The sequence below is a fragment of the Gossypium hirsutum genome, chromosome D10 (genome assembly GCF_007990345.1).
Source record: "Gossypium hirsutum isolate 1008001.06 chromosome D10, Gossypium_hirsutum_v2.1, whole genome shotgun sequence".
In the NCBI taxonomy this organism is placed as follows: Eukaryota; Viridiplantae; Streptophyta; class Magnoliopsida; order Malvales; family Malvaceae; genus Gossypium; species Gossypium hirsutum.
The window spans coordinates 67,175,484-67,247,572 of record NC_053446.1 but is presented as its reverse complement, the minus strand read 5'-3'; the positions used below and the strand labels follow the sequence as shown (position 1 = coordinate 67,247,572).

Below are 72,089 nucleotides of genomic sequence, written 5' to 3'. Positions count from 1 at the left end.
CTTAATAAGCAACCTTTTTGGTAATGAGGGATTACCCTACAATTTTAGGAATAATTTTTCTCTTAAAATTTTATTTTCTCAAATATATATGAAGGTTGATGATATCATGTTCATCCACATGGTCCCCATGAAGGACAATAAGCTCTCTACCCACTAGACAACCCCATAAAATAATTATCCCTTACAAGAACCCACAACTCTTTGTTTTATATGTTAATATTATCATTTAAAAGGAAATAAAAAATCCTTTAATATGAAACTTCTCTCTTGATTGGTAAAAGGAAATAGTTTTCAACACTTTTTTAATCAATAATAATTAATAAATATATTTACATTTGATGAATGGATGTATAAGCTTAGATAATTCTTATATATTTTATAATTAAATAAAATTTTTATTTTTAAGTCGAGTTAAATCATTCTAAACTAAATTTTAACTTGTTCAAAATTGGATTAAGTCGAATAAATTATTTGGCCCATAAACATATATAATACATAATTATATATATAAGAGATTAAATTAAACCGGTTTATAACTTTTTATATTGTTAATATTTGTAGTTTTCATGCATGTAAAGTTTTGAGTTGATCTGATATCTCTATCATATTGATCTAAAATATTGTCTATATTAATATATATTTAGTGATTATTTTCTTTTTACATAAAATGAACAGTTAGAAAATTTTTATACCAAATATGACATACATAATCTACATGAATGAATAATAAAATATGACGATTGGATTATTAAAATACTAATCGTATAAAAAGTACCAAAATGATAAAAAAAATTTACATTGGTGTAAGTGAATCCCTCCGATATATATATCATTTTAAATTGTTTTTAAGGATTGCCAATTGAGTCTTAGTTCGATTGGCATCGACATTGTTGCCAGTGCAGGAGGACTTGAGTTTGAGTGCACTGAAGTGCATTATCCTCCTATTTGAGAGTTGGGGAGAGATTATGAGTAATTCTAAACATTGTATAAAAAAAAGATATGATAAGAATATATAATGAAATTAATGTTCAAAAATTTTATTTTTAAGAATTATGAAACAAATATCAACTAATATGATCCTCACCTCTTTTTTTAATATTTTAAATCAAAGTTTTATTTTCCCTTTGAAACAAATGTGTTATATTAAATTTATTAGTGGAGATTTAAGAACCTTTTAAATAATCATGGATTTTCCAAATTAAGGGATTTTATTTGTAGCTAAGTGTATAGGTTAGTTGTTTTGAGACAGATTTCAAAAGACCCTCAATTCCTGGGATTTGGACAAAAATTCCAAATTGTTATTTTATAAAACATTGACAACTATGTCATATTTTTTTATACACCAAATGTTAATCAAGTGGCATTAAAAAAATAAAATTAATAAATTATTCTTAGACTTACATGCATTTTAAAATTATTTAGTAATTGGATTTAAATGTAATTGTTAGTAATTATAAATGTGTGTTATGCTTGAGTAGTAAGTGGAGAAATTATTTTATGAACCCTTCTCACCACATCATTCATGGTCCATTTTCAATTACTTAATGACATTTTAGCAATTTTTTCCATGTCATTGACACATAAATTTGGTGTTTTTTTTACCCCAAACCCAAACTTGAACCCTGAACCCCGAACCCTAAATCTATAATGACCCAAAATTCACGGGTATCGGAAAAGAGTAGTATCGGGCCTCCGTCTTAGAAAATTGAACCTGTAGATAATTATTAGAAATATTTGTGAGTCTAGTGGTGTGTCTAATTATGTTTTAATTAAGTAAATTTATCTTAATTTAGAGTAATTAGTAAGAAGAGACTAAAGTGAATAAAGGTTAAAAGTTTAATTGTAGATTAGAAGGAAGAAATAGGGACCAAATAGGTAAATAAGCCAATGGCTTAAGATTAGGCGGCAATACATGGAAAAATCTTAGATTTTTCTTGAATTATATTATAAAAATATTATTTAATTAAAATATTATAAATTATATTAATTAAAGTTAAGATATTATATTATAGGAAATAAATAAGATGAAGACAATTGTATGGTGATAAAATAATACATGTGTAAAATATATAAAAACACACTTGTAATAAAATAAAATATTTTTTTATAATTTAAGTAAAAGATATTTGTGAATTAAATATTATTATATTAATATTATATATTGTTATTATTATTAACTAATACATAAAAGAAATAAAATAAAAGAATAAAAGAAACAAAAGAAGAAAAGAAACAGAGACCATTCGAAACAGGGGAAGGAAAAAGAAAGAAAGAAAACAAAAAGGAAAAACTAGGGTTTAAGGATTTAAGCTTTAATTTGGTAAGCCAATCAAGTCATTTTCTTTTAATTTTGATGTTTTAGAAGTCTTAGAACAAAGTTTTGTTGAATTTAAGCTAAAATTTTGTAAGTTCTTAGATTTTTGAATATGATTCATGTTGAAAAAAATGAATTAGGGATTTAAATGATAGAATTTCTAGTTAGAATTGATAAAAGGATTAAATTGTGAAGTAAGCTATAAGTTTTATGTTGTAGGGACTAAATTGAGAAAAATTCGAAATTAGTGAAATATGTTGAAAATTTAGTAGTTAAATTTGAGTTTAGATAAAATTTGAATAGAAATAGAGTGTGAATTAAATTAGAAAAGTAGGTAAATCTAGTTAGGATTAAATTGGAATTAAAGTATAAAATTGGATAGAAATTTTATTATTATTGTAAAATTTGTGCTGTAATTAATTATTTAATTATTTAATTTTCGTAGCTAATAAAGAATTCGAGGTATCGGCACAAAAAGGGAAGGAGAAGGTTGTCGAGGAGTAACTGCGAAATTCAGGTTTGTATTACTATAATTCAAATTATTTATTATTTTAATGTTATATTTAAATTATGTGTATGGTAAGCAAATAATAAGGTAAGTGAAATATAAGGTAAGTATTATTATTAAGTTGAAAGAAATTCAATTGAATAATGGATATATGTATGGAATTGAAATGAATATTGACTTGAAAATGGAAAAGTAAATTTGAATTGAATTGTGTTTTGATTAGTGAATGGAAAAGTATAATTGATATTGAAAATGAATTCTTGAAATAAAGGTGAAAATTGGATTGTGAAATTGAAATACCCTATTAACTAGTCGGACTGAGTCGGGTATAGTTAGCATGCCATAGGATTTGGAAGAGTAACGGATTTATCGGCTTTGCCGATCAGGCACTTTATGTGTCGTATACTGATTAGGTACTATGTACCGTTTTAGGCACAATGTGCCGTACTGGTGTGTTTGGGTTGGAATCCGTGTATCCGTCAAAGTCCAAATTGTTAATAGGGTGAATAATTGAAATGAGAAAATCAAATGAATTTGATCAATTGTAGTATTGAATATGAGGAAATTTAAAATTGTAGATTGAAATTGAGATTGAAACAAAAGGCATGAACTTAATGTTCAAGTAGTGACTGAAATTGTTACATGTGATAAGTGATTGAAATTGAAGAATAGCTATAAATTTTATTGTTATTGTTAATTGATGAAAGTTTAAGAATTAATTGATAATTAAGAAGATGGAGAGTTACATGCTTGGTAATTCTATTTCTTTATTGCTATTATAATTTGAATTATGGTAATACCACGAAGTATAAAATATTCAGCGTACGATTGTTTCCGTGCGCAGGTTAAAAAGGAGTCAGAGTCTCAGTTCAGCATCCAGGACAATCCCGACTCCAGCATAAAGATTTTGGTGATGTTTTCTTCCTTTAAGTGAAAGTGGCATGTACATAGGGATTATAATGGTTATTTTAGTATGTTATATAATTTTGTTGTAAAGAAATATATTTGGTGTTTTGACGATTAAATTAGTAAAATGGTAGAAATTGTTTATGGCATTGGTATTGAATTGGAATGGCTTGAATAGTTGATGAACTAATTAGAAATGTTAATAGGGTTTTCATTAATTAAGTTGTTAAGTCAATATGTCAAGTATGATTTAAGTATATTTGAGTATATAAATGTATTGGTTGAAATACTGGAATTGGTTTGGTTGCGATTTGAAATTTACAGGAAAGGTTCAATAATTATAAAGAGGTTATATTAAATTTAAAAAATAAAAAATAAAAAATAAAAAAGAAGCCAATTAGTATAAATTTATATGAATTTATGATTCTTTTATATATGTTTGTTATTTATTTAAAAATTATTTGTAAATTGTCTGAAATGTCTGGTAATACCTCGTAACCCTGTTCCGGAGACAGTTTGGGGTTAGGGGTGTTACAAAATCCTTTTAAAGTTTAGGGTTTAAGATTCAGTGTTCGTGTTCGATGTTCGAGGTTTGGGTTTGGGGTTCATGATTTAAGGTTATGGTATAGGATTTTGAGTTCAGGGTTTGTGGTTCAGGGTAAAAAAGTTATCAAAATTATGTGTTAATGACATGAAAAAAATTACTAAAATATTATTAAATAATTGGAAAGAAACCATAAATGATATGGTGAGAAGATTTCATAAAATAATTTCTTGTAGTAAGTAATATTAAATTGAGTATAATTGGACCTCAATAACGCTTTCCAATTCTAGGAAGATGGTAAGAATTTGAGTAACCACACAAGTAATTACAAATAATTATATTCAAATTTAATTACTCTATGACTTTCCAAATGCACTCGTAGATAGTTTAAGTTTAAGAATTTGTTTTCAGACAATAATAATAGTATTTTAGTTTTGGAACATATATTTTATTTTTTAAATATAATTATATGTTATTTTATTGATCTTATTTAAATAATTTAAATTTTTTATTGATAAAAGATAATTTTTCATATATTTTGACCTACTAAATATTTAACTAAATTATATAATATTTATTATAAATTATTTTTACATGATTAACGACCAACAGATAATGAGAAAGAGTATATGTTTAATGTTAGAGAGGGGAAAACCCAAACAAATAGGGGATGCTAGAATATTTAGATAAAAATTGTATAGAATGTTTATTTTTCTTATTAATTTTATTATAATTTTATTGTTGAATACTTTTTTAAAAAACATATTGCAAACGATTATTTGATTTTAATTTTTTTTACTGTTTTTTGAAATATCAGGTATTATTGATTTTTTATAATTATTAATATTATTTTTAAAAATTATAATATCTAATTGTGTAATTATAATTTATACTATTAAACATAACATAGGGAATCACGATATAATTGCAGTACTCTGTCAGTCAAACATGTTTAAGGAAGTAAAATTCCTTATAATTACAAGAAAGTATAATTACTATCCTACTAATTGCATTTTCATCAAAATTACTTTGTCCAAACACACCCTTGATAAAAATGGTTAAATTCTATTATTAGTCTTTTTATTATGTGTAAGTTGTGGATTTAGTCCATTTACTCTAATTTGTTATATTTTAGCTCTAACCCAAACGATGTCATTTAAATCTTTTAGACCAAATTCCACTATTAGTCTCATACTATGCGTAAGTTGTGAATTTAGTCCATGCTTTCCAATGTGATCATTTTGGTCCATACATTAGTTTTTCCACATGATTGAAGCCATCACTTTAACCACAACAACTGACGATTTGATCAAATTGAAACTACTAATAATAGTATAAATGTATAGACACAATTATGTCAAATTAAAGTAGAAGAATCAAATCTCACATTTTAGCATATAAAAGGGACTAAAATTGTAATTAGATCATTATATAGTGATCCTAACAAAATTCATGTTGGATTATGGGAATCTAAACCCAAACACAAGTGCCGTCATATCCTATAGTTTTTTGCACTAACACCAATGTTAATTTAATATTGAATGATTAAGATGCTAATTGGTTAATTAATCATACTTAACATTAATGCAAATCATAGGATTTGGGAATATTGAGATAGTGATGCCTTTAGTGCTCTTTGAATTGATCTTCTTAGCACCCTTATCCATACACTGAGCTATATGGTAGTATTTTATACCCTATCTTTCCTTTTCTCTCTTCAATTATTCTTTTTGTTTCCAATAATAATTATCCATAAAACGAAAGGACGTTTTAAGATAACGAATCAATTAAAAGCCCTTCTTTTGCATGTTCATGGCAAGTCCTCTCTATGCTGAATAATCAATGTCACATTGTCACCCAAAAAAGAAGAAAAAGAAAAGTTTGAATCTCTTCATTACAACACTTTTCGACCATCTAACGTTATCTTTTAATTTTCATTTCATGACTCAAATGGGAATCATCGGTAAGGTATGGTGATTTTCGTTGCTTCGGGGTCGGTTGAATTGATTGATTTGTATTTAGTATTTCAGTAAATATCGGTATTCAAATCTCTTCAGCAGTTTCATTTAATAAGTGATTTGTAGGTATCAACCTGACATATTTGACCTTAGAAAAAAGGAATGATTTTCATTAGCTACTTGTATCAATTTGTCCATATCATTCGGATTAAAGTAAATATAGAGATTGGTGTCTGTAATTTTTAAATTATAAATTCTGATCATATCTGCTTTTTTTAACACAATGCCTAGAACTATTCATAGCTTCTCTCCAACCCATAGGGGTGAAGCCAGAAAAATTTTTAGGGGGGCCAAAATTAAATTATATTTTTTTATGATAGTAAAAATGCAATTTTACCATTCTAATAGCCTATATCTTTTTAATTTTTAAAGGATTAAATCAAATTTTTGTCATTTTGGGGGGGCAAAGTGCAACTAGATTTTTTTTAGACAATCTCATTATAGATTCTGACCATATCTGCTCTTTTTGACACAATTCCAAGAACTATCCATAGCCCCTCCCCGACCTATAGGGGTGAAGCCAGAAAATGTTTTAGGGGGAAAAATTGAATTAAATCAAATTTTTATCATTTTTGGGGGCCAAAGTGCAATTTTACCATTACAAATTTAAATTTTTAAGGGCCCCAAAGGAAAATTTTCCATTTTAGGGGGGTTGGGACCCCTACCAACACCCCTGGATTCGCCACTGTCAACCCATAAATAAGAGAATAATGGCTTTAGCTCACTCGAACCCACGTCCTCCTATATTGACAACAATGCCCAAACCAGTCGAGCTAAAACTCAATCGACAATTATCAACTAGATATCTCAATCTATTTGATTTATATCCATCATCTGCAAAAATAAAATAGGTTTAGGTAATGGACAACCCTCCAAATCTGCTATAGCTTAAATATTTGAATATGTGAAATATCAAATTCAAATATTAAAAAATAAAATAATAAAAGATATATGTATCTTAAATTTAGATGAAATGGTTGTTAAAATGTAACTATTTTTTATTCAATGATTAGATAGACAACTATGAGAAACTTACATCAACTAAATCAATAATTGCACCAATTAGATCTGTTTACGTAAAAAGTCTCGAATTTTAAAATTTAGTCTCAAATTTAATTTTATCAAGTCAAATTTGTCGACTCTAATCAATTTAATTTTTTTCATCTAAATTTAATCAGAGTCGTTCAATCCATGAATAGATTTAAACTAATGATTCCTCAAACAATCGAAACCGGTCGATTCGATTGGTACAAGCCGTGCTGCTCCCTTCAATATTGGTCCCATTGATCCAACCCCCAAAACCCACCTTTGTTTTCTCATTAAAAACAAGACCCTACATTTTTTTCTTGTGCTCTAAATCTTAAAAAGATAGCATATGGGACTAAATAAAACCAATGCCACTCAATATTCTCACATTACCATGAAAAATATGAATCATCGAAAACATTTACAATATTAGGTTGCAATTTTATTTCTTTTGTGGGACATAAACAATTTTGAATTATATATATATATATGATATATGAATTATATACACTTGCCGACACATTTTTTTTGTGTATTTTATAATTTTATTTACATATATTTCTATAATTATTAGGTTTTGTTCCTAAGAAAATTGTAACAAGTAAATGAGTAATGTGACTGTATTTGATCAAATTTTATATAATAGATCAACTTTGATTTTTCTATTATTTTAAAGGTTATGCTTTAATCTAAGTGACTAACATCGTTAAAAAGTTTAATTAATTTTTTTTAATAATTTCATTATAAGTTCTGATCATATCTGCTCTTTTTTACTCATAGTCTTTCTCCAACCCATAAATAGGAGGATAATGCGCTTCAACGCACTCAAACTCATATCCTCTTATATTGGCAACAATACTTATGCCAGTCGAACTAAAATTCAATCGACAATAGTTCAATTAGTTGATAGATATGAAAATTTTAAAAAATCTAAATCATGATATTAACTTGGATTTTTTTAAAAAAAATTGATAAATAAGTGAAAACAACTATTTTAATAATCATAATTTCACATCACAAATGGTATAAGAAAATTCAATTTCCAAGTGTTTTTAGATTCACATTAGTCGACTAGAGAAATTTTTTTAATGATGCTAAGAATAAAATCAATGATAATTGAGACAAAATATATTAAATTAAAATATAATAACTAAATGTTAACTAATCATCAGTTTAATGGTAAATGATTTGTGTTGTTTAATCTTTTGTTGATATTAATTATCGAGTTTAAATTTAAACGATTCATTCCTTTACATCTAATAAAAAAAAGGGGAGAAAGTGATTTTTTTTCTCAAAATATTTGAACCAAATTCGAATCAGAAATCGTCATGATAAAATTAATATCAAACCGTAAAACGAATAAGAAACACTATAAGTATACTAAACTTAGTATTTTTGGATTTTTTTTCTTAATAAATGTTCTTAGTGTACTCTTTAAAATGATCATATTAGGCAAGTTATTACTTCAAATTAATTATTAATTATTACACTTAATTAATTCTTAACAAAGTAATAAAAACTCAGCAAAAATCATTCTTCAATTCCAAAACCAGCGTAGAATTTAGGGTGGGAGTCATTGGAAAAGGTCACTTATTGGACCACAAAAGCCAATGGTCACAATTTGTGGTGCATAAATATGTTATTGTACCAATTATAAAGCAAAAAAGGACCACGAAATCTCTTCAAATCTTTACTTCTTATTTATTCTTTCTGTGAAGGGGACCAAATAATTCATCCCATTCAATTTTGAGACATCACAAATCAAAATCAAAATAAACATATATATATTATATTCTTAGATAGTTAATTTTTTTACTCTAAAAAAAGTAGAAGTGAAATAATTATACTAGCTAGGCAAATTCTCATTTAGCCAAAAGCAATCTTATTATAGATTGGTCCTCTTGAATTGACAAAAATACACATGCCAATTAAGTTAAGACTCGATCGACAGCAAAAAAAAGAAGAAGTTAAATACTAGTAAAATCTTTAAAAAAAAGTAAATTACCTAACAACTAATGATTTTATACAATGAAATAACCTAGTTTTCATATTCAAAATCGCTTTTGCTATTGCTAGATGGATGCAAACCAGAGAGTTCTTTGCAAGGGGAAAGGGAAAAAAATCATTTTAGGGTGTTTTTCAAGCATTTAATTTCAATAAAATATTTGTATGGTGCTTGTAGGTAATGCATGTTTAGGAAGAAGATGTTGATATATGGAATTATAGGATTAAATGTACTAAGCCTAAAGTTGATTCAAGATGATGAGTGATAGTTCAATACTTATATATTCAAAATTTGTAATTTGAACGCATTTAGAACTTCTAGCCTGAACACTTCTTAGTGTTTCGATCATATCTCGGGCTCTAAAACTTTGTTCTGGGTGTACTTTATATTGCCGGAAAGGGAATTTGAAGCTCTCTCCAAATATTGGCACATAAATGCTAAATACATTAGGAACAAATCCAAAAATAAAGAAAAAAAATTATAAGTTTTACGTTGATGGACAATTTTGATGTATTTTCGTGTTTAGACCATATCTCCTAATATACTTAGACTTTTGAGCTGAAATATCTATAGTGAATGTATAATATGCAGATCTTCAATCAACTTTTTTCTATTTTTCCCAATTGGAGCCCTTATCTTTAACAAAAGAAGTCATCAAATAACATGTGGAAAATGATTCCCGAAGATTACAAAGAAATGGACCTAGCAATTTATTACTATCAAGACATATGCATTGCTATTTAGCTCTTCCTAAACCTCTACAAATAGCTTTTAGTTTTTAGAATAGGAGGCATCTTGGAATTGAGGTTAAGATCATTTTCTTGTTTGTGTTTATTTTGTTTTTCATTGTTCTTCACTATCCTTGTAAAACCCTAAGTTTCTTATTTCTAATATGTCTTTCTTTCTCTAAGTTTGAGTTATTTAAGTGCGTTATGCTCTTCTAAGTTTTTCATGCTGGGGTGAAAGAGTGAAACTCCTGGCAAATACTAAGGTAAATTCTATACTCATCATTTGAGCTAAAATGAATTATTAGTCACTTGTTATAATCATACTTGTAAAATAGAAGTCTTGATTTATTATAGACAATGAATGACACAATGAATGTCTGGATAAATTAACATTGATTTATTATAGACATATAAAATTTGACATAATAAATATATGAATCTTTTCTAAAAGCTTTGAAGTTTTCAAGTTATTTATAATACCATATGTTATATTTTTGGACTAAACTTAAATGGTTGAGCATTTATACTACATCATCCTTTGCTTATGGATTCATCTGCTTAACTTTTGGACTTGAATTGTTTGACAATCATACTTGACACTCCTTTGATGGATATACATTTGCTTAGGATTCACATATTTAATTATTGGACTTAAATTACTAGATTATCCGATTACTAGATTATCCGATTGGAACCCTCTTTGTATGTCGATTCTAATTGAGTAATAAAAGTGAGTATTAAACTTTAAACTTAGTAAGACACCAGGAGTGCATCCTCTAACCTCAATTTATTTTATTCCAGGCATTTATTTTTATTTCTGGCATTTTTGTCTCCCACCTTCATTTTCGATATCTCTACACTCATTCCAAATTTAATGTTAAATATTTGTTTTATCATAATATTTGTAAATTTTAATCAATTTCCCTATCAATCAACCTCGGATTTTGAAGATTTTATTACTTGAACATAACCTACATTTAGGTTTGCAGGCATAGAAAGTGTCTATCTCACCTCTCTTTAAGTAATCTTACGTTCCATTGGTATTCTAATTTTTTTTTTTACAATTGAACCCTATTTTTTAACGACTTCTATTCATTTTAATTAAACCAAAACGAAATTATAATAATATTAATGAATCAAATTCTCTAGTTCTTCGATATATTCTTCAAGTAACATTTCAACTATATTTATTTATTATTACAAATAGTGAAGGTTTAACATTTAATCTGCTATATTACATTTAATGTTTTAATAATTTTCTTCTTTCTTTTCCATTTAGCTATGATTAAAAAGAAGGTTAATTGCTTATTATTCTTCCCTAATTCTAATTTATCTATTTAAAAAAATTAAAATTAATTTACTAGAGAAATACATTAATTTATTAGTAAAATAAAAGAAATAAATTCTATATTGTAAAATTTTGTAAAATGTATACTTTTAGGTAACCTTACATTTCGTCAACCAAACAACAAAATCACCAACAAGTATTGGGTGCAATAGTAAGGCACATTACACTCTTAAAGAGATAATTTAAGTTCAAACTTTAGAGACAACATTATTAGAAATGACAACCACAAACTCCAACATAAGCTATAAAACGGATATGAAAAAATTGTTTTTTCTTATCTTCTTGTAGTACTTTTCTTTTCTTCTTTTTCTTGGATGGTGGGGGGGATGGTTTGAACTTAAGAAAGGTCAATTTTTTAATGTCAATTTTTTAGTGTCAATTTTCCTATCTTGAAATTAGCTAAACATTAAAAATGAAAATTTATTTAGCCATGAAGCATAGCCAAATCTTTCAACCAACTAGCCCAAAAAGTTGGATGGTGAAGGGTATAAAATTATTGAGGACATTCTTCTGCCTTTGTCCTGCAAATTGGTAAAGTTGATAGGTACCCAACTATTTGTCCAAAATGTGTCAATAATTAATTAGTTGAGAATAATTTGTCCATCATCTTATCCATTGTCCTTATCATTTTCCTCTTCAATTGACACAACAATTGATTTTTGATAGTTAAAACTTCATTAGTCTTACATTATCTTAGTAAGGGATGAAATTCATAGGATGAAAAATAGTTGGTCAAAATTTGTTTTCACTCCTTGTATTTTAGTAAACTTTGGGGTTTGTCCTTATACTTAAAAAAATTTTAAAAATAAATTTATATTACTTTTTCAAATTAAAAATTATATTCTAATCGTTGACACTGTTAATATTTTTTAATTAAGATTGCTTACTATCATATATGCTTACCGAATTCGTAATAATTTGCTTTTGAAGTTGGTCTGATTGACTAGTGTATTGATAGCAAATTTTGGTTAATTGTGTAAATTATTAAAATAAGATTTTTAAATAAAAATGTAACGTAATTTAATTTTTAATTTTTTAAGTATATAAATTAAAATTTTATTTAAGCACAAGTATCGAGGACATATTTTTACCAAGACAATTTTCTCCTTTATTTCAAGAAATGGTGTTTATGAATGGGAGAGTTTAAGAGAAAAAAAATAGTAATTAAACTTGGCCGATTGAGTATTAGTTCGATTGGCATGAGAATATTCTAAAATTTTATTATAGGTTCTGCTCTTTATGACATAATATCTAGAATTATCCGTGGCGCCTCCCCAACCCATAAATAGGAGGATAATACGTTTCAGCGCACTCAAACTCACATCCTTCTGCATTGGCAACAACGCCCATGCCAATCAAGTTAAGACTCAATCGTTTAATAATGTACTTTTTTAATTTCACAAGTAGACTTAAGAAACAATTGCGTGTCTCATATGTTTTATAACCTTATTTTTTTTAATATTTTACTATATTTTATAATAAATTATCATTGCTCTAAGTTTGGACCAAATATTTTTCCTTAAAATTAACATTTTTAATCATTTAGATTCAACCGACTCTCATTCAAATTAAGCTTGATAAGATTTTATACATGCCAAAAGATTTTGAAAATTTTTACAACATAGATTAAAAAAATTAATATATAAAAAAGATAAAAATAATAATAAACTATAAAGCAAAAATCTAAACGTTGCAGAAAATAGAAGACAGTGATTGATGAGATTTCATGTATTGTTCAAAGGAGTTCAACCTTTGTAGAGTAAAAATAAATAAATTATCAATAATATTTGAGAAATTTTATATAATAATAACATTACTTTTATTTTTTCCGGTAGGGAATAATTTTAGAAAAATATTTCGGTTTTATTTTGACAAATGGTTGATAGCTGATTGTTGATTGCAGTGACTGATTTGATCAATTGATTCTATTAACTGTTTATTTAAAAGTGTTTGGTAAAATTTAACTGAAAACTAATATGTGTAAAATGACAAATAAGGGCATGACACGTTTTATTGTTAAGTATTTATTTGTTTATAATACTTTAGTCTTTATTGGATGAAATTATTGAAATAAAATACTATTACCAATGAATTAAAACATCCATTATGGAAATTAATTAGTGAATATTTTTAAAAATTTAAATAAACAAATTTATTAAGTTCCTTATTTGCAAATTTCTTAAGTTGCATAAAAAATCATTTTACACAAGTAAATTAAAAATAAATTAAGAGTACATTGATTAATTAGTGAATATTTTTTAGAATGGGGACTACTGATATATTGGCACTCCTATTAGGTTTGAGAGAATGTAGAAAAGGGAATCATTTTTGAGTAAGTATGGTGAGATATGTCATTCCATATATCTCATTTTCAATTAACTGTGAAAAAAAGTTGTCTATCCATGTGTATTTTGTTTTGGAAGTTTTAACTTAACTATCTTTTATAAACCTCCATTCACCAAATACTGCAATTAAAGGGTTTGACTACCCAATCCTGCATTTGTGCCCAAGTCAGCTAAAAGAGCTCAAAATTCTGTTTACCAAAAACCCTTTTGGTATATTATAAACTCCACAAGTAAGATTAGAGAGTTGACAAATGACCTATAAAGGTATAATAAAATATTTTTAAAAACATATGACAATTTTTTAAGGTTGCTTGTAAAATAAAAAAAAGTACACTGCCAATCTACTAAATATTAACCCATAATTTTAATACATATAAGTAACTTATATTTTTATATTTTTTAAAATATTATTATTATCTTATATTATATTAATATCAAATTTTAATTATATTATTATTTGAATATCTTAATACTCAACAGGAGCCAAGCTAGAGATATTTTCTGGAGGAATCGAAATTAAATTATATATTTTTATAAGAGTTAAAATACAGTTTTACCATTATTAGCTTTTATTGTAATAGTTTTTAGTAAGACTAAATCAAAATTTTATCATTTTAAGAGGGTTAAACTATAATTTTACTATGTATTAACGTATATTTTTATAGCTAAAGAAGGTTTATAGAGAAACTTTTTTCCATTCTCAGGGGCTAGGACTCCTATAGTCGCCTAATTCAAGATGCTTATGAGTCTAGTCAATATTTTTATCTAGGAAGGATAAACTACATTAGTTGTCATTCAATTATAACTTGTTTTTTTATTACACGACTATGAAAAATTACAAAATAATCATCCAACTATCAATAAATTTCTTTTTTAGCCACTAAATTATATTGGATGTTACCATTTTTATGTTAACCAACTAATGACAATAAAATAAACTTAAATAGTTAGATGATCATTTTATAATTTTTATAATAAAAAAATATTTATTTAAAAAAATTCAAGCTAAAACTTGAGTTAATATATATAAATCATATAAATTTATTATTTTATTCTGAATCAAGTAAAACAATATTCAATAATAAAAAATCCAACTTTTAACATTATTCAAAAATAGTGAAACAGAGAGAGTTAGGTCAAAGTGAGTCAACTCTGTCACAAGTCAGCCTCACGAAACACGAGGTCTGATCCCACACGTGTGGTACTGAGGAAAAAAGTATATTATAAAAAATAGAAAAGAATAAAGTTAAATTGAAATTTGTACACTTTCCAATGTCTGAAATTTCACACGAATGGGATGTGTCAGACATGCACGTGTGCCTCCCTTTAATGTTTTCTGCTCTTTTTTGACAGTGACTCTGAAATAGAAAGAGAAACAGATCACCCCTAGCCCTCACATGCACCCCTCACAAATTTTTATACATTCTTTTTTACTTTTGTCATAAATTATGTATTAAATTTTGAATTTTTTTTTTAGATTTGGTTTCCCTATGTCATAATTAAAAAAAAAACGAATGAGTTTACAGGTTGGGACCTTTTTGGATGGACATTTACTTTTTAGTACGGCGTGTTTATATTTCTTTTTATTTTATATTATAGTATTTAATTGTATTGATATTGTTGTTTTTACATTAATTAGAGGTAAATGCATCGCCCATCCAAAAAGGCTTTGAGTCTTAACTCGATTGGCATAGACTAGAGGTGTTCATGGGCTGGGTGGCCCGGCCCGACCCGACGGCCCGTCTGAAATATGGGAGGGTTCGGGTAAAAATATAGGCCCGAAATATGGGTTTGGGCAAAAAAAGAGGCCCGTTTAAAAAATGGGCTGGGCCTCGGGCACGACTTTTTTAGCCCGGGCCCGGCCCGGCCCAGCCTGAATATATAATAAAAAATATTTTTTATATTTTAAAATATTTTTAAAATACTTTTTTAAATTTTTTTTAAAAATTGGTGTTTATTTTTTAAAAACGGGCTAGGCCGGGCTCGGGCCTAAGAATTTTTTCCCGGGCCGGGCCTGGACAAAATTTTAGGCCCGTATTTTGGGCCGAGCTGGGCCCGGGCCTAGTATGCGAGCCGAAATTTTTTTATGGACCCGGCCCGGCCCATGAACACCTCTAGCATAGACATTGTTGCCAATGTAGGAGAACGTAACTCTGAGGAAGTTGAAATGCATTATCCTCTTATTTATGGGTTGAGGGACTATGGGTAATTTTAGGTATTGTGCAGATGATAACCTATAATGAGATTATTAATAAAAACGAATAACTTTATTATTATTTCTTTGATATAAGTATTAAACTACTCATAATCTCCTAAATCATTATTAGAACTTGGATAATTGATTGGTATATCAATTCGGATAAAAAAATTAATTTGGTCTTTAAGCAAATTGCTCAAAATTAGTAAAATTTAAAAAAAAATTGAGACAAGAAAAGAAGGTTGGGCTTGTTCATAATTTGTTTAAAAATTTTATAAAGTTTTTAATCGTTTATTTAATTATTTTTGGACCAGCAATTAAATAAGTTGAATTGGTGATTTTGTTAGTTTGATCACTAGTCTGGTTTTAAAACGGTGCCCCAATTCTTAAAGTAAAAGATATTATGCACGTAAGTGCGTTTAAACCCTATGACTTTTAAGACTCAAATAAACACAAATGAATTTATTCCTAGATAAACAAAATTAATTGTATTCCCATGCGGCTCTGATTCTAACACTCGTCATCATTTAACAACGGCTAGTTATCAATTTGGATCTATTAATAACATTACAAAAGTAAAGAGACCAAATGTGTCAACTTAAAGTATAAGGATTAAAAATTAAATTTAAATATAATAGAAGGCTTAAAACTAGAAATAAACCAAAATTTAGATACATGATATTTTATGAATATTTGGGGATATTTGGGCCAATTAGCAAAGCAAAAGTATAGTTGAGCGCTCGTCCAGTTTTAGGTGCATTGAGAGCAACCACCCAACAACTAGTTTCTTCTTTTGTTTACTGATGAACTTTCCAATAAAGATCATTCCATAAATTATATCAATTTTTTATATTGAAAAATCTTATCAAAATTTTCATGCAAATCTATATAATTGAAAAGCCCCCTACTTTTATTTTTTTATTTAACATAATTTTTTCAATTTTATTTTTATTATTTAATTAAATTTAGCCTTCAAAATTTTTAAAAAAAATTGAATTTAACCATCAACTTTTTAAAAAATTTTGAAATGTTTTTTTTAAATATGAACTAAAACATTAAATTTTTAAACATGTTAGACTACACGGCAGTCCGTGTGTATTTCATGCTAATTTTTTTATTTTTATATATATTTTTTAAAAAATAAATATTTTTATAATTTTAAAATTATTTATTGATATGACATATAAAAAATAGCGTCATATTAGGTTGCATTATTTCACTGAAAACAACTTTTGAAAAAAGGATTGATTTTCTAGAAACATTTATATTTTTTTTGTGTTTGGATGATTCTGCGTAAAATATTTTTCGTTGTGAGACAAATTTTCTTGAAATCATTTTGTAATTTTTTTCTTAGTGAAACGAACATGATATAAATAAGATAATATTTTGTAATATTTAATATCACATATAAACTTAATAATAAACAATACTTAATTAAAATTTAATTTAAATATATATTACATGTACGAGAATACAAATTGACACATTAGAGTTGAAATGGATAAATGAAGCTAAACATGATTTAAACAAATGTTCATATTTATATAATTTTAAATATTCCTATTTATTCTAGGTTAAATATATATTATAAGTCCCTATACTTTTGATTTTTAGAATTTAGTCATACTTTTTAGATTTAAAAATTTGGGTCCCTTTGTTAACACTATTAAATTTATTTTGTTAAATTCAAGTTCATTACAACTTCAACTTTTAGTTAAATGGCTACCAAGAGATTATTTTCATTTAAAAATGCCACACCAATTTTTTTTAATAACAATAGTGTTAACAATTGGACCTGAATTTTGAAATCTGAAAAGTAGAGGGATTAAATTCCTAAAAATAAAAGTATAGGGACTAAATTCAAAATTTGTGAAGAGTACATGGACTTATGACATATTTTAACCTTTATGGTATAAAACATTTATTATTAATATATTTATTATTAAAATATTAATATAAATACTTTTCAATAATATATGAAAAATATTATATAAAATTTAAAATGATTATTAATAAATTTATTAATAAAATTTAAAAGTAATAAACTATATTAATTATATTAATATTTTCTTATATTATTTAATATAAATAATTAAATATTTATATTTAATAATATTAAAAATTATAATATTATCTATTAATATTTTAAATATTTAAAAAGTTAAAATTAAAAACTTATTATTAATATAATAATATTAGGCTTGATTGAACTTAATTATTATATTAAAATAAATTACTCCTTCATTTCTAGAAAATGACTTGCGTTTTTTAAAAAGATAAGTCATTTTAAAGGAAAAATGGTTTATTTTGTGTTGATCTGTAAATCATTTTTCACTTGCCATGAAAAAAACAATGGCATTTTCCGTGAAACAAATGCACCTTTAGTATGAAGTATACGTGGTCTACCACACAAGTTGTCTCGCCAACATCATTAAAAATATTAATATTTTAGTTAACATTTTCTTTAAAAAAATACGATTTGACTTTTTTAAAATGTTAATAGTTGAATTTAATTTAAAAAGCTAAATCGATAAAAGATATAAACATTAAAAACTAAATTTATCATCATGTCTATTCGTTTTAATAGATTATGAGTATATTCGAATAATTATACAAACAAATGTTAAGTGTAGTGGTAAGACACATTGAAAACAACATTATTAAGATGAACGATCACAAACCCCAAATATAAACCGTAAAAATAGACACGAAAAACACAAAAAAAAACATATATTCGAATAGTTATAATAAAAATTAATCCATACAATACATAACAAAACTTAAATCAATATAAATTTAGAATTGAAAATTGAAAAATACCCAAACTTATCTTTTCATAAAATTAAAACCTCATTGACTTTTTTTTTGTATATATAAATAAATCTTGGTTGTCAATTAATCATTGATTAGGATTATACAAATTCGAATTAATTTTTTTTTCCTTTTTCTTTTATTTTTTTTGTTTATTTGATTGATATGATGGGAAGATTAGTAGTACCAAAAGTTTTGGGGGTTGGTTCCCATTGGAGATTTTGTTATAGAAAATTCCTATTATTGACTTTTTTACCTAAGATTTTTCCCTTTCTTTTCTCTCTACAAATATGATGGTGTTTGGACTTTTTATTGATTTTGTCGGCCAATTTTGGGGTTTTTAATTTTTTTGAGTTTTTATTTTGGTCGATATATATTTGAATATAATTGAAATTCTTTAATTAAAGAATAAATTTTAAAAAATTGAATATACTTCTATACTATATGGAAAATTTTGAGTAACATTTTGGTCCAATAATCTTACGGATCCATAGATTGAATTAAAAATCAATTGATACAATAATTTAATTATATAATTGAAATTGAAAGTTAGAAAATCTGCTATAATTAATAATAAATTGCTGAATTCAATTTATTGAATAAAAATAAAATATCAAATTGGTTCAACTATGATGTTCACATGTTATTCATTATCTCTTTTATATAACTCACACACCATCAATCGTAGCAAATTATACACACCATTAACATTAACTTAAAAGCCAAAATTTCCTACCGTAATTAGACTTAGGCACCTCAAAGATCATGGTCCTAATGTGCCTCTCCCCCGTATTATATTGTATGGTATAAAAAGCAAATATATTAACCAACAATTGTTAAATGTAATGGTAAGGTAGACTGTATTTTTAGAGAGAATGTAAATTTACATCTTAGAGACATAATTATAGGAGCGAAGAGAGGGGTTGATAGGGGCCTTTGCCCCTCTTAAAATGAAAAATTATGTTTTTAGCCCTTGAAGTCTTATAAAATTTTAAGTAAATAAATAGTAAAAGATTTATATAACTCAATCTCAACGCCCCAGAAAAATTTTGGTTTCGTCTCTGTATATGAAGGAATAACATCTTAAATATAGATCATAAAACAAATATAAAAATTAGTGAAAATAAATTTTGATTTGAAAAATAAATGGAACTCTTCTTTTGCTTTATTTTTTCTTCTTCCAATTAGATTCTTCTTTGTAAGTTGGAACTATTCAATTAAATTCATAATTGCATTGCCACTTGAAACCGTGGGAGGTTTTGTTTTTTCCTCCTTTTTTTCTCATCAAAATAATTAAGGTTGGATTGTTCTTTGTGAACATTCAATTAAGTTCATGATTATGAAAAAATAAAATGATTAAGGTTTAACTAATATATGTTAAATCATGATTACCATACCAAACCCAATATTTAAATTAATAATAATAATAAAGAACAAAAAATGGTAGTGTTACAGTGATTCCAATTTTCAATGGCATTTTGCCATTGTTTTGTTTGATGATGGTGGCAGTTTGCACGCTACTTGGGCCTGTCTTTTTCCAACACGTGGCTAAGAATGTTACTTCCCCGACATGTTTTCGACATCGACACGTGTGGAATCATGGTCCACCTCATGATTTTTTCCTTTACAGCCTATCTATATCATAAGGATCGTTAAAGTGTAAATCACACAAGCCCTATGATATATACTACTATGCCTCTATAATTATGCGTTTTTATCTAACTTTTGGTACCATATGATTATATGATTCAAAAAGAATTTTTAAAAAATATGACATGACATCAAATATGATATTAATGTGCATATATGAATACATAGATGGATGGATTTAATTTTATAATGATTAGAAGTATTACTTTAGCTTTTATCGGTGTTGACATATCGTAACCTCGAACACTACATCTTTATTAGGAGTAATATATGGGTAAGATAAGTTGACTTATCTTGCTAAAAGAAGGTAAGTTTTTTTTTTACATGACACACACGGTACCTCGCTTAATCTATCTTTGTCTCATCATAATTTATCAAGAAAATTATTGTGTTTTTCAAGTGATCAATCAGGATGAGACTTGTGTCGTATACGTGTTAAGACCCCCAGTTACAAAAAGATCACCCTTGACTATAAATATTTGTCTCTAATAGTGGGGAGGGATAATGTTTCTCCTTTTACCTTTATACTTAACTAGAGACATCATAACCTCTCTCTTACAATTCCGCGCACGTCATTGTGTGAACCGTTACCCAACCTCAAAGGCAAACCCATAAATTTTACTTAAAGAGAGGCCAAAATAAAATTATAAAATTTTGGAGTGTCAAAACTAAACATTTTAGAGGCAGAAATAAAATTATAAAATAAATCACATAAATCAAAATGCCATTTAGCATGAGTGTGTTGCATGAACATTGTTAGAATTGAGCCAAAGCCCTATTATATTTTGGGTCATTGTAAGGTCAAGAATGTAGTAATCACAAATTTGGGCTTTTTTCATGGTGAAACTGTATCCTCTTTATGGAAAATGTTGGCCCAATTTTGCTAAGAATAGTTTCTGATCAATGCATATATAATGGACTAATCACTATCTTAAAATAATAATAATAATAATGGACTAATCACAGCTTATTAAAGCTTATTATGTTATCAGTGATGGCTTGATAGTTAAGAGTGTTCATTGGCCCAGATATGGTTTGGGTTCGAGTCGCGGTAATTGCATTGATTGCGCACGGATTTAAATAACTCTGTTATCCCATTAGCTGGGTTTAGTTTTAGGTCATATTAAAACTTAAATTTAGTATTTAAGTTATTTGAATTTGGGTTATTTGGGTTTGGGATTCAATTTCTTTTTTAAAATCTGAGTTAAGTCATAATGAAATTGACTTAATTTGAGTTTAGATCATTTTAACTTCAGATGAATTTAGGTTTAAATCAATTTGGGATCGAATTATACGAATTTGAATTGTTGACACTTTATGATTATGGTTGGAATTCTCGAATTATGTAATGCGACTGGTTGAAGCCATAGTGCAGCAGCTGAAGAATTGAACCATGGTATCAACTTTGTCGCCATTACACACCAACAAAAGCAATAAACTAATATAAAGCTTTGAAAAGTTAACGCAAGCATTCACTCAAGCAATAGCGATCTGTTTCGTCCTTCGTAGAAGAACATAAACTCAAACTATACATTCTTCCTTTTTATCAACACAAACAGGGACTGGCGAAGTATACAACATGCATGATTAGGTTGCATGTTCCTCATTTGTTAGCATCCAAACTAAGTCTATATATATATATGGTAGTACTCTTCGTTTTGTCTCGAATCCGAAAACTCGACTTGATTAATCCGAATATATATTTGAACTAATCTGATTTGACTATATAAAGTTAATAATTCAAAATTATTCGAACTCAAAAGCACCAATACTCAAAGTAACATGAATTTGAAATGATTTGAGCTGATCCTTAAATTGCCTTATCCATAGAGGCAAATCTATAGAGAAGGGAGGTAGAAGCGTTGGCCTCCCAAAATTAGAATATTGCTTTTTAATCCCTTTATAAATTATAAAATTAGAAATTAATACATGATAAAATTTCACTTTAACCTGTAAAATAAAAATTTTTTATATTTAATCTCTTCAAAAACAATGAAATTATAAGTTAATACAAGATAAAACTCCACTTTAACTACACAAAAAAAATTATAATTTAATTCTGGCCCGTAAAAGAATTATGATTTCACATAAAATTCAAATGGTTCAATTTTAAAATGAACTAAATTCGAAGTAACCCGAACTCCAAACAAATCGAACTCGAAATCAACTAAATATATATATTTCAATTTAAGTAAATATAATTTATATGGGAAAAATATTCTCTTAAAATCATAGTTAAATCTGCCCATATAAATCTTGTCCACTTGATGTTGTAACATCTTTCCCATTGAGTAATTGGATGAAGATATTTTGACCAATTTATTTATTTTCTTCAATATAGCACCCAATTTTTTTTTCTTTTTCATTATAAAACAACCTAATTGTTTGTTTGGTTAAAAGGAATCCTACAAACCTGTGCTGGAAAATGATAGAAAAAAAATTCCATAAGACCCCACAAAATAATAAGGTGAAGAAGCCATGAAACCATATCCAACCTCACCCATTGATGGATAAGCCAGAAATAAGAGCCCTAAAATTCTCATTCTCATCAATTTGATAATAATAAAAAACACTAAAGGTCAAATTATATTTTGGTCCCTGTATTATGGTAATTTTTATAATTTAATCCTTATATTTTAATTTAACGTAGTTTGATTTTTCTATTTCATAATGTTATTAGTTAGTTGAAATTGTTGATACAATTAGCTAATCGAGGTAAAATGGTGATGTGATTTAGAAAAAACAGCCAAATTAACTTTACCAAATCAATAAATTTACATGTTAACTGAATGGTTAAATTTTTATTTATTTATTTCATATCGCTATTTTATTGAGAATTATCAATGGTTTAACAATTTGTATTAACTAACAACATTATAAAAGTAAAGACTAAAATATTTTAATAGAAATTAAATACATAATTTTACATAGAAGAGAAATTAAAATAATAGTTTAACTGAAACTAAAATTGTAGGAACAACAACAAAAAATTGAGTAAAAACACAAATGTTAAAATATGCACCAAGTCCTTGTTTTATTCATATATTATAAATTTAGTCCTACTACTTTTATAAAATTTCAGTGCAATTGTTAATACCGTTAAATTTTTTCTATTAACTCTAAGTATATTACGTTATTTTTTTGCTACATGACTACTAAATGAGAAATTTTTTACTTCAAAAGGTCTGGCCAATGAATTTAACAAAATTAATATTAAGGTGTTGACAATTAGACTTGATTTTTAAATTAAAAAAGTAGATGGAAAAATTCCAAATATATGAATATAGGGACTTGGATCATATTTTAACCAATTCAAAAAGTAAAGGACTAAATTCTAAATATACAAAAAGGACTTGGAGCATATTTTAACCAAAAACAAAACAAATGGGCATAATTAACTAGACATTTTTCATAACACATAATATATACCGTAAAAACTTGGCATACGTGTACTCAATATCCTCCAAAGCAACTCAACCACCACCACTGCCTACTCCTCAGCCATGGCAACCACCACAGCTGCCACAGTGTCACATTTTTTCGGTACCCGTATCCAAACCTCTAACCCAAGCTCCGGTAGAATCCAAGCTAGGTTCGGCTTTGGAACCAAGAAAGCACCACCACCACCAAAAAAAGCCGCCCCTAAAAGGCCATCCGACCGCCTTGTTTGGTTCCCCGGCGCAAACCCACCGGAATGGCTCGACGGTACAATGATCGGAGACCGTGGGTTCGATCCTTTCGGGTTTGCTAAACCGGCTGAATACTTACAGTACGATTTGGACTCGTTGGACCAGAACTTGGCCAAGAATGTGGCCGGTGATATTATAGGGGTGATTAGCGAGACTGCGGAGCTGAAACCGACGCCGTTTCAGCCGTACACGGAGGTTTTTGGGATTCAAAGGTTTAGAGAGTGTGAGTTGATTCATGGGAGATGGGCAATGTTGGGTACGCTTGGTGCTATTGCCGTTGAGGCACTCACCGGCGTTGCATGGCAAGACGCAGGGAAGGTATGTCGTTTTAGAAGTTCTTGCATTTGCATGTAATTTTTTATGTGTTATATTGCATAATCAGATTGCATTTTTTTTACTTAAAAAATAATAAATTAGTGAAGAGTAAACTGATTTTTTTAATTAAAAACGTAATTTATTAGAAAAATTATTTTGGAATCGGAATTAAGTAATAAAATTTTGATAAGAGTTAAAATATAATTTTACTATTATATTACCTAATATCTTTATAAGTTTTTAAAGAATTAAATTAAAATCTTATCATTTTTTGGATCAAAGTGAAATTTTATCATTACTAATTTATAATTTTATACATTTTAAAGGGGGAAATGCAATTTTTCAATTTTTGGGAGGCCCTGCCTACCACTCTCGTCGCTTCTAAAAACTAGCGTGACTAACAAAATAATATGTCGTGTACCTTATTCTGACATATAAGTATCAATTAATTTTCATTATTAAATCTTTAATGTAAATATTTGTTAAAATTTGTGAAGTGCTATTTGAATTTTAAAATTCTCTCATCTAATTTCTTTTTTTATATATATATTTTCAATATATATTGTCTATTATTTGGAATAATATATTAGGGTTTGACATGTGATTGGCTTAAATTTAATGGGTTTTTATTTTATCAATAATTTTACTAATAGTTTTTTTTATAATCAAAGTATTATTATTATTATATTTTTATCTGTAGAACAAAAATTTTTAAAAACTTCAATTAGCCTCTCAAAAATTTTAAAAATTCTAACTCCAAAAGCTTTAAAAATTTTAATTAAACCATCTAATTCTTTTTCAAAAGATTTTATTAATCCTCTTAAATTTTTTGAAAAATTCATTAAACCTCTATTTTTTTAATAAAAATTCAATTAAACCTTTTAATTTTTTTGAAATGGGTGTTAGTGACACGATCGGCGACCCAACTAAACATGTAAAATTATTGTTGTTTAGGGAGGAAACTAAAAAAAAAATGAGTGGAGGAAAATGATAGATGTATAAAAAAAATCTTTCCTTTGGAGGGATATAAAATGGGTTGGTTTCCCTTTCATTCATAAAAGCAAAATTTGATCTAGGGACCATTTGAAAAGTACAAACAATGGCTGTTTTCCACAACCCATTTTCTTCTTTTTCTCAATGCAATCGTGTCTTCATATGATCCAAACGAAATTTATGGCTGCATTGGCTGATAATTGACAAATGCTGATGTTGATATCCATGGCATTATCAAAGATGAACAAACTTCTTTTGTTATTATCATTTAAATGCTGATTTTTTGTTCCTTGTAGGCCATGGAATTTACTTAATTCATGTTTTGGGTTAATTGTAGCAAACATTTTCGATTTAAGATTTAAATTAGTTGCTAAACTTTAAAACGTTTTAATCGAATTCTCAAAGTATTAGCATTGTATTGGTCAAGTCTTTTATTCATTGTCTTGAACGTTAAATGTCAGTTCAAATTTGACGTGGAGCATATTTAAAACATATAAGATTAAATTGCAATCTTTTCTGTACCTATCGTGTGGACATTGTAGATCTAATGTGTTAAAAAAAGAAAGAAATAGCACTTTTGTTGGCACTGACTATTTCTTTTAACGTGTCATATTCAAGTTATTCATGTGATAATACACATGGTTAGAATTTGATTCACATATTTTAAATATGTTTCATGTCAGATTTAAACTATCTGTTTATGGATTGGGCTAGGCTTAAGTATAATGTTAATACACTTTATGTTTACCCAAGCTTGACCTGAAATATGGGTTTAAAATTTTACACAATCTTGTCCATAATTGCAAATGGTTAACTTAAACTCATTCTAAATCCATCCATATTATTTTTAATTTTTTGAAAAATATTTATATAATTTTTTTTCATTTATTAAAATACAATTTAACATTTTTTAATGTTCACATTATAGGATTATATATTATTATATATTTATTTTTTTATGTGTTATAAATTACATAATATGATTTACTACAAGCTTCGAAAAATGAGTCGAGCTGGGCTCTGACATTGAATGCTTGAGTTGAACCCGTATTTTAAACGAGTCTAATATCCTATTTTTAGAATCTAATATTTTTACTCAAACCCTACCAAATTTCAGACAGACTTTCGGGCTTGGGTAGTTAGCCTGACCCTTAAATAAGTCTAATCTGAATTAGAATTTAACATTTAGCTTGACCCTTGAATAGGTTTAATTTAAGCTGGTATTTAGGTTGATGAAAAGACTTGATTTTTTGGTATAACTAAGGTTTCCTCCATATCTATTTTACAATCCACGAAAGCTAATCATTTTGGGGATTTGTGGTTGTCCCTTCCAACAATGCTGTCTCCAAAGTTCAAAATTATGTTTTCCTTTGGGAGTGCAATGTGTCTTACTAATGCACTAGATACTCGTTGCTGATGGAAAGGTTTGATAGATACAATACTAACACTTTGAGGATTCAATTAAAATATTCTAAATTTTAAGAACCAATTTAAAATCCAGACAATAATTGAAGGACGTCCAATGGAATTAACCCTTTTTATGTTTTCTTTTTTCAGGTAGAGTTAGTGGAAGGAGCATCATACTTAGGGCAACCACTTCCATTCTCATTGACCACATTAATATGGATTGAGGTATTGGTGATTGGTTACATTGAGTTCCAACGGAATGCTGAGCTTGACCCTGAGAAAAGGCTATACCCTGGTGGCTATTTTGACCCACTTGGCTTGGCTTCTGACCCTGAGAAAATTGATAACCTCAAGTTGGCTGAAATCAAGCATTCTAGGCTTGCCATGATTGCTTTCCTCATCTTTGGCATTCAGGCTGCTTACACTGGCAAGGGTCCTATTAGCTTCATTGCTAGCTTTAACAGTTGATCTCATATGGCTTTCTATATTAGGGATATGGCCATTTCAAAAAATAAAAAACACTTAATATATGGTATGTATTGTAAAAGAATGAAAAAAAAACTTTAAGTGACTTATTTGTATGACATTTGTCTTTTTTTTTTCCTAAATAAATTTTCGTGAAAATAGATTTGTTTATAGGTTGATGGAATGATTAATCCGATTTAATCTATATTTGAATAAGAAAATTTTCATCTCAAGCAAGCTAGTTTCGCTGAATATGAATATGATTTTTTTAACATTAATTTTATTGTAAGTTCTTATTATATTTGTTATTTTTAAAACAATGCCTAGAATTACCCATAGCCCCTCACAAACTCTTAAATAGGAGGATAATACATTTCAACACACTCGAACCTACATCTTCCTGCATTGAAACAAACATCGATGCCAATCAAATTAAAGCTCAATTAATAAAAATATTTTATTAATATATTAATAGTGAAACGGGTTGTCAAATTGGAGTGGGTGTTTTTTTTTTTGTCTTTTCTTTTTCACAAATAAAAATAAGAATTTCCTTTTAAAAAAATGTTGTGCATCTTTCATTATTGTTACAATCAACAACTTAATACATAATTATGGATTCATACACAAGTGGTTGGTTTTAAGCTCGTTTTTAACATATAAAAATTAAATTTATAGTGATGTACAATATTTAGAGTTATTCATGGTTATGTTATTTGCCCAAACCTGAAAGGCAACCTAAAACTTGAAAGGATTTTGGTAAAAAATATTTAACCCAAAAAATGGGCTTAAGTAAAAATAAATTGGCCCATTTAAAATATGAAACATGCTTAGGCTTAAGCAATCAAGGCCTTGACATGTTTTCTAATTTTCTGATATATTATATTATATTTATATATTATGTAATTTATAATACAAAAAATTAAATCTATAACAATATAACATTATAATGTAAAAATTAAAAAATATTAAGATATCCATATATGTAATTATAATAAATAATATATATAATCAAATATTAAATTAAAAAATATAAACATTTTAAAAAAAATTAAAAAACAAATATGGACTAATCCAAATTGTCTTAAGTTAGCTACTTGTAAATATAAATAAAGTTGAACAAAATTTTAAATCCATATTTTATATCGAGAAAATATATTAATATTGTGCTTGACTCCGATTTAAACCTGATTTAGCTCAATTATTCAACCACTAGTGGATATCATTTGTGGGGTAAAAATGTGTAGAGCTTTAGCGATACCATATTTCAAATTTCATGGTTTATATGGATGTACTTGTTGATGTCATTTTCATGGATATTTTTGTTATAGGAAACTTCCCATGAAGAAGAACCCGACGTAGAAAGGAAAATTCGTCCTTGAATGGTAGGAAATATAGAAAGAAACCTGGTTTTGGTTGTGGATTAAAATTATTAGACTCGAGTTGGATTGATATATAATATCAATATCATACATAATTACTTAAACTCGGCTCAATCTAAAATATGAATATCAAATTAATCAAAACCTGTACATATTTGTAAATATCCAACTTAAACCCATCTAAGTCTGATTGATAAAAAGTTTCAAAAAGATTATTTTATTTTATATTTAAATATATTATTACCATTATAAATTTCTTTTATTAATTTTTAAAATATAAACAACTTAATATATCTTAAATAAGTTAAAAATTTTTTTTATCTAAGTCTATTTTTAAATTTAATATTTTTATTTAAAACCTCTCAAATATTACACCTACCTTCAAATTTGATAAGTAATCTGACCTTTGGAGTACATTTCGGATTTGTTTGATTGGCAATGAATTGTAAATTTGAGTTGGGTCAATTTGAACTCAGTTCCTCTGAATTCATTTAACGCCTAGCATGTTAATCTTGATCTGAATCGGGAAACATGAATGATCAACCCGAATTTGATCCAACTCGATCTGACCATGAAAACTCAATAACTTGAACTCAAATTTACCTTAAATTCAAATTGACCTAAACTTGAAGCAATCCAAACATTAAGCAACCTGAACCCAAAATTAGTCAATAAGTAACTTTAAATGACCCGAACTTGAAGCAACTAAAACATGAAATAACCCAAACCTGTTATGGCTCAATCCAAAAACTCAAGCCTCAAGCCGAATGACCTAAACTCAAAACAACCCAAATCTGAAATAATCCAAACCCGAAATGACCTAAAATTTTTAAAACCTGGGAGTTTTTGAACCAAGTAGAGCCATCCAAATAACATGTCTAAGATGCAACACACAAGCACTGGGTAGAAACTTCACTGTCCATATCATACGGCATGGGAAACAAAAGGGTCCCATTCATCTGGCTAGGCCCTACTATCCTAATAAGGCACCAATATGCATAATTGATTGATATTGACCCATCCATTTGTAAATAAGCTAGAGATTGTCCTGAAATAAACCCTTCAGACAACAGTATTAATAACTTTTGTCTTTTGTTTATTTTCCCTCATTTGCAATGAAAATTTATCCTACACCTTGAATACACACAGACACAGATATATATATACTGTGGCTGGCTTGGCATCCATTGAAATGTGGGAAAGGTGAAACATGACATAATACAAAACTAGGTAGCCCTAGGACATTAACCAGAAATACTTGGCAGTTCCTTATTCAGATATGATTATCTAATACGGGTGCATGCCCGACATGGATATTTCATGTATTTGTAGAATTCTTGAAGCATCATATCATGTACTTATGTTGAAAAATGGAAAACCAAAGCAATATAGCGTTTCATTTGATCTGATTGATTTCAACACATAATCAGAATATGCCACTTCTAAAGAAGAAAAAGGTTGGGGAAATGACCAAATTGTATAAATACTAAATGTCAAAGCAAATACAATAATGGCAAAGCAAATCTTATTTAATGGCATATAATTGTCACTATAAGTAAAAAGCATAAGCATATTTGAGTTCCTGAACCAAAGAAAGCACCTGATTTCATTTGCCAAACCAAGAGAACATGTCAGATGCGTGTACCTATTAAGGAATCTTTGCTGCTTTAACTGAATGGATTTACACTGAAGTGACCCCTACTCCAAGTAAAGCTTAGAAGACTTAAGGTACATTGATTCAAGACCAAACTTTTCAAGCCATCCAAATCGAATTAAGTCTAGCCAAGTGAATAAACCATTCGCTCGGACAGCTCTACACCCACCACTCTCTGGTAACTGTGCAATTGTGTTTCCAAGTAATTCCTTTCGGAGGGACCAAATGCTTGTTGTAGATCCTTTGCAAAGAAGCAGTAAATTAGAATAAAAAACAATTATAGAAATGCCTAACAGATGCTACTAATTGACAATTAAATGGGTGAAAGTACCATGGAGGCCCTTATACTATGAGTCGGATTGCATTTTGTCCTATCTACTAAAAATGAGCAAATTAGTTCCTGTACATTAGATCAAAGAACAAACTGGTCCTTCTGTTAAAAATTCTATCCATTTCTCCTTTTAAAAACTGGTTTCTGCACGTTAGAATGAAGTACATGTGGCACATCACATGTAATTGTCTGGTTATTTTGTTAGCTACACTAATTTTTAACAGTTGGAATGGATGAAATTTTTAATAGAAATGACAAGTTTGCCCCATTTTTAAGTAAAGGGGAAAAATGCAATCCGACTCCTAGTAAGGGGCCTCTATGGTTCTTTTACCCAATTAAAGGAGATTTATATTTAGCTTATGATCTGAAGGCCCAGTTTCTTAAATATACCGGGAAGTTATATAGCATAGACCATAGAGGTATGGTTTAGCTGCATCAAATTCTTTTAAGCCACTTGTGAACTAGAAAAAGAAATCAAGACATAAAAAGCCTGCAAACTCTCTGTGGGGTGATTATTACCAGCTCCTTTTCTTAATGTTATGATCTCCTCTTGTTAGCATATAAATAAAAGCTAAGCATAAAAAGAACCTAGCATTTACTTACCTTGTATCTTAGTCGTGAACCTCTAAGTCCAACTAAAACATTAGTCACATCACCATCATCTATTGCAGCAGATCCCAGGACAGTAGTTTCCGGCTCCAATTCTTCATCAGAGCTCTCAGATTCAATCTCAATCATCTGTTCATCTTCACCCATAAGAACATCATTTGAGTCTTCTAGTCCATTCTCATCATGTTGCAATTCCATGGCACTTTCAGGAATACAGGATTGGGAGGACTCCCCATCTTGTAAACTGGCAAAATCAGATAAGACCGCATATTTCCTTTTATCAAGCAACGGCCTTGCTATGTGACATGCAACCCACCTGGAAATATTATTTCAGCTTCGTAAGACTTCAAATACCACCACCAGTATATGCAAATATAAGATCTTCAAGTCCAAGTTATATACAAAAAGGAAAGGCTAGATGACATTTTTGCATATAGGCTAACTACAAAGCACAATAGAGTATAAGAAGTTGAGAGCAAAGAAATGTAAAAAATATTGAAAAATGGAATGATTAAAAAATTGCTGGATGCCCCATGTTTCAGGATATTTGCTTAAGAAAATTTAAGTTCAATACCAATGCACATTCAAAATCCAGAAATCAGCAAATGTGTGAGTCAATGCAAATGGTCAGTGGAGGCAGAACTTACTGGTAACGAAGAGGGCAAAGAAGCTCAGATGGGTAATATGCTGCTTTATATATCATCTTGCGGCAGGAATGTATATAATAGCCCATATAATAATACTGAAGACTGGCACAATGGGCTTGGTTCTCTTTCACCCAACCAATCTCTTGCAAAGCTGAATATTTACCCAATGATAAAAATGCATAATCAGGATCCCAAAATAAATACTTACTTGACAAGCATCTGGGAAGGACATCCACCACACCAACAGCAACTAGCTTGCCATCAATGATGTATTGCTGATGGAATGAGCCGAAGCCACATGGAGGAACCATGCCATCAGTGGATGGAGAAACAAAAAATAAGGGAGTGTCAACAAGAAACCTCCTGTATGAGCTTTCTGTGACACGATCTGGTGTATCATTGTGCACTTTAATTTGATAACGCTTATACAATGCATACTCTTCCGGATCAAAAGTGGACCTTTTCATACGAATCTCAAGCTTCCTCTTTTGCCCTTGACAGTGTTCAGAGCTCTTCTTTGTAGAAGAGCTTTGACTTCTACTCTCAGATTCTTCAGGCAAAGAAACAACTTGATCATCTTTACCCGAAGATCCACATTTTGCAGTAGAATAAAAATTAATATGGCCATTGCATGCCCTAATGGACAACTCGGGAATATTTGCTAGTTGATTTAAAGAGGCTGCCAATTTTTCAGCAATAGATTTGGGGCACAGATCAACTTCTTCTGCACTATGCTTTGATGTTCTTAATTGTTGGACATCCCTCTCAGCTGATCGTGTCCGCCTCAAAGTGGCTGCTATCTGGAAGGCAATGTTGCTGGAGTATAGAAGATCTTCCGACCCTTGAACTGATAACTTTCTTTTGGCATGTGAAACCATTTTCACTGCAGCTTTTGGCAATTGAATTCCAGAAGGAAATTCACCACTTTCAATATATGCACGTACCACTTTGTCTATTTGGTTAGACAAATGGTTCATAAACTCTTCTGCCTTATTTTCCCTTTTAGTGCCACAAGATAAAGATTCATTCCCTGATAAGCTTGAGACTAAATCATTGACAGAGCTGCCTGTATGCTTAGAAGCATTTGGATCGTCCGCAAGTTCCATTGGTTTCCCCACCTCAAGTGTGCCATCCAAAAACCTACGCACACGCGCTACTGTCAGAACTCAGGATCTACGCATTCCAAAAGAATGTAACCAATGAACGTTGAAATATATGTCCATATTCAGAAATCCTTTTGGTCGTTAGGCATATGATGGTTAATCGGCTCAACTAGAAGAGCTTATTTTAGAATACAAAAGCATGTTCCTTTAGCAGTCCAACTAAAAAAAACTTACTACCGTATGACACAAAAAGGCATCAAAATTAGATATTCGCAATTAGAAACTGAGACAAAAACAAGGTATGAGTATGACTATACCTCTGCATTCGTCTATAAACTCGACGTTGCTCCTTAGAAGGAACAAAATCACTTGCCTTCAAACGAATAGTATAAGATGGACAGCATGTCCTTTCCATCTCAGGTTTATAGAGGAAACAGCCGGATCTCCTCCAACCACGGTCAAGAAGATCTAATAAAAAGCAATGAAGAAACTGTGTAAACCAACAAATCTAAAGATATTAATGATCAGTTGATCACTGCCCCCATTACTCTAATTACACACATTCCTAACAACAAAATAATAGTTTTTTCTTTCGCAATAACCGAAATTTCTAATGCCTAATCACATGTTCCACTTCTTCGTTCCTACTTTTCGTGTTTTTTTTTCATCACATGATCAAAATTTTATTTCCACAGCTAAAAATTCGATAAAATTTCTAATGCCTAATCACATATTTCACTTCTTCATTTCTACTTTTCGTGTTCTTTTTCGTTTGAACATAACGGAAATCACACGATCAAAATTTTATTTTCACAGCTAAAATTCGAAAGCATAAAATCCGCTCAGAAAATTTCTGCGAATTAAAAAAAAAAAAACCTTGATAATCATTAACTGTAATACTATGCGCCCATAAACCTGCAACAAAAAACACAAAATAAAAAAAATCAGAAATTATCAACAAATATTTCAAATAGTTCAGAATCACTACCAACATATTAAACTAATTAACTATTATCTATATCTAAATCGATGAAAATTAAGTCAACCATATCGAAATAAAAAATTGAAGTAAATCCAGGGAAATTCAATCTCGAGAAAAGAAAAAAAGAACCAGACCGTGAGAGATACTGGTTCGACCCGCGGATTTACAATAACCGCAAGAGCTTCGACGGCGGCCGCAATCGACGACCAAGCTTTCTTCTTTGCTATTGCTACTGCTTGCTTCGTTTTTCATTTTCGAATCCTTTGGAAATTAAACAAAAAGGAAGAAGGAAAAATTGGGACTTTTAAAGCCTATAAATTCCCAAGCTTTTTTTTTCCCAACTTTTTAAAGTGCTAAACGACCACGTTTTGGACTAGAGGAATCTCTCTTTGTTTGTCTATGAATCAATCTTTCAAGCATCCCCTGATATTAATAAAATAAAATGTAAAATATGAAATAAAAAAATAAAATAAATGTTAAGTTATTAAAATCAATGTTTTCAAAACCGAACCAGAGATCCAATCAGTGAGATCATTATTTCACCAGTTCAGTAAGTTCTATTGATCCGTTTAATTCAATTAAATAGATCATTAAAACCGGCCTGTAGCAATTCTCGAGTTAATCGAATTAATACACTTCTTCATATCGACATCCCGACCGATTTCTGTTTTGACCGGCCGATCCAATTCGGTTCAAACAACCTTCATTTAAACAATAAATTCTTATCTAAATTCAAAAGCCTAATTTGATCTACTCTAATCTAAATTTGATTCGATTTTATTATAAAAAAATTAACAATTTAAAATTGTCTAACCCGATTTTAAAATGACCTGAAACTAAAGTTGATTTGAACTAAAAATAATCCGAACTTAAAATAACTCAAATTAAAATCCAAAATGACAAGAAATCAAAATGATCCCTATATATTATAACTTAATTTAGAAAACTCAACACTTAAACTCGAAACAACTTAAATTGGAAATAATCTAAATATAAATTAACTCGAAATTATAAAAATAAAATAAAATAAAATAAAACAACTTGAGTAGATCTAGATTGTCCCAATCTAAGATCAATGGACCTTTCTATTTAAAAAAAAAGGGTTATTTAAACAATACTTAAACAATTCCAAGGACATAAATGCAGAAGCACAAAAAGGAAAATCTATTTCTCCAACAAATATACATGGTCAAATTTTGCTATTAGACATTATATTTTGTAGAGGTTATGAATTTAGTCCTTATACTTAAATTTGATAATTTTAGTCCTTTACTTTTTAAATTTTGAAATTTTAGTTTTGACCAAACGATAATTATTAAATTTGTTAAGTTAAATTCTATTATTTTTAAAATATTATACCGTAACCATATTATCACGTTGTAATACCATGTCAGTTTGCTATTTTAACATAATTATTATAGAAAAAACACGTTTATTTGAGTTAATTGAATTAATGGCTATCATTTGAGTTAGGGTTGAAAATTTAAAATTAAAAAATATAGAGACTAAAAGTGATTAAATTAAAGAATATGGACTAAATTTCCAAAATAAAAAAGTAAAGTGATCAAAATTGCCCGATTCAAAATTACAATACTAAAATTCACCAAATTAGAGTATAAGATTAAATCCATAAATTATACGTAGTACAGGGACTAATTACACAATTTGACCTATATATATTTAAAAAAGAGGGTATTATCGTGATTATCCATCCACCTAAAACCAGAAATCTGAAAACGTAGCCTTTAAGTGAGAGGCAAAACAATGAGAGCTCTCTAGTTTTCAGCTGTCTCGTGATTCAACAATTTCCCTTTTTCTTCCCATTTCACCCTTCTCTCTTTCTCCTTATTTACACTTCTTTGCCACTTTCCGCCATTGTCGATTTCCTCTTCTCTCCCATGTCGCTTCACTTTTTCAGCTGTGAAGCTCATTCTAGCTCTTTCAAACGCTGCGTTTAAGTCTCCCTTTCGATCCGTGAGAGTAAAATTTCTGAACTCGACAGATGAATCGGAGCTTTAGGGCTCAACAAGAAACGGCAATGCAAACGGCGGCGTTGAAACAACGGCAACAGTTACGAGCTTCGATGATGAAAGATAAAGAGGAAGAGCTCGCATTGTTTCTCGAGATGCGGAAACGTGAGAAGGAACAAAGTAGTTTTCTTAATCACTGCTCAGAAGACTTCGATGCTCCTTTAGGTATTTTCTTTTTGAAAAATTAGGTTTTCTTTTTCGTGATTTGATTTTGCAGGTTTAGTTGTTGTGTTAATTTGGTAATTTTTTGAAAAACTTTTAGGATCTATACCTGGAACTTCTCCGATATTTAATCTCTCGGCATCGGCAACTGCTCCGGCGAGAAAGATGGGAGGTGCTGCTGACGATTTTCTTAATTCTGAAAGTGATAAAAATGATTATGAATGGTAATTTTTTTTGTTTATTTTTAATTTAAGCTATTACTTTTAGCTGAAAGCAGAATCTAAAAAGCGCCTTTCGATTTAGAAGTGAAATTTTTGGATAACGGAATAGCTATGTCGGAATTGGCTTTAGAGTTTAGTTATTTGTTTAATTTTAGTTATTTATCATATTGGTTTATATAAGTCATAGTCATGCTTAGATTATGTTTGCATTTGAATGTTCTTTTGAATCATTTATTGGTAGTTTTCGGTTAATTTACTTAAAAATTTGCCAAAAGGTAAATAAAACAATAGGAAAAAAGAGAGGAAAAGAACAAGACAGTAGGATGATAATTATTGATGACATGTGTGATTGATGAAAGTTAATAATTTGATGGTTTGTGTTGGGCAGTTTTAGCATGTGCTCTGGGGTCAGTTGCAGCCATTTGGGCATTTTTATTTTCAAAAAGTATTGGTGGCCGCTTTTGTTTTGTCTGCTTCAAAGTTAGTAAAGTAATAATGATGATGATGACTTGTTATGGTCTCCTTTGATGAATTGGTTTCAGTCTCCTAATGGGGACTCAAACCACTGTTTCCTAGCTAATTGCGTTGAGTTGAACTACATTTCTCATGGTTCTATCTCCTTTTTATGTGCTGTATGATCAGATTCCGATTATTATTTGTGAATCCTATTACATTCCTTTTAGGTGTATCTTTTCTTTTCCTTTGTTTTTCTTAAAGAGTTTGGAAAGTTTGTAAGATTGTAGCTGCTTCTTTGCGGACAAGTCTAGACTAGTTGCCTTAAAATATTAAGTTGATTCCTGCAACAAGCCAAATGTTCAATAACAACGCCACGAATTTTGAGAATAGTTCCTTATGTGATTTTGATATTTAACTTTCATTCAGTTGTTTGATATAAATAGAAATGGCCCCAATAAAAGGAATGGAACTCTGACTCCCGTTATAGTGTTTGTCTGTCAGAAATTTTGGACTTGTAAATTGTAATAAAATTCAGTGAAATTCTTAATTTTTAACTTTTGAAAAGTAAGCATGTTCTTTCTTATTTCATGGGTCTGATTCTTTGCTTCCTGAAATGTTCTGCGACGTGATGTTGTGAATCATAAGATGTGCATTTCCTTGATGTGAAGAATGGTAAAGGATTTTGAAATACGGGCTCTGATTTCAAAATCTTTTAAACGGAGATTTTTGGAAGAATTCCCACAATCTTTTGAAAGTAGTGTTCAGGTCTTGCACTTGCTGGAGCTCTGTGCTAATCCTTTCCTTTTCCCACATGAAAGTAGTTAAGTGAAAAATATTTCTTTTAATATGACTCTATAACATGAACTGTCTCATATTTATTTCAGGCTTTTAACACCTCCTGGAACTCCGCTTTTTCCTTCCTTGGAATCACAAAAGACTGTAATGAGTCAGATTGGCGCTCCTAAGGCTAGCCCGACTGTGCTGAAATCTAGGGTATGAAAAGTTTTCTTAATGCTACAATATGGATTGCACACCTTTTGAAAAGTTTGGATTATTTAAGTATATGATATGGTAATTGCTGGAAACAGGAATTTATTCCGTTCCACATTTATTAAATGGATTTCCTCCTAGTCCTTGTTTGAGCAAAACTTTGATTAGTGTGGTCAAGAATCAGCAAAACTGAAGAGACTGTTTTTGTAACAATATTAACTAAAGAGCCTTTTTTAAGTAGGAATCAACATGGATGACTGCCCGTTATCTTGGAACTCATTAATTTTCCTCTATGTATGTTTCCAACTTGGCTTCAAAATCATTGATCCCCAAATTTAGAAAATACTTTGAAGTTTTAAAACTTTGTGTGCCTGTTAAAATATTATGGATGATCTATATTCTCAGATATATTTTTGTTTTCGAAAATTTCCAAGGTTATTTCTATGGTTTTGTTTAGTTTTTTGGACCTTTAAATGTTATGGTTATCAGGTTCATGAACTTATTGGCAATAGATATTTGTTCATTTTGTTTATAGCTTGCAAATCCCCAGCCAGAGTCTGCTGCCAGGAGCAACTTATCACCAAAGCAACCTGCTTTGTCCTCTGGGTTGAATTCTACAGGGATTCGCAGGCCTTCATCATCAGGGGGTCCAGGTTCAAGACCTGCAACACCCACTGGGCGCCCTACATTGACTGGAGCTTCTAAACCTACAAGATCATCAACACCTACATCTCGGGCCACATTGACATCAACAAGATCCTCCAGTTCTGCAGCTAAGCCTGTAACATCTGCAGCAAAGCCTGCAATATCGGCAACTAAGTCTGCAACAAAACCTGTAGTGCACACGACTAAGCCCACAGTTTCTGCCGCCAAAAGTGCATCTTCTACTAAACCCACAGTTTCTGCAAGATCTGCCACACCGACAAGGTCCACAGCAAGGTCTTCAACACCACCTGCAAGACCTTCTATACCTTCATCCAAACCTGTATCAAGAGCAGCCACACCAACTCGTCGTCCATCAAGTGCTGCTAATGTATCTGCTCCTCCAATCAAATCATCTCCGTCAGTTACAAAGCCAACTCCTTTAGCGTCCAGAAATCCTGTACCATCACGTGGTGGTGCCTCTCCGGTGGTAAAGTCTAGGCCATGGAAGCCTTCTGAGATGCCTGGTTTCTCACATGACGCTCCACCAAATTTAAGAACAACACTACCTGATAGACCACTTTCAGCGACAAGAGGCAGGCCTGGAGCACCAAGTTCTCGATCTTCTTCTGTTGAACCAGCTCCTGCTGGTAGACCAAGACGACAATCATGCTCTCCTTCAAGAGGACGTCTCCCTAATGGTTCTATGCTGCATGTTAGTGGGAGCTCTGTTCCTGCAATAAGTCGTGGATATTCGAAAGTCAGTGACAACGTGAGCCCTGTTGTAATAGGAAATAAAATGGTTGAGAGGGTAATAAACATGCGGAAACTGGTACCTCCCAAGCAAGATGATAAACATTCTCCTCACGGTAACTTGTCGGTGAAGTCTTCATCACCAGACAGTTCAGGCTTTGGAAGAACACTTTCAAAGAAGTCGCTCGATATGGCTATAAGGCATATGGTAAGTATCTCCTAAAATTTTCTGAGGCATATCTTTTAGTTTGCTTAAATCTTGATCTATTACATGGGAGTACAATAATCTAAATATGTTGTTGACAAGGTATTCGAAATCCTCTAGTTAATAGTTATATCCCAATACACTAAGAGATTGAAGATTGGGGATGTGGCTAAATCTTTATCTGACTTCACATTGTCTTGACCAGGATATAAGGCGACGCATTCCTGGTAATTTACGGCCATTAATGACGAATATTCCAGCATCATCTATGTACAGTGTGAGATCAGGTCCCACACGAAGCAGAAATATTAGTGTCTCCGATTCCCCTCTTGCTACAAGCAGTAACGCTAGTTCTGAGCTTAGTGTCAACAACAATGGCATTTGTTTAGATGGTAGTGAAATAGAAGATGATATTGGCAGCGAGATAGGTGGTCGATCCCCTGCCAGCATGCATGCCCGATGATGGTCAGGGTGTAAAGACCATGAGGTATGGCAATACATTAATTGTTTTTAATTCTACGATATTTGACATTTGGCATAGAACCAATTCCCAGGAAGAACCACCAATCGAATCATTATTCTAATATCAATGTAAAGCTAGTTAGATTTGCTTACTGTTTTGTAATTTGCAATCATTGTATTATTAGGGAAACCAAGGTAGATGCTAGACATATTTCTTCTCCTATTCCGATTTCTAACACGGTGGGTTGTTATGAAACTAGCTTTGAAATGGTTAAATCTTGTCAATTGAAAACCAGGGTAGATGCTAGATATCTTTCTTCTCCCTCCTTACTAAAGCTCATAAAAATTGCAAATCCCACCTGTGTTACTCAGACCCGGGTGTGAATGTCAGATCTAGGTATGTACCCGACACTGGTATGATTAGTCTTTTTTAAGTTCTTCCATGTATCTTAAGGAGCTTTAGAGGTCATATTCCATATCTATGTGTCAGACACAAAAGTCCCAAACAATGTAGGTTTCATCTATTTTATTTTCCATATATATGGCTCTGAATTAGTTTTAGAATTCAAAATCAAATAACAAGTATGAGATGGTATACTTCAACCAAGGTTGTTTGAACCGGACCGGTTGGATCAGGAATAGGTCTAAGTATCGGTCTGGAGAACGACATTGAACCGATTGACCAAAACTAGTACAAACCGATTTATTTAATTAAACTGGTGATCTGATCGGTTCAACCACCAGTTTGATTTTGTCTTTTGTCTTGTATCATTATAAAAAAAAAAGCTTGAAAACTGACTAGATAACTTTTTAGCATGTGAGCAGGCACTTTCAGATTCCCCAATTTGGAAGATAAATATTCAAAGGCTTTTTGCAGCTGTATTATTGCTTGCAAAAGACTAATTATTGAAAGTGACCTTAGACACAAAACTATCCAGTCCCAAAGGGAAGATAAATAAAGGTAAAATTCTAAAAAAAGGTCCTTGTACTATGCATATTTTGGCAGATTTAATCCTACTACTATGATTCAATCATATTTACCCTCTTTACATTTTGAACATGTGTTTTTAATTTTGAAAAATTCTCTCAAATAATATATCTTTTAAAACATATGATAACTTGACATTTTTTGTACAATTAGATAAAGTTTTTGCATTTGTAAAAAAGACAAAAGAATGTATAATACAAATGTCTAAAAAATAAATAAGACCCATTAATATTTAACTATTTGACAAAATTGGAGGAAAATAAAATGATTTTAGGATTGGAAATATTTATTTTGAAAAATAAAGGTATTAGAAATGATGAGAGGTTAAATTTGCTGAAAATGCATGGTACAAGGGCTTTCTATAGAATTTGACCATAGTTGGCCATCACACGTCTGTCTTGGATTTTTTTTATTTACTTCCATTCATATGAGTTTTAATCTTTGTTTTTTGATACAATACTTAGAATTATTAGTACTCTCTCTCTAACTTTTAAATAAAAGGATAATACACTTCAGTACACTTAAATTCATGTTCTCATGTATCGATAACAATATCGATGCCAATTGAGCTAAGACTCAATTGGTCTATTTTGGGTCATTTCTATATTTTGATGAAACACAATGCTGACATAAAAAAAAAAGTCAATTTTCTTTTTTATAGATTTTGATGAAATATGACTTCTATCTTACGCTTGTCCAAGAGTCAAGCTATTTGTGCAAATTTAAAGCACACTCCGAGCATTTGAATAAATATTAACCCATTTAAAATTTGGATATTCAAGATTCAATATGCTTAACTTAACCTCGACCTGATTTATTTTTAATTTATATTATTTTTTATAATTATTAACATATTATGTAGTAAAAATAATATACTATAATGTAAATATTAAAAAAAACACACATTGGGTATGTCAGCGTCAAAGGCCGAATGAGGTGTAGGACACTTAGTCCAATCTTTCTTATCCTTATCACTTCAGATTTTTACCAAGTTTGGTATGGGATAGTCTTGAAGATCAGTAGAAGAGACGTCAGGTTTACCTTTTTGGTGTTTCTCTTTTTATCATATTAGTTCTTTTTTTCTTTTCATGTAGTCAGACAGTTTATAAATAATTTATAAAAACTTAAAAATTAATAAAAATATTTAAAAAATTTAACAAATTAAAAGAAAAACATAATTTTTTTCGAAAAATTATTCATGTTAACAATAAATAGTATATAGACTAACTTGCAAGATACCACGTCAATTTCACTAAAATTTTAACAATTCAATCAATTTTTCTGTTCAAGAAAAAAATAATTTAACTAAATTTTAAAAATAGAAAGCGAAAGCGATAAAAGAAGACCAAAATGAGTTAATGTTATAATCTTAATTTATCTTTATGCCTAAATAAAATTTGTGTGAGTAAGTCCATTAAAAATTCACTAAATCTTTTAGATTAAGCTCTCACCCAAATTTATGAGCCATAAATGTACATAAAAAATTCTAGCTTTCTGCAATAGGTGCCTTCGGTGAACTGCCCAATTTGGACAAACATTATTTCTCTGAGCTCGTTGCACTGTTTTAGGATTCAGAACCATCAATTGGACTGAAAATCCGTCAAAATCTTGAGTTTTGAAATAGAACTCGGTTAATCTGTGAACCGGTCAATCAGATTAATTAACCAAATTCAATTGAGTTACCTCCTTTTTGAATGTATTTAATTATGTTGTTTTTCTCAGCTGCAGGGACTGGTTTCGTCATGGCTTGAACTGAAGTTTAGCCCATTGGCTTGTGCTTGTTATTACCATCTTTGTGTAATCTGTAACCATATTTGATTTTAGTTGCAATCTCCAAAACGTAGTGTCTGCAATTTTTATGAATAAAAAAGTCACATCAACCATAAAAGAAATTAAGACTTTACACTTCCCCCACAAAGAAATGAAAGTGAAACGCAATTTAAATAAACAGTCGATGGTGATGTCCACAAAAGTATAAATATCCTCCATGAATTCCAGCTTCCCCTCACTGTGTGTTGAGTGTCTTCCTCTCTCTTATCATTTTTCTTTTACAGGAAATTAATCTACTCTGAACATATATACATGTATATATAGATTAATATATGTGAAATGCACAGAAGTGGTGCCAAAGTGAATCAAATTATCAAAGCTTTTAAATTACGAAGGCATCCATCCATCTTTTTCTTCAAGCTATTTTCCCCTGTTTACGAGGCTATCCATTCTACTCTCGTGTCTTAACCATTTCATTTCATGTATATATTCTATAGTTATTGGTAATACATGGCTGCATCCGTCAATGTTTTAAATCAGACCACCAATTTATCAGTCCAATTAAAAATTCATAACAGAATAAATATAGACCGATCCTATCCGGTTCAATCATCACTGACATCAACAATCACAATGCGATTGATGTTTTCAAGCCAACTCAATCACCTTGCAAAAAAGCTAAACTTAATGCACTGTTTTCAAAACAAAGGATCAGACAGTTAAACCGGTTTTCTCTTTTCTCTTTTTAATATTTTTAATAATTTAGACAAACTGGTTGGACTGGTTGAACCAGAAACCCGTCTGGTTCCGGAAACCACCACTTAAGGACATTTTGATCAATCAACAGGCAAACTAATCATCTCATACCATGCCACTGTAAACAATCTTTGCAAAACATACCATCAATATACTTCCATGGCTTAAAAATGCATCTTTTCTCAGTACTTCTGAATACATTTTTATAATGAAGTAAATATGATGTTTTTTTTCCCTATGGTGCAAAGAACCTAATAGTAAATAATATGCTTGTCTGTAATCTTGTATTAGAAAAAAAGAAGCATAATCATTAAAAAAAACAAACCTCTTTTTTAACTTTAACTATGGAAAAGAGAAGTAAAAGAGGTGAAAAAAAAATTCTATGCAAAGTGAAACTACAAACTAAAAAAAAAATAATAAGAAGAGGGAATTTAGATGGCATGCTGCCCTGTAAAAGGAATTGGTGAAAAAAAAAGGTGAAAAAAAAATAAAAACAAAAATCTCCCACCAGCCAGGCCAAATACAAGCATATATGATTGGGGAAAAGAGAAAAGAGATATTACCTCTTAAAAGGTTTCACATCTCCCTTTTTTCCAGCCAAATCCTGTCACAGTTGTGCATATAATCTTAAATTCACCTATCATCACTGGCTGTCCTAGGTGCATCAGCATCATCGGGGCGTCTAGATGAGACCCCGGTTGAATTAGTCACGGTTAAAGAGTTCTTAGCCATGTATGAATCTTCTTCGTTATAACGAAACCGACGGGCTCCACCATCTGTATCGTAACACCTCACTCGATGAATCATTGGATATCTGCTACTATGTTTACCATCATCACTGGTTTCATATTTACACCCTTTACCACCAGTAGTCCTATCGGGAAATCTTCTAGGTCGAATCATGGGGTTGAAGTAGTCGTGTGAATTTAATCTCCGAAAGGGGCGGACTTGATCAAACCTTTGATCTTGTTGAATCATTCTCATGTGTGATTTTCGTTCCCTAAAATGGTCTAAACCAGGATTACTACGATCCTCAAAGATCTTGGAATTTCGTTGCGGTGAAACACGACTTCGTGGTGAGGATATGAACTCTCCGTAACCTGCAGCGAATCGCTTTGCAAATGGCAGCCTCACCCTATCTATTCTAGCATCAGACCTAAAATCGGGTGACCTGTTGCGACGTCTTGAACCCTCATTTCGATCCCTGTGCAATAACCAATCAATGGGAGAGCGGCTCCTTGATCTTGATCGAGCTCTCTTGTAAGGTACAGTATGGTGAGGTCTTCCGCCATGGGGGGAAATGCTTCTTTCTCTCCTGTCTATACAATGTGGCATGCGACTCTCGTACCGTGAGCTGTCATCAGGAATATGCCTGAGATATTGATCTCTGATGCCTCTACTAACTCCTTGCGGATATCTTCTAAACCTGTTCCGATCAGGACTAGTATCTCTTACGTTTGGCATCCTTGGAAACATACCGTAAGAATCAGCCCTTTCAATTGGTGATCTCCTTCTAAGCAATGACCTGTTAGAGCCCGTAAATTGCCGGGTAATGCGGTGGTCAGTTCTTGGAACACCAGCAGCTTCCGAAGGTGCTTGGTCTGCACCCATGGGATATTCTCGGTTGTCAAAAGCACTTTTCGGTCTGGGGCACCCAAAACCGTAAGGGCCATGATAAATAGATGGATCCTGCCGCTTAGAATCCCGATAATTAGCTGAAGGATTGAAAAAATGAGCACCTCCTGGGCTTCTGACACGCATATGTGAAGAAGATCCATCACACCCAACAAATCTGTCAGAACCAGAGCCTCTTTCAGCTCGAGGATACAAACCATTAAAATTGTCAAACCTGAAATATTAGAATAAGCAGAGTAATCAATCAAAGCTAGAAATGTACATCCAAGAGAAGAGACAATTGCATCCAAAAAAATCACCTGCTTCTAACATCAGTGGACAATGATCCTTCAACACATGAAAGTATTTCCCTTTTTGATACCTTGGATAAATCTACTCTAAGATCATAATTAGACCTATCCAAGCAATCAATTTTCATAGTCTCACCATCGGAAACTTCCACAGTTCCAATCTTCAAGCTCACTGAATTTTTCCTCAAACTCTCTCCTGCTTCGTAACATTTAAAACTGCCAGTTAGTTCCGGATTTGATCCTCTTTCTACCTTTAGTTCCTGCTCACCACTCTCAGCTTCCAAGCCAAATGATCTTTCTTCCTCAAATTCAGTGTCATAATCCACCTGTTCCGCTTCCTCCCAACATTGAACATCTGATTCCCTCAACTCCCCATCCTCAAATTGTGAATCATAACCAGAGCATCCTTCAGTGTCCTGTTTCTCTCCATTCAAGTCATCAGTCTCAACAGGCAAAGTTCTCAAATCTGAAGTCATCCTATTACCCCCATCAACATCAGGTGAAACCACATCATTCGTATTATCATCTTTTATATCCTGAGGTTCCTTAGCCTGCAACTCTTCACTTCTCACAGAAATAGTATCAAAAGAATCCTTTGGAGAATCATAGCTAGAGCATCCTTGAGATTCCTGTTTCTCTGTACTCAAGTCATCAGTCTCAACAGGCACAGTTCTGATGTCTGAAGTCATCCTATTACCCCCACCAACATCAGATGAAACCACTTCATTCGTAGTACCATCAACATCAGATGAAATCACTTCATTTGTTGTACCATCAACATCAGATGAAACCACTTCATTCGTAGTACCATTTTTTACATCTTGAGGTTCTTTAGCAGGCGACTCTTCACTTCCCACAGAAATATTATCAAAAGAATCCTTTTGAGAATCATAACCAGAGCATCCTTGAGATTCCTGTTTCTCTGTACTCGAATCATCAGTCCCAACAGGCATGGTTCTTGAGTCTGAAGTCATCTTATTACCCCCACCAACATCAGATGCAACCACTGTGTTTGTAGCATCATTTTTTATATCATGAGGTTCCTTAGTCTGCAACTCTTCACTTCTCACAGAAATATCATCAATAGAATCCTTTTTAGAATCAACATTCCCACCATCACAAGGCCAAGCATCCATTGAAACATTTAAATCCCAGAGTAACCTATCATCTGGCAATGGAACAGAACTTTCTGGTGTTGTATCCTTGTCACTAGGAAATTCACGCAAAACAGCAAAGGAATTGTCCTGGGAAGATGAACCCTCAGACTTACTTTCATTTACCGATTCTTTTGGAAAGCTGCACGCCACCTCCAATGATGCAGTAGTTTCTTCCAAATGAATTGAAGAAGCAGAAAACTGAATTTTCTCCTGCGTTGGTTCTTCTACTAATGGATTTCCCTCATTTTCAGTAACTTCATTACAAATGCTATCACTGCAAGCAGCAGCTGCAAGTATTTCAATCCCTGAGAAATCATCTACACCATTTATTACCTCTGAAATCTTCTCAACATCGATACTAGAGACAAATGACTTGGCAGAACAATCAGATTTTCTGAGCTGTTGCCCCTGCACAGCACCTGAACCAGAATCCTGATCTGGAGCAGGTTGAAAATCTACATGCTGTGCAGAGGCTTCCAGGTGCGGATTAGGAGTCGATGGGGGTGGGGGTGACGAAGACTGGAACATAAATCTCCTTTTCTTAATTGGAACATTCTCTACTTTTTCACTAAAGCGCCGTCCTAAAACATCCACACCAACCTGCTAATAGAAAAACAGATAATTAGTTGAAACAAGTGAGAAACCCTGAGGGTAGTTTTGTAAGTACAAAAGAATGTAATTTGACCTTCTCTGACTCTGAAACCGAAACATCCTCCAGTGTTCTGGCATTTTTATCAGCTAGACCCTTTCCAAATGTCAAGCTATCAGCTACCAGTTTCCTACTACGCCTTGTTGCACTCCTATTCCTCTTTGAAACAGTCTTCCAAGTCCAATCGGGATCTATAAAACTTGTGAGTTCCAGGCCTACTGTGCTCATCATGCCTGAAGATACAGACTCTATTCCATCAACTAATGGTCTACCACAACAAATCTGGCAGGATGCCGTGGCTTCTGGCTTACTACTTGACACCAGTGTAGAAGAGAAGCTCCCGGTGCAAGTACAAATACGGCTCTGACAACAATTAAGCAAAGCTCCAATAAAATATTGCATCAAGACTAAAAAGAAGACTGAAAGGAAATACACAAAATAGCACCTATATTGTACCAGAACAAATTTACACTAGTACTATTTAACAACAAGGCCAAGAAACCTACAGTTAATTTGGTTCCTCCAATCTTGTCAGATATTTAGCAAGACAGATCAGTATAAAACTCAAGTCTTCAACAGGTTAAGTGCCTGCATAACAACATCAAAGAACAAGATCAGCAATATATAATATATACACATAAAAAATAAAAAAGAACAAAAGCTTAAGCATCCAATCCACTTAATAAAAGTGATATTTATCATCGCATATTGAGCCCCAGAGTTGACAACAAGACTATCAGCATATGCCTCGAAATGCCATTTACCTTAAGGCAGACCATGATAACAAATATCCCTTTGGATAAAAGAAAAACGAATTTTTCGCTTGATTCTATTTTCGTTTTATTTTTATATTTACTTCTAATTTTAGTTTTAGCTTTGATTTATCCTCAACAATTAAAAATTAGAAAAAAATCGAAAAAAAAAAGAAAAAGAAGAGAGGAATAAGTCAGAAAACCAAGGATATCAAAAGTAAAATAAATCATAAAAAAAACCTAAAAATCGGCCAGGAGGGTATTTTTTGACCGATCCGAACGGTCAGCGAGTAGCGCTTGAGGCGAAAAAGAATATAGCTCGATCTCAGGCCGATTCAACGGTCAGATTCCGAGATCGGAATAAGGACACTTCGAAACTCGAGACTCCAGTTTTGCCTCTTTCCGAGGATTGATTTTTAGGGAATCTACACCGATAGAAAGGAATAGGAGACGCTGAGCTTCAATTCGGCGTAAAAATACGGCGGATCTGAGGCCAGACGGCGGCGACAACGGTGGCTTTGAGCGGCGGCTACGTTTCGTCTTTGGGGAAGAATGAAGATAGAAGGGAGAAAAAAGGTCGAAAATGGGGGAGAGAGAGAGAGAGAGAGAGAGAGAGAAAATAAGGAATGTTAAAAGAAAAAAAAGTAGGATCCGCGTCCTGCCCCACAGGTCTCTTGATCGGTTTTAACCCGACCCGTATCTGCTTTGTATCTGTGCTCTCCTCGTATTGGGCCTTCATTTCAAGAAGACTTTTCATGACTATTACTTGCTTCAAATTCGAAATTTGGAATTGTTTAGACAAAAATATTATTTTTAAAAAATATAAATGGGTAAAAAATTAACTTCATGGGTTGAACATCTAAAACTCAAGTCTAACTCATTTTTAAGTTTGTAATGCTTTTTATTATGTTTTTTTTGTGAAATTTTATTATGTTTTTTTATATTATATAACTTATAACACATAAAAGTTAAATCTATAATAATATATGATACTACTATAACATAAACATTAAAAAATGTTAAAGATGATTATATGTTTTGATATATAAAATTATTAATATTAAGTTCAAATTAATATAAATATATTTTTTAGTTTTTTTTTAAATAATATGAGTCAACCTAAAATGGGTTTAGATTAACCATTTACAAATATGGGTGGACTTGAAAACATTTTTAGCCACATTTTTCAAGTCAAACCGGGCTAGGGCTAGAGCTAGAGTAAAAATAAAATGTGTTAATACCATGCTTAAATTCGATCCAAACTCGATCTAACCCGGCTTGACCTATAAACACCTCTAATAAAAGGTTACTTTAAGTATGAGATAGCCCACCAATCCATCTTGTACATTTGTTTATTTGTTTATATTATTTAAATATTTATATTTCCATTTAATAATTATTATTTATATTATTATGTTTTGAATAAAAATATTTGTATATGTTTATATAATTATAATATAATATTTATTTATATATTATTATTGTGGAACAAAAAATTCCTTTAAATACGCTTTGAAAATTAATTTGCAAAAAGCTTTTAATTGAATTACTTTGAACTTCCTTTACTTGCTATTCTAGAAGGTATCGGATTTCCTTTGTTGTTCATCTCTTAGATTGAAGGCTGTATTCAGTGAATGGAGGTCTAGTAGGATGGTTGAAAGGTGCAAGAGTAGTGCATCAAGCAAACTCTCTTTCTCCATACTTATTTCTAATAGTTATAAATATTATTTCTAATTTTTTTATGTTACTGTCAATGGCCTCTTTCATTATCATCCTAAGAGTCAAAGAATTAAGCTAATGCATTTATGCTTTACAGATGATCTATTGGCTTTTACAAATGCAAAGGTGAAGTCCATTATGGGATACAATATGTGTTGCAACAATTTCATGGAATTTTTTGGTTTGCAGCTTAATTCCTTCAAAAGTGAGTTTTTTTATTTTTTTAGTACGATTAAATCAAAATTCAAAAAGGTCAAGAAAGCTAGGTACTTGAAGGTACCCCTAATCACAAGGCAACTAATAGAGAGGGATTGTGCTCCAATACTAGATAAAATTAAGTAGAGGATACATTGTTGGTAGTTAAGGTTTTATCATATGTTGGTAAATCCCAATTGATGTAGGAGGTGTTATTCAATATTATACAGAATTTGGCTCCACATTTTATACTCCTAAAGGCAATTATTTAGAAAACTAATAAATTATGCTTGAGATTTTGAGGAGGGAGGACGAGATGGGACGTCAATGGGAGTGAAAGTTAGTTGGGACTTAATGTACGACCCTATGATTGAGGGGGGCTTGGATTAAAAAACCTTCATAGTTGGAGTCGAACTTGTATCATTCATCACAAAAGAGCCATCTGAGTACAAGTAGGATCCTTATGGATTACTTAGATTAAAGCCTATGTGGTCACAAGAAGATCATTAATGTAAATGTAGTCTTCACAAAATTGTAATTGGTGTTGGAAGATACTCTTAAAGTTAAGAAGCTTAGTTGTGTAGGTACTTAGACTATATGTAGGTGATGGGATTATGTAGGGACAATTTTTTTTTTATGAGCAAGGTATAGAATGAATTAAGGCCACAAGCAATTAAGGTATATTAGAGAAAACTAATCCAACTTCCTCTTTATATACTAAATCACTCATTAGTTCCATGGGTGGTAATTTTGAATAGGTTGGTTGCAAATGATAAGTTATTTGCGTAGAGGAAAAATATAGGTAGCAAGTGAAACTTTTGTTTTATAAAAATGGAGAGACATGACAATTTATTTTTTTGGTGTATTCAAAATCAATTTAGCAAGAGATATTGTTGCTATTTGCATTGCATCAATGACCTATGTGTTGCGGAAGCGACGATAATATTAATAACAATATTATCAGAAATATTTAGATAATTATTATGCCAACAATTATACTAAGAAAATTCCCAGTTAAATTGGAGGGGTCACAATGGTCCCGCTTAAAACCCAACAACTAGACAGAACTCACTTAGATATTTATAGCAATAATAACTAAATAAATATAACCAACATAAAGCTATTAAATATAAGCAAACAAATAAGAAATAAAATACCAGAGATTTAACGAGGTTCGGCCAATTTAGCTTACGTCCTCGGACACTACCAAATTAATATTTCTTCTAGAAATATTACAAAGGAGAAGATTTTGGGATGATACAACCAAAGGGGGAGGAGTTCTATATATAACAAACTAAACCCCCTCCATTTCTATCTTTTCCTAATGTGGGATATTGCCAATATTCAACAAATCTCCACCTTGGCGATATTCCACATCTTCGAACATATTCTCATAACACAAACTTCAATAGTGTCTTCAAATTTGCAACCAATCGCCTTCTTCCCTTTTGGTAGTTGTGCCAGCTTCCACATCTTGTTTTTCTCTAGAGATTGCATTTCCTCTTCCATTGCACCTAACCATCTATTATTCTCTAAACTCTGAATGGCTTCGGTGTAAGTGGATGGAATATTATCAACAACTGGAAGTGCATAAGCTACCATGTCAGTGAAACGAGCAGGTTTCTGAATTTCTCGTCTCTGCCTTCTGACTGCAATTGGCTCTGATTGCTGTTGAGGTTCTTGGGTAGAAACCTCTTCCTCATCTGACTCTGCATCTGCCAATGAAGAATCACTAGTGGTACCTTTTGCTGGAATTACCACACTCTGCTCAAACTCCACCTGCTGCGGAGTACACTCCACCTGCTGCGAAGTACTACTCACTCCTTCTGGATTTACCTTATTCAACATGGCAGATTCATGAAAGGTAACATCCCTACTGATTATCGTCTTCTTTGCCTCTAGACACCACAAACGATATCCCTTAACACCAGCATTGAAGCCCATGAATAGAGCCTTCTTTGCTCTTGGATCTAACTTTGATTCTTTCACATGATAATATGCAATAGAACCAAAAATGCGCAAGGTGTCATAATCAGTAGCAGGTTTTCCATACCATTTCTCCAAAGGAGTCTTGCCATTTATAGCAGATGATGGCAAATGATTGATGAGATGTTGAGCGTACGTCACAGCCTCAGTCCAAAACTTTCTATCTAATCCAGCATTAGATAACATACATCGAACTTTCTCCACAAGCGTTCGATTCATACGCTCTGCCACCCCATTCTGTTGCGGTGTTCCACCTACGGTGAAGTGCCTTACTATGCCACAATCTTGGCATATATTCAGGAATGGATCGCTTTTATATTCTCCACCGTTGTCTGATCGGAGAACCTTAATCTTCCTTCCTGTCTGATTTTCAACTTTAGTTTTCCACTTAAGGAAAACTTCAAGCACCTCATCTTTGTTCTTCATAGGAAACACCCAAACTCGTCTGGAAAAATCATCAATAAAGGTGGAAGATGGAGTCTTGGACGGTCCCCATACATCAGAATGCACATAATCCAGAATACCTTTAGTATTGTGAATCCCAGTGCCAAATTTCACCCTTCGTTGTTTTCCCAGAACACAATGCTCGCAAAATTCAAGTTTGCAAGTCTTTGTACCTTTCAATAATCCTTGCTTGGCTAGAGTTTGCAAGGATTTTTCACCAGCATGGCCCAAACGCATATGCCACAGCTGTGTTGCCTCAGCGTCCTTCTTGGTACTCGTAATTGCTGCTGCTGTTGTCCCGACCACTGTACTACCTTGGTAGTAATACAGATTGTTCTTTCTTATGCCTTTCAACATCACCAATGCTCCTGAAGTTGCTTTAAGAACTCCATCTCGTATTGTCACAACTAGGCCTTTAGATTCTAACGACCCCAAAGAGATGAGATTCTTCTTCAACTTTGGGACATATCGTACATCCCGCAAAATTCTAGTAGATCCATCATGACTCCTCAGTTTAATTGAACCTATCCCGGCTATTTTACATGTGTTATCATTACCCATGTAAACAACCCCTTCATCTAGTTTTTGAAATTCAAAGAACCATTCCCGAATGGGACACATATGATAGGAACAACCAGAATCCATGATCCACTCATCTGCATATAATGTTGAAGATGTCATACTAAGAGAAAAGTCTGACTCTGCTTCACTATTGCATTCTGCAACATTTGCATCTTGCGGAGTCTTCCCTTTTTTCTTCAATTTTGGACAATCTTTCTTCCAATGTCCTTTTTCTTTGCAAAAAGAACATTCATCTTTGGCAACAGCTCGACCTTTGGACTTTCTTCTCTTCCCCTTAGACTGACTTTGCTGACGACCTCTTGTTACCAATGCTTCCACTGCTGCTTCACCTGAACCTTTCAACTTATCCTTTCGGCGTAGTTCATAGCTATACAATGCAGCAGTTACTTCATTGAAAGTTACTTCCGATTTTCCATGAAGTAGGGTAGTTTCAAGGTACTCAAACTCCTCAGGAAGCGATCCCAACAACATTAACGCCAAGTCTTCGTCTTCAAAAGTCACATCCAAATTCAACAAATCAGCCACCAGCTGATTAAAATTGGTAATGTGCTCGTTCATCGTGGTACCAGGAACATAACTGAAACGAAACAGTCTTTTCTTCATATGTAACTTATTTTGACTGTTCTTCTTCAGAAATTTCTCCTCCAATGCTTTCCACAATTTACTTGCAGAAGTCTCTTTACTGAATGTATACTTCTGCTCTCTGGAAAGACATGATCGAATTGTACCACATGCCAATCGGTTGATGGTCTTCCATTCTTTATCATCAACCCCTTCTGGTTTTTCTTCCTCAATGGCAATATCTAGACCCTGTTGAAAGAGGGCATCTAGAAGCTCACTTTGCCACATGCCGAAATGACCTGTTCCATCAAAAATTTCCACTACAAATCTCGTATTTGCAGTTCCAATCCTCGGCAAAATGTACGAAGTGGAAGTTGTTGATATGGATGGTTTTTCTTCTGTCATTTTTGCCATAGCTTCTACTTAATAGCCACCAAATGCAGAATACCCACAAGCTTTAGGAAATGTTTCTGATGTGTAAGATCAGACTAAGCTGCAAACACAGAGCATACTACAAAACCTTGGCTCTGATACCAATTGTTGCGGAAGCGACGATAATATTAATAACAATATTATCAGAAATATTTAGATAATTATTATGCCAACAATTATACTAAGAAAATTCCCAGTTAAATTGGAGGGGTCACAATGGTCCCGCTTAAAACCCAACAACTAGACAGAACTCACTTAGATATTTATAGCAATAATAACTAAATAAATATAACCAACATAAAGCTATTAAATATAAGCAAACAAATAAGAAATAAAATACCAGAGATTTAACGAGGTTCGGCCAATTTAGCTTACGTCCTCGGACACTACCAAATTAATATTTCTTCTAGAAATATTACAAAGGAGAAGATTTTGGGATGATACAACCAAAGGGGGAGGAGTTCTATATATAACAAACTAAACCCCCTCCATTTCTATCTTTTCCTAATGTGGGATATTGCCAATATTCAACACTATGCAATAGTGTTTGGAACTACAATGGGAAGTAACGAAGCTTAATGAAAAAACACTTAATGCGGAAGGAGAGTGGTGCTCCTTAACAACAGTGAATTCTCCATTTAAAAAAGCATTGTTTATGTCTACTTTCTTAAGTTTCCAGGCTTTTAACACAACAACAACAACAAACATTGTATGAATTGTATTTGACATTACAATAGTTAAGAGTTTCCAAATAGTCATGGGTTGTAGTGTGTGAGTACCTTTTGGCTCTAAGCCTAGACTTGTACCTTGCAACTAAGCAATTTAGATTTCCTTTAATGCAAAAAAGTACATTTACATCCAACTTATTTCATTCTAGGTGGTAAGTGTTGCAATGTCTAGGTGTCATTCTTAAATAAAGCTTCAAGTTCTTTGTTCACTACATCTTGCCATTTTAGATGTCGTGTTTCCTCATAAACGTCTATAGGTTTTTGTCTGGAGAGGAGGTGTATGATTTTAGGTATGTTTCGGTTTAAAGATACCAACATTGCTTTTGGTAATCATTGGATGAGTATCAATGCCTCTTGGCTCAGTATGTGTTTCGTTGCTTTAAAAAAATATGTGTTTATTTTTATGGGTCACTTTTAAAGTGATTGTTAGCGTGCGCCGCCGTCATAAGGAGGAGTGCAAATTTCTCCTCAGTTAATTTAGAAATTTGCATAACCTGAATGCGAGCACATGAAGCTCATGCACAATAGAAAGCCCTTGCGAACCTTCTTCACTAGCCAATACATGAAGGCACGTGAGACACCGCCTATTCACTAAATCTCTACATTGATGTCAATTCACTACTTCGACCTAAACCTAGTGGTTGGGTGTTTAATTGGAGATGGCATCAAGGGTGTTTAGGGGTTATTTAAGGGCTGATCACTATTTGTCTTTGTTTTCTCACTATTTAAAGTCTGGTGGGAATTTTATAGTTTGGATAAAAGTAGTAATGTTTTGGGGGTTTCTACAAATCATGCTTTGAATTTGAATTTGAATTTTTGGGTCATTTGTTATTTTGGACGTTTGATTTTATTTGTGATCGCTAAAGTTACAAAATAAAAATGAGTGATATGATTATTGTAAACAAGATGATTCTATTGATGTCTAAGATTATAAAGCATAAATTGAACAGATCAAACTATCTAGATTGGAGCAAGATGGTCAGAATTTATTTAAGAAGTATCGAAAAATATGACCATTAGGTTAAGGATTCACCCCCTAATGATGCAAATCAAGCTTGGCTAAGAAATGATGCACTTTATTTTTGCAAATCTAGATTCCTATTAACGATGAGGTAATTGTATTGATTAATTATTATGAATTTGTGAAAGAACTTATGGACTATTTATATTTTCCATATTCTGGGAAATGAATTATCTCTTATATGTATGAAGTTTTCCAAGCATTCTATCATCCAAAAAAGCAAGAAAGGTATTTGAAAACCTATTTTATGGATTCAATATGGTGTATGAAAAGCTTAATCTTTTGTTACCATTTAATTAAGATGTAAAAGTTCAAAAGACTTAACATGAGAAAATGATGGTTATGAGTTTCTTTTCCTACCTTCCTTCAAATTTTGAGGCTACCAAATCTCCAATTCTCTTTACAAGATTCTTTCATGAGAGTGTTACATGCTAAAAACTCTTATTTAGTTTAGACCACTAACAATGCTCTTGCGAGTTATGGTAATAAAACAATAAGGTCAATTAATAATGACAATTGTATTGATAATCGCACTTAGTAGACAGGAGGAATTGCGTGTTGCTATTGTAATAAGCTAGGCTATGCAAAGCTTTATTGTGTGAAGCTATAGAATAAGACACGAAGATCACAGCCAACAAACATTGCAAAATCAAGTAATGAAACTATTCTGCCATCTAAAAAATCAACTTCTTCTATCATTGTTATAGTCGAGTCAAGTAACTCGACTAAGTGTCTTCTTTCCTCATCATCCAAATAGGTTATTCATTCTAGTAGTACAAATAATATGATATGTAATTTGAAACTCTTTTTCACCTTTAAAACTCACACAAACATTCTTAAAGTTTTGTTGTCAAATAGGTTAACATATTGTGTCCTTGGATCCAAACCATTCATCAAACACCATCTATTTCTTTAAACTTTGTGTTAAACTTAATTTCCTTTTAACCAGCATCTATTAGTAAGATTACTTCTTCCATAAATTGTTGTGCCTTATTGTTTCCAGATTATTAATGTCTCTTTTAAGATCTTACGATGAAATGGATTATTGGTAGAGGCCATAAGTTTGTAAGTCTTTACGTTCTTGATACACAAGTGTAAGATCTATTGTTTGTTCTAGTGTCCTGTCCTCTTTTAAGGTACATTGCCAATAGTCATCCTTCCTTGTATTCCTTAAAGAAATTGTATAATCAATTTAAGAATTTCTTACCATTAGATTGTGAGTTTTGTCAAATTGCTAAGCATCATCATCTTACTTTAATGTCAATTTGTTTAATCTCATCTCTAATGATCCATTGTGTTTATTGCTTGACATTGTTTGATTTAGATGAGGCTTTTTCATGTATAAAATTTGATTCAATTCCAAAGAAATGAAATTTTATTCATTGCTTTTGAAATGACATTCCTTCAAAGGGTATTGACCCAAGAACCAGGTAGAAATAACAACTTTGGTTACTCATCAACTATCAAATGACTTTAGAAATCAAAACTTACATTTTCTATTTTTCACCTAAAGAAATAAAAGGGAACTTTAAACTTTGCTCCAACTTTTATAATAACAAGGAACTACATTAGTCAATGATGACTCCAGAATTGGGACCATGCTGAGTGTAATTTCCGTGAAACTTAATTTTTCTTTAGTGTTACTTGAAGTCTCCCTTTATCATTTTTTTTACAATAAATTAATGTTTTCTAGACACTTAATAGATCAATAGAAGTGAAACATGGAAATTAGTGGCAAAGTGTATCAATTATTGCTTAATAGTATTTAGCTTTAAAGTACATTCCACTCTTGTTAAAGCAGATCTGCCAGCCTACTATCGATAGTCGATATTCATAGTTTATATTTATTGTAGTTGACAACAGTCACTATATTCAATCAACATTGAACTTTTGATGTAATTAATTACTTTGGAGTTACAAATTACCTAGATAATTATAAAATAATAACATAACAAGAATTTATTGCGGTAACTTGAAGATTTTATTTTGTACATATCCAAAAATAAATTTTTACTTTTTATTTTGTACATAAATAAATTCTTAACATAAATTAATCTTTTTTATGAAAATAAATTTGTACCAATTAAAAATAAATCTCATTTAGATTAGACTAAACTTATCTAAGTAGTACAAATAAAATTTAATAATTTTAACCATTTTTATTTAGGTAATTAAAAGTTTTAACTTTTAAGAAAAGCGAAGGATGCTCAATTTCCTTTACTTTTCGTAGCTTAAATTATTAAGTCTGTCCAAACAAAGGAAAGAATTACCCTTTCCCTTACTTTCCTTTCGTTTTTCATCCCAACCCCCAATCCAAACATAGGCTAAGGTTTTTCTATATAATTTTTCAATAATTTTTGGTTTAGTTCTTAATGGATCAAGCTTAGGCTTTTGTTTGTATAAGTGAATTTATTCGTAAATGTTAATCCAGAATTTTCATAAATATATAATTCACCATTCTTTTTCTTTTTCGGAATTAATGTATCTACTGTCGATTAGACTTAATCATGAGTTGGGCCATCTAGCCTGGCCCAAAGGCCCACCTGAAAAGTGAGAGGGTTTGAGCAAAAATATAGACCTGAAAAATGGGCTTGAGCAAAAAAATGAGGTCTATTTTCTAAACGGGTCGAGTCTCGAGTAAGCTTTTTTTACCGGGCCTGATTTGACCCGAACTTGCAAAAAAAAAGTTATTTCCATTGTTTTGCTGTTATTTCGCTATTATATTATTACTATTTTTTATTGTTTAGATATTGTATAACTCTTGTTATTATTATTAATTTTGCTACTATTTTAGAGACATTTGCTTACTAAGTTGCACTTATCTTAGTGCTATTTAAGTATACATAATTTTTTAAATTTATTCTCAATTTGTTGGGAAAACATTTATTTTAATATTTTTAGTGTATTTGATGTATTATATTTTTTAATTTTAATTTTATATAAAATAATAAAATAAAAATTAGTATGGGTGGGCCAAATCGGGCTAGGGTTTTAGTATTTTATCCAGTCGAGTTTAGACAAAATTTTAGGCCTATTTTTAGGGCTGGCCCGGCCCATGATCACCTCTACTATCGATAGCAGTGATTAATCTTCTTGTTGCGAGAGTTCTCCGGCCATGAAATGTGCTTCATACTCATGAAGAGAGATTGAACATCTGACCACATAATTAAAGGACAAAATGAGCTATCACCACGTCATATATTAAATCCGCAAAAATAAAAAATTATTCATACTTTAAAAAATGTTATTCATTAATAATAAATACAAATTCCTCATATTTAATATAAAATAACAAAGCATAAGTATTATTAATTTTTAATTATAAGTAAATAAAAATCTGGATACCTGCCTTCCTTCCTTTGCATTGTATGCTATTCCGTTATTTTAATTTGGGAACCTCACCCAACCAAAGTAAAGAATAAGTTCCATTGGCTTTCGCATTTTTTAAATATTTTATCTAACTTTTTATTAAAAAAATTTAGGTTATGACGTGGAATCATTTTAACATGCGACGTTAATATATTATTATAAAAATAAGAATATTTTTTTAATTCAAAATTTTTATATAAATCGTTATTGTTATTGGTAGTTTTTGTTAAAAATTGTGAATTTAACTGGCGTATCTAGGGGGTTGGCAGGGGCCCGACCCCCCTAAAATGGAAAACTATCCATTTAGGTCATTTAGAAATTTTAAAATTTCAAATTAGTAAAGATAAAAATGTACTCTGGCCCCTTAAAATAAAAATAATTTTAAAAAAATGATAAAGATATAAGCTATTAAAATTTAAAATTTAAAATTTAATTTTGACCCCTTTAAAAAAATTTTCTGGTTGCGCCCCTGATCATATGACACATCACATGAGGGTAGCTTGATCAATATGCCAATTTGATAAATTTTGATAGAAAATACTTATGATTTTAATGACTGAACTGAAACTTTTAAATCAAAATAATCCAAGGACTTAATTTCTAACTTTATAAGTACATGCACTATATCTCAAATTTTGTGAATGTACATGGGCTAACAGCATATTTTAATAAAAAATCAAATAAAATGATAACTAAATATCTAATTTTTTTTAAAACAATTGCACACATTCACTTAATCAAAATCACACATTTCAATGTTTGTTTATAGAATGGAAAATCATGGATTTAAAATATTTATTTTAAAATTAATTGTGTTTAATATTATATGTAACCGCAGTGTGTGGATCTCCTTTTTATCTTGTGCATATATTATGCGTGAGTTTTTTTTGAAATTTTCTGGCTTTGTATGGTTTTATCCCATTCTTCGTTTGCTATGCTTTTTATTGTAGTTAGTTGGACATATATTTATACTTGTATCGTAATTATTCTTGTACTATATCTGTATTAGTGACACTTTCAAAAAAAAATACTAGATGAGGTAGAAAACTAATAATTATTAAAAATCTTATCGTACGCGTATGCGTGTGGAAACTACGAATTTAGAACATGGATATGTGTTTGAAAATAACATACAATAAACGACAAATTGTATGGTTTGAAATTAGTAAATCATAATTATACGTGAAATATGTATGATATTAAAATAAAAAAAACAAATTAAATTATAAGTAAAACGAAATTTGAACACGTAAATACATCAGATAAATAATACTAAATGCACTACAAATATTTATCATGGTTTTACCATCAATTGTGAGTTAGTATCAAGTTACTTTGTGACACCAAGTCAATTAACAACATTATTAATAGGGTAAACTATTAAAATAGTCACTTTTGTTTACCTCAGATTACATTTTAGTCACTTATGTTTGAAATGTTACATTCTAGTCATTTATGTTAACATGTTGTAACATTTTAGTCATTGAGCCATTAATTGCCGTTAACGGTGTAACGATAAGCTGACGTGGCATGTTAAATCATCATGTTAAACAAAAAATTTAGGTTAAATTATACAATTGGTTCTCATATTTTTTCGTTTTGAGCAATTTAATTTTTTTTTCTTTTATGTTCTTTTTAACTTTTTTTTCTTTATTTTCCATTTGCTTATGCTTCTCCCTTTGTTTTCCTCCATTCTCCATATCTTTTAACGTAGTTTTTCTATGTTTTTCATTTGTTAAAACTAGTCCTTAAATTTTTATTTTTTTGAACAATATATATATTTTTTCTTTTTATGTCTTTATTTTCCTTTTCTTCTTTTCCTTTAGTTTCAATTATTGAAGTTAAAAAGTTTATATAAATGTAAAAATATTATCAATATAATTATCAAAAGGTTAAAATATATTAGCCCCTATACTTTAATAAAATTTGAAATTTAATTTTTATATTTAAAAAGTTATAAAGTAAGTTTTCTAATTATTTTAATTTAAAAATACTAGTCAAATCATTAAAATTATAAGTATTTTTTGTCAAAATTTGTCAATCTGGCATGTTGATTAAGCTGCCTTAATGTGACGTGTCATATGATTCACGAAAAATAAGCATGTTAACTTGACAAATTTTAATAGAAACTATTAATGACAAAAATGATTGAATTAGAATTTTTAAATTTAAAAAATAAGAGGATAGAATTTTTAACTTTTTAAAGTAAATAGATTAAATCTTAAATTTTATAGAAGTATAGGGGGCAATAGCATATTTTAACTTTATCAAAATTATAATCAAGGTAATTTCATCGGCAATGGGCACCTAAAAGTCAAAAGATTCTGCCTTGTGTCTTGTCAAAAACTACACGCTGCGGCCCACGCAACTGGTTTATAGTGTTAATTTCTTTCTTTCTTTAAAAAAAAAAAAATATTAGGGAATTAAGAATTATTTGATAAATTGAAAATTAATTTTGAAAATTTAAATGTTCAAAAATTAAGCATTTGAAATTGAATTATAAAATATGTTTATCATTTGAAATTAAAATTTAATTAGATTATTTGATAATATTTTTAAAAATATTTAAAATAAATTATCTTTTAAATTTGAATATTGATAGAAAAATACGATTTTAAAATAAAAAAATGGTAATTATTTGATACGCGTAAAATATTTATTCCACAAGTTAAATTGAGATTTTGCCACATGTCTTATATATTTTTTAATTTTTTAATTTTTTAAATACAACTTAAAGACACATGGCAAAATAGCAATCCACTTGTGGAGTTAAAACTTTTCACCGTCAGTATACCAAATAATTATTCATAAAAAAATGTAAAGCAAACTAATGTAATCTTTATAAGTGATAAGTAACTTTTATTTAGGTGCTATTTGATAAATTAAAAAACTAAGTGTCGAAAAATTAAATATTAAAAGATTAAAAACTAAATTTAAGTTGTAAAATCTGTTTGATATATTACCTAAAATTTCTTATGGAATATAAATAGATTGTCTGATAAATGTAGATTTTAAATTATAAAAAAAATTATATTATACATTTTATCTTTACTTTTTTAAACATTTCACCTTATTTTAAATAAAATCTAAATTTTATACTTAAATTTTAATAGGATAATATAATATTAAAATAAATAAAATAAAATAAGATTAATTGAAAATATTCTCCATTAAGTAATAAGTAGCTCTTATTTACTTATCATTTTCTACACTTTTTTATAGAAAAAATCCTACCGAATTATTTTTATTTTGGATTATCAAACATATATAAAAAAAAATAATTGACGCAATTCATTAAATTTTAAAATTAAACGTAAAAAAATTGTATTTATTTAAAATCTAGAAATGATTTTTTTAAAATTATAAAGTCAATTAAAATTAAAATTTATTTTTTAACTTCTAAGCTACAAAATAAATTAATCAAATCCAACCAAATATATTTAATCAAATTCAAAAAAGAAAAATCTAAATTGAATAAAACAAATGGGTTAGAACTTAGAACCCTTCTTAATTTCCTCAATTGTGAATTCAATGGGCCTCAATGCAACCGTGAGCCCATTTTCTCTTGGCCCAAGGCCCGTCATATGAAAAAAGAGGTAGTAGGCTTGGAGCACTAAGTTCTTGATCTTTTAATCTCGTTATTAAATTATTTCACATTTAGAGGTGTTCATAAGTCGGTTGAATTCAATATAGGTTTAAATATGATATTAATATAATTTATTTTTTTTAAAACTTGTCTTAACTTGAAATATGTATTTAAAATTTTGTCCTAATCTGTCCATTTTAAATTTGCTCATATTTATTTTTATTTATTAAAATATTTACATTATAGCATTACATGTTACTATATAAATAATTTTTATGCATTATAAATTACATAATATTTATAAATAACATATTATAAACATTGAAAACGGATTGGATTAGGTTTGGGTCTTGAATGTTCGAGTCAAGCTTAATCCATATTTTAAACGAGGCTAACTTTTTGTTAAAATTCAAATTTCAAGCTTAATATTTTTACTTTAAATCCTTTCAAATATCGGATTTAAATGGGTAATTCAACCCATCAATAGGTCTAATCATATTCTCTAATTAAAAATAGTCATAAACATTTTGGGATTCCTCTCTTGCTACAAGCAGTAATGCTATCTCAGAGCTTAGTGTCAACAATAATGGCGTTTTGTCTAGATGGGAGAGGGGAAAGAACAACGAATCAAATCATTATTCTAATAACAATCAATGTGAATCTAATTGGATTTGTTGATATATGCACGAATGGGGTGAAATTTATTAGGTTCTAATCATTAAAACTGTCAAATTTCAGGCTTGGGAAATCAGCAGACTTGCGATGACTTTTTGGATGGGATCCTGACATTTCTGGGTTGAGATGTCTCACAGTGTTTGAAGATCTATCTTTTAGCTTCAAAACGCATTTTGAATCACTCGATTTTCAGTTTGGGAGCTCAAGTTATGACCGTTTTAGTGAAGACTGTACGAGCCAAATTTCTGAACGGGATTATGACGGGAATTACGAATTTCGAGCTTTTAATTCGAGTTTAAATCTTATTGGGTTCAAGTTTTAGACTTAATTTTTATTATATGTGAGCCCGATTCAAATCTTATAATTTTATTATTATTTTATTCCGAATTTTTGATAATTATTAAGTATTTTTTAGGAGTTTTATGTTAACAAGAAAATTTAATTTAAAACTACTTCTTGTTTAGATTAAATTAGAATTCTAGTATACTTAAGAGTTTTATTTAGATTTATTTTGCTAGGCCTTTACAATTCATTACTATTCTATTTTTTTTTAAGTTAATAAATTCTCTCTGAGTTTTTTTTTTAAGAATTTCTCTTAAATTTGTTTTAGAAAGTTTTAACAATATTTTTTGATTGTGGGATCGTTTTTCAAACTTTTTCTTGCTAAGGTTTATATCTTAGAGGAGAAATTAAAGCTGTTTGAAGGGAATTGTGGATGTTTCTAAGATTTCTTAGGACTTCTACATGTCACGTTCTATTTTTTTATTTATCTTCTTTATTTGCTTTCTTAATCTTTGATTTATTATTTTATTTTAGTTATTTATTTTAATTCAATTTCGTTTCAGGTTGTGTCAAAATCTAAGTTTCTTCCTGAATGGTTGGAGCCTTAAGTCAAATCCGCAACTTTGACGAACTTTACGATCTGTTTTCGCGTTCATTCTTCTCATCCTTTTATCATTTGTATTATCAGGGATATCAGTTTCAACTATGGAAGGAGGGCATGCATCATTTCATGTAGTCATTTTAGCTCCATACAGTCAGAATCATCAAGAATTGTGACATTAGGAGCATGCAGTCCACCTGCTGGAAATGGCTCAAACTTTTGTACATAAACTGATTCCGAGTGAGTTAAGACATGAAAATGGCTCAAATTTTCATGCAATCAGGAACAGTCTTGTATGAAATATATATTTAATCATAATTTTCTGTAGCTTCTATCTATCATCTCTTGAATACCCTGTTGTTCCAATAGGGTCGGAAGCGTGCAAATTATTGTACTAAAAAATCACACAAAGTTCAATTCCCAGGGAAGAGAGGTGGATCACATGGATCTCTTAAATACCAAGTCTTTCCTTAGACAGAATATCCCTTCTATAGTAATTTAATAGCACAATTAAATACTACTATTATACCCTCAAATATTGAAAGAAAAATAGGACAAGAAAGAACACAAGAGATTTAACGAGGTTCGGTAAATTATACCTACGTCCTCGGGCACTAACACCAGATGATAACTTTACTATCTCCAAAGTATTACAAACAAATAGAATTCCTTAAGAATTCTCAAATGGGAGAAGAGAGAAAACTAAGAGAGAAAGATTGGTTGGGATGAATTGAAATGAGAAATGAGAAGGCCTATTTATAGTTGAGGTTTAAGGACCAAACAATAAATAGCCCATTATCTCAAGGACCAAAAAAAAAATTATCCCATGCCACTTTTTCAAAGTCAACTTTAGGGTGCTAAACTTGCACCACTTTGTATTGTTTGCCATTAATGTTGTCTCCCATTAATGTTAACAATCTCCACCTTGAAGATTTGATTAGGATAATCACATCTTCACACACTTCTTTCAACTCCCCAAATTCGATAAAGCTATCTTTTGTAGTGCCTACAAATGCACTCTCGAGCGCCATACACCTGAAGGTGCTCAAATTCTCAGGATGTTAATCAAGTTCAAACAATGATTAAACTTGATTGTTGTTACCACATTGGTCATCATATCTGCGGGATTATCTGCTGTCGGAATCTTCTGAAGTAAAATTTTTCCTTTTTCAAAGACTTCCCGCACAAAGTGATATCTTACGTCGATATGCTTGGTTCTTGAATGATAGACTTGATTTTTCGCTAAATGAATAGCGCTCTGACTGTCACAATATAAACTTATGTGACTTTGAACAACTCCTAAGTCATTCAACAATCCATTAAGCCAAATAGCCTCCTTAACAGCTTCTATAACTGCCATATATTCTGCCTCTGTAGTAGACACAGCTACTGTAGACTGTAAGGTAGACTTCCAACTCACTGGGGCTTTTGCAAGAGTAAATAGATACCCCGTAGTTGAACGACGTTTATCTAAATCACCAGCAAAGTCGGAATCAACATATCCAACTACAAACTGACCAAGTGCTTCATCCTGTTCAAAAATTAAACCAACATCTACGGTTTTTCGAAGATACCGTAGAATCCATTTCACAGCTTGCCAATGTCCTTTTCCAGGATCATGCATATACCTGCTCACAACTCCAACAGCTTGTGAAATGTCAGGCCTCGTACACACCATCGCATACATCAAACTCCCAACTACATTAGCATATGGGACTTTCGCCATATATTCTCTTTCTTCTTCAGTTTTCGGAGATAATTGAGCACTAAGTTTCAAATGAGAAGCAAGTGGGGTACTTACATGTTTTGTGTTTTCATTTACACCAAAACATTGTAATACCTTTTTCAGATATTGCTTCTGATTTAAACAGAGCTTGCCTCTCGGTCTATCTCTACTTATCTCCATGCCGAGAATCTTCTTGGCCTCACCTAGATCTTTCATTTCGAACTCTTGATTCAACTGAGCCTTCAGCTTATCTATCTCATTTTGGCTCTTCGAAGCGATTAACATATCATCAACATACAAGAGTAGATAAATGAAAGATCCGTCATGCAGCTTCTGCAAATATACACAATTGTCATATTTGCTTATTGTGTACTTCTGCCTTCTCATAAAGCTATCAAATCGCTTGTACCACTGCCTCGGGGATTGCTTCAATCCATATAGCGATTTGTTCAGCTTACAAACCCAATTTCTATCACCAGCATCTGTGTATCCTTCGGGCTGAGTCATATAGATCTCCTCTTCTAACTCACCATGCAAGAAAGCTGTCTTAACATCAAGTTGAGCTAGCTCCAAATTCAACTGTGCTACCAAGGCCAACAAAATTCTAATGGAGGAATGCTTCACAATAGGGGAAAATACATCATTGTAGTCAATTCCCTCCTTCTGAGCGTAGCCTTTAGCTACCAATCTTGCCTTGTAGCGAATATCCTTCTTGCTAGGAGATCCATCTTTCTTTGCGAATACCCACTTGCATCCGATTGCCCTTTTACCTTTCGGTAATTGCGCCAACTCCCAAGTATTGTTCTTCCGGAGAGATTGCATTTCTTCATCCATGGCGCTTTTCCATTTATCACTTTCTAAGCTTTGCATTGCTTCTTGATAAGTGATAGGAATATCATCAACAACGGGAAGGGCGTAGGCCACCATATTAGTAAATCGAGCAGGTTTACGAATTTCTCTCCGTGGCCTTGCAACTGCAACTGGTTCTGGTGTACTTAGTGGTTCTTGGGTCAGAACCTCTAATTCCTCCATTGTGGCTGGAGAATTAGACTTATTAACTGGGCAAATCCCCATCTGCTTAAACTCCACCTGTTTTGGAGTACACTCCACCTGCTGTGGAGTATTGCTCGTCTGAATATCTTTATCTGCTACCTTTTTCAATGTGGCAGATTCATCAAAGGTAACATCTCTGCTACAGATCATTTTCTTTGTGCTTAAGCACCAAAGACGAAATCCCTTCACTCCAGAAGTGATTCCCATAAAGAGAGCTTTCTTTGCCCTCGGATCTAACTTTGACTCCTTCACATGGTAATATGCAGTGGTTCCAAACACATGTAAGGAATCATAATCTGTAGCCGGTTTTCCAGACCATACCTCCATAGGAGTTTTTCTTTCTAATGCAGATGATGGCAAACGATTAACAAGATGGCCAGCGTATGTCACAGCCTCAGCCCAAAATTGCTTGCCCAACCCAGCATTGGACAACATACATCGAACTTTCTCCAGCAATATTCGATTCATACGCTCTGCCACTCCATTCTGTTGTGGTGTATCCCTAACTGTGAAGTGTCGAACAATACCATACTCTTGGCACACATCGAAGAACGGATCACTTTTATATTCCCCTCCATTGTCCGTCCTAACCCGCTTGATTTTCTTGCCAGTCTGGTTTTCGATCATAGTTTTCCATTTAAGAAAAACTCCAAGCACTTCATCTTTAGTTTTCATGGTATACACCCAAACTCTTCTGGAAAAGTCATCAACAAAAGTAACAAAATAGTGTTTTCCTCCCAACGAAGGTGTTTTGGAAGGCCCCCACACATCTGAGTGAATATATTCCAAAATACCTTTTGTATTATGGATAGCAGTGCCGAATTTCACTCTCTTTTACTTTTCCAGAACACAGTGCTCACAAAATTTTAATTTGCAAGCCTTTGCACCTTTCAACAATCCTTGCTTTGCCAGAATTTGCAAGGATTTTTCGCTGGCATGTCCCAACTTCATATGCCACAACTGCATTGAGTCCAAGTCTTTGTTACCGGAAGCTACAGCGACTGCTCCAATAACTGTACTACCTTGGTAGTAATACAAGTTATTTTTCCTGATGCCCTTCAATATCACAAGTGCGCCAGATGTCACTTTCAAAACCCCATCTCTCATAGTAACAACTGAACCATTGGATTCCAAGGCTCCCAATGAGATGAGATTTTTCTTCAAACTGGGCACGTACCGAACATCAGTCAAAACTCTGGTTGATCCATCTTTATTCTTTAATTGGATTGAACCTATCCCAACAGTTTTACAGGCATTTTCATTGCCCATATAAACAACTCCTCCATTTAGTTCTACTAAATCAGAGAACCACTCCCGGTTAGGGGACATATGATAGGTACAACCCGAATCCAATATCCACTCATCTGAATGGAACGACGATGATGATGCAACCAGTGATAGTTCAGAGTCACTAGTATCATGCTTAGCAACACAAGCATCTACAGCAGCTTTTCCCTTATTCTTCAGCTTTGGACAATTTTTCTTCCAGTGGCCTTTCTCATGACAAAAAGCACATTCATCTTTCCCGAGTCTGGACTTTGACTTTGATCTCCCCTTTTGAGTTTTCTTCCGAGTGTATGAACGACCTCGGACTACTAAAGCTTCTGTATCTCTGATTGAGTTTTTCTGTTTGTCCTTCTTTCTCTGTTCATAACTGTATAAGGCCGCACAGACTTCGCTCAGAGATATATCACTCCTGCCATGAAGTAGAGTAGTTTCTAGGAACTCAAACTCCTCAGGAAGTGACCCCAACAGCATTAAAGCCAAATCTTCATCTTTGAATGTCTCATCCATATTCAGCAAATCAGTGACTAACTGATTAAATTTGGTGATGTGATCATTCATTGTGGTACTTGGGACGTATGTGAAGCGAAACAGTCTTTTCTTCAAGTGGAGCTTATTTTGACTGTTTTTCTTCAAAAATTTTTCTTCAAGTGCCACCCACAACTTATTTGCAGAAGTCTCCTTTGAAAAAGCATACCTCTGCTCTCGAGAAAGGCATTATCGAATTGTGCCACATGCCAACCGATTGATCGCCTTCCAATCTTTCTCCTGTACATCATCTGGTTTCTCTTCATCAATGGCAATGTCTAGACCCTGCTGAAAAAGGGCATCTAGAACCTCACTTTGCCACATACCAAAATGGCTCGTGCCATCAAAGATCTCCACGGCCAATCTTGCATTTGCAATTGTCGGTCTTGTCCACATGGACGATGTTGAAGCTCCTACACCGACCGTTTTCTCCATAATCTTTCAATATACCTAAGGAAATCTTTTCTGATGTGGAAGATCAGTTCAAACTGCAACCACAGAGCATACTACGATTAACCTTCGACTCTGATACCACTTGTTGTTCCAATAGGGTCGGAAGCGTGTAAATTATTGTACTAAAAAATCACACAAAGTTCAATTCCCAGGGAAGAGAGGTGGATCACATGGATCTCTTAAATACCAAGTCTTTCCTTAGACAGAATATCCCTTCTATAGTAATTTAATAGCACAATTAAATACTACTATTATACCCTCAAATATTGAAAGAAAAATAGGACAAGAAAGAACACAAGAGATTTAACGAGGTTCGATAAATTATACCTACGTCCTCGGGCACTAACACCAGATGATAACTTTACTATCTCCAAAGTATCACAAACAAATAGAATTCCTTAAGAATTCTCAAATGGGAGAAGAGAGAAAACTAAGAGAGAAAGATTGGTTGGGATGGATTGAAATGAGAAATGAGAAGGCCTATTTATAGTTGAGGTTTAAGGACCAAACAATAAATAGCCCATTATCTCAAGGACCAAAAAAAAAATTATCCCATGCCACTTTTTCAAAGTCAACTTTAGGGTGCTAAACTTGCACCACTTTGTATTGTTTGCCATTAATGTTGTCTCCCATTAATGTTAACATACCCTATGCTACATTCTCCTTATGCATTTGAGCAGGATTTCACGAACAGCGATTAACCGAACAAGAACCGGTTCCATGTTGGCGTACAAACTTTCTCTGTACTTGACAAAATTCTACCCTGTTGTTGGTCAAGTATAAGAGCAGCAAACTTGCCTCCCAGGTTCCCATCTGTCCTATCCATAAGGATTCGAAACTTCGGGTCAACTCGTTGGCCGATCGTTTGCATTCCTTTGATGTCTGCAAATGTAGCACATTACCACGGCCATCTGCTGCTTGATATGGTTATCAATCAAAGAACCATCCAAGTTCCCTTTAATCTAATTAGCAGTCCATTCCTGGAAGTCACCAACAGGATAATTATATGCTCCCGACCTGACCTCAATACCAAACCAAATATCCCGAGCATGATTCCAATGCAATGGGACAGAAACGTTTTGTATAACCTTATATCGATGTGTACAATTGAATTAAAATCAAAGTTAGCCTTTGTTGAAACATAGATTTCGGATTAAAATAATTCTTTATATATGGAATATAACAATGCAAAATAATGTTAATTCAATAATGTTAATAGTGGTTTGAGAAATTTTAATCAAATTAAAAATTCTCATATAAAATTGTGCAAAATCAGCATTAATGTATAATAGGATACATTTGCATGTCATCAAACTTTATCATAATATCCATAGCTATAACTTGATCATTAACAGCAGGAGGTACTAATTATATATTTAATCATAATTTTTTTTTCAAAATTTTTTCTTCTTTTGCAAAGAATCAAACCATGCTATGCCCTTATTTAATTCCAAAGAAATGACTTTTCAGAAGCTACTGTTTTAATCATTTCTCTAAAATGGCATTCTTCAAGGGTATTGACCAAAGAATTAGGCATAACCAACTATCAGATGACTTTGAAAATCAATACTTACATTTTCCAATTACCTTTACACAAAGTCAATAAGGGACCATGTATCATTTTCTTATACAGGAAATGTGATGTTTTTTTGAAAATATATATAGATGTACTTGAAGTTCCCCCATGGATAAGCCTACTCCCAAATACAAATCATTCTCATCAATCAAGAAATTGTTTTCAGATTGATGGAGCAATCAAGAAAGCATTTGGAAGTGTCTAGTTCTTTTTTTCTTGTTTATGTTGAAGTTATAATTCTTCTCTCATGCTTCAACTTGCAGGGTCTTAATTTGCTTGGTTTAGCAAGCCCTGTAGCTGGAGGAAATGAAACTGATCAACAAGCTTTACTCCAGTTCAAAGCAAAGATAATTGGTGATCAGCTCAGATCCTGGAATAGTTCCATTCACTTCTGTCAGTGGCTTGGTGTTACATGCGGTCGAAAGCATCGGAGAGTCACCAGGTTGGAGTTGCAATTCCAGAAACTATCGGGATCATTGTCACCGTACATTGGAAATTTGAGCTTTCTCAGGGAGTTGAATCTTTCGGGCAACAGCTTCCGCAATGATATTCCACAAGAAATAGGTGGTTTAAGAAGATTGGAAACATTAAGTCTGATTAATAACTCCCTCAGTGGTGAAATTCCTTCTAATTTATCTGCTTGTTCTAAGCTTACATTAGTTGATATGACAGGCAACCAACTAACAGGAGAAATACCATCTATGCTGGGTTCCTTGTCAAACCTGAAAGTCTTGAATCTTCAAAACAACAGTTTGAGAGGGAGCATCCCACCTTCGTTGGGGAACTTGTCATCCCTGGAAGTACTTTCTTTGGCGATTAATAGATTAACTGGGATCATACCTGAAGCTTTTCGACAACTGACAAATCTTTCAGATTTCTCGGTAGCACAAAATGCAATTTCTGGTATTGTTCCTGTTGCAATGTTCAACCTCTCCAATATTAGACTCTTTGATATTGGTCAAAACAAGATTCAAGGTACTCTTCATTCTGACATATCAATCACCATGCCATATGTTGAGTTCTTTTCCATAACTGGAAATCAAATCTCTGGACAAATCCCTCTCTTAATATCCAATGCCTCAAATCTGAATGTACTTCACTTAGCGGATAACAAACTCAGTGGAAACGTGCCTTCATTAGAAAAGCTGAATAAGCTGTATAAATGTGCCCTAGCCATAAACCATTTGGGTCATGGGGAAGAAGGTGACTTGAATTTTTTGTGCACTTTAGTTAATAATACCAAGCTAGAATTTCTATATCTAATCCAAAATAATTTTGGAGGTGTATTTCCAGAATGCATTAGCAATTATTCTAGCACCCTTTTACATTTAGTAATAGGAGAGAACAAAATATCAGGACGAATCCCAGATGGGATTGGAAATCTCATCAATTTAGA

General features: G+C 31.4%; 5 protein-coding genes across 11 annotated transcripts in view; 3 read left to right on the top strand and 2 right to left on the bottom strand.

Moving 5' to 3' along the window:
* The first annotated feature begins 23,772 nt into the window (after positions 1-23,772).
* LOC121222636 (chlorophyll a-b binding protein CP29.3, chloroplastic) lies at positions 23,773-27,440 on the top strand. The gene is made up of 2 exons (XM_041103788.1): positions 23,773-24,407; positions 26,955-27,440. The coding sequence occupies exons 1-2, from the start codon at positions 23,904-23,906 to the stop codon at positions 27,270-27,272; spliced, it is 822 nt and encodes a 273-aa protein (XP_040959722.1). The 5' UTR covers positions 23,773-23,903; the 3' UTR covers positions 27,273-27,440.
* A 2,666-nt stretch (positions 27,441-30,106) lies between these two features.
* Positions 30,107-34,268, bottom strand: LOC121203035 (arginyl-tRNA--protein transferase 2). Of its 2 annotated transcripts, XM_041103786.1 has the most exons (6): positions 34,109-34,268; positions 33,869-33,907; positions 33,310-33,460; positions 31,890-33,029; positions 31,237-31,558; positions 30,107-30,543 (listed from the first exon to the last, which is right to left on the bottom strand). In XM_041103786.1, exons 1-6 carry the CDS (start codon positions 34,224-34,226, stop codon positions 30,427-30,429), a joined length of 1,887 nt encoding a protein of 628 aa, XP_040959720.1. In that variant the 5' UTR covers positions 34,227-34,268; the 3' UTR covers positions 30,107-30,426. The 2 variants fall into 2 exon arrangements, with proteins under 2 accessions (XP_040959720.1, XP_040959721.1); XM_041103787.1 differs by lacking the exon at positions 33,310-33,460 and having other exon boundaries at positions 34,109-34,199.
* Positions 34,269-35,679: 1,411 nt separating this feature from the next.
* On the top strand, positions 35,680-40,187 carry LOC121222635 (endochitinase A). Of its 2 annotated transcripts, XM_041103784.1 has the most exons (5): positions 35,680-36,169; positions 36,267-36,390; positions 37,728-37,836; positions 38,369-39,436; positions 39,639-40,187. In XM_041103784.1, exons 1-5 carry the CDS (start codon positions 35,977-35,979, stop codon positions 39,894-39,896), a joined length of 1,752 nt encoding a protein of 583 aa, XP_040959718.1. In that variant the 5' UTR covers positions 35,680-35,976; the 3' UTR covers positions 39,897-40,187. The 2 variants fall into 2 exon arrangements, with proteins under 2 accessions (XP_040959718.1, XP_040959719.1); XM_041103785.1 differs by lacking the exons at positions 35,680-36,169; positions 36,267-36,390 and adding an exon at positions 36,933-37,608.
* Positions 40,188-42,234: 2,047 nt separating this feature from the next.
* Positions 42,235-48,498, bottom strand: LOC107931821 (uncharacterized). 5 transcript variants are annotated; one of them, XR_001693302.2, is made up of 6 exons: positions 48,133-48,497; positions 47,647-47,728; positions 47,177-47,503; positions 45,344-47,091; positions 43,973-45,258; positions 42,235-42,951 (listed from the first exon to the last, which is right to left on the bottom strand). XR_001693302.2 is itself a non-coding variant. In XM_016863776.2 (5 exons), exons 3-5 carry the CDS (start codon positions 47,369-47,371, stop codon positions 44,043-44,045), a joined length of 3,159 nt encoding a protein of 1,052 aa, XP_016719265.2. In that variant the 5' UTR covers positions 47,372-47,503; positions 47,647-47,728; positions 48,133-48,498; the 3' UTR covers positions 42,235-44,042. The 5 variants fall into 5 exon arrangements, 1 of the variants encoding a protein (XP_016719265.2); XR_001693303.2 differs by having other exon boundaries at positions 42,235-42,730; XR_001693305.2 differs by having other exon boundaries at positions 42,235-42,685.
* A 22,365-nt stretch (positions 48,499-70,863) lies between these two features.
* The window catches only part of LOC107931779 (probable LRR receptor-like serine/threonine-protein kinase At3g47570), a 3,386-nt gene continuing 2,160 nt past the window's right edge, over positions 70,864-72,089 (top strand). The window contains exon 1 of the mRNA XM_041102080.1: positions 70,864-72,089. This exon is cut by the window's right edge and continues 1,481 nt beyond it. Within this exon, the coding sequence (XP_040958014.1) occupies positions 70,864-72,089 (1,226 nt within the window).

Excerpts from the sequence above, each read along its gene's own strand:
- LOC121222636 (XM_041103788.1), top strand. The coding sequence starts at position 23,904 with ATGGCAACCACCACAGCTGCCACAGTGTCACATTTTTTCGGTACCCGT. Across the intron at positions 24,408-26,954 it reads CATGGCAAGACGCAGGGAAG|GTAGAGTTAGTGGAAGGAGC; the intron begins GTATGTCGTTTT and ends TTCTTTTTTCAG.
- LOC121203035 (XM_041103786.1), bottom strand. The coding sequence starts at position 34,226 with ATGAAAAACGAAGCAAGCAGTAGCAATAGCAAAGAAGAAAGCTTGGTC. Across the intron at positions 33,461-33,868 it reads TACAGTTAATGATTATCAAG|ATCTTCTTGACCGTGGTTGG; the intron begins GTTTTTTTTTTT and ends GCTTTTTATTAG. Across the intron at positions 31,559-31,889 it reads CTTTGCCCTCTTCGTTACCA|GTGGGTTGCATGTCACATAG; the intron begins GTAAGTTCTGCC and ends TAATATTTCCAG.
- LOC121222635 (XM_041103784.1), top strand. The coding sequence starts at position 35,977 with ATGAATCGGAGCTTTAGGGCTCAACAAGAAACGGCAATGCAAACGGCG. Across the intron at positions 36,170-36,266 it reads AGACTTCGATGCTCCTTTAG|GATCTATACCTGGAACTTCT; the intron begins GTATTTTCTTTT and ends AAAAACTTTTAG. Across the intron at positions 36,391-37,727 it reads GATAAAAATGATTATGAATG|GCTTTTAACACCTCCTGGAA; the intron begins GTAATTTTTTTT and ends TATTTATTTCAG.
- LOC107931821 (XM_016863776.2), bottom strand. The coding sequence starts at position 47,371 with ATGATGAGCACAGTAGGCCTGGAACTCACAAGTTTTATAGATCCCGAT. Across the intron at positions 47,092-47,176 it reads CGGTTTCAGAGTCAGAGAAG|GTTGGTGTGGATGTTTTAGG; the intron begins GTCAAATTACAT and ends TTCTATTAGCAG. Across the intron at positions 45,259-45,343 it reads TCCACTGATGTTAGAAGCAG|GTTTGACAATTTTAATGGTT; the intron begins GTGATTTTTTTG and ends CTAATATTTCAG.